Source organism: Gossypium hirsutum, chromosome D08 (assembly GCF_007990345.1).
Source record: "Gossypium hirsutum isolate 1008001.06 chromosome D08, Gossypium_hirsutum_v2.1, whole genome shotgun sequence".
Lineage (NCBI taxonomy): Eukaryota > Viridiplantae > Streptophyta > Magnoliopsida > Malvales > Malvaceae > Gossypium > Gossypium hirsutum.
The window spans coordinates 12588850-12657031 of record NC_053444.1 but is presented as its reverse complement, the minus strand read 5'-3'; the positions used below and the strand labels follow the sequence as shown (position 1 = coordinate 12657031).

The window sequence follows — 68182 nt, the reverse complement described above, 5'->3', positions numbered from 1 at the left end:
TATCGAACCCCTTAGGTCCGTATGTACTAGTTGGTAAAGTCTGCTAGAATTGTCCTTTAATGACTCAGGATTACAATTTTTCGACTGATTTGATGCTTTTACTGTATGATGAATTTATGTGATTTTGGGCATGGATTGTCTAACTCTACACAATGCTATTGTAAATTGTAGACGAAAGCTTATTATATTGGAATTTCAAACGATGAAACACTTCGTATTGAATTCGATAGTCCGAGTGGGTTGGCTATGGTCATATCAGCTATGTCGACACATAAATATGTTAGAAAAGGTTGCAATGCTTACCTTGCATATGTACTGGATACTAAAGTGTCTGAATCTAAGCTTGAGTCAGTGCCAGTGGTTTGCGATTATCCTAATGAATTTCCAGAAGAGTTGCCTGGTTTACCACCGATTAGAGAAGTTAAATTTGCTATTGAACTTGTACCGGGGACATCACTGATATCGATAGCACCTTACAGAATGAACCCTACTGAATTAAAAGAGTTGAAAGCACAGTTGTAAGAATTGTCAAATAGTGGTTTTGCTCGACCCAATCTTTCACCTTGGGATGCATCGGTTCTGTTTGTTAAGAAAAAGGATGGATCGATGATATTGTGTATAAACTACAGTCAGTTCAACAAGGTTACAATCAAGAATAAATATCCACTACCTTGTATTGACGATCTATTCGATCAGTTGAAAGGTGCCATAGTATTCTCGAATATTGATTTTCGTTTTAATTACTATCAGCTACAGGTGAAAGATTCGAATGTATCAAAAACTTCATTTAGAACTAGGTACAGAGGGTACGAATTTCTTATGATACCGTTTAGTTTAACTAACGCACCTACAGTATTTATGGATTTGATGAATAGAATCTTCAGACCGTATTTAGACAGATTTGTTGTGGTATTTATTGACGACATTATGATATATTCATGAGACGAGTCTGACCAGGCTAAACATTTGAGAATTGTGTTGCAACCTGCGTGATAAACAACTTTTTGCTAAATTTAGAAAATGAGAGTTTTGGCTCTAAGAAGTCAGTTTTTTGGGACATATAGTATCGACTACAGGCATCAGAGTTGACCCTAGTAAAATTTCAACAGTTGTTGATTGGAAACCACCGAGAAACACATCTAAAGTCAGAAGTTTTCTGGGATTAGTTGGCTATTACTGAAGGTTCATCAAAGGGTTTTCAATGATAGCTACACCGATGACACGACTTTAACAGAAAGATGTGAAATTTGAATGGTCCAAGAAATGTCAGCAAAGTTTTAATTAGTTGAAAGCACTGTTGACCGAGGCACCAGTTTTGGTTCAGCCTGAACCTTGTAAAGAATTCATAATTTTTAGTGATGCTTATTTAAATGGTTTAGGTTGTGTTTTGATGCAGGAAGACAAAGTAATAGCTTATGCTTCCAGATAGTTAAAGTTGCATGAAAAGAACTATCCGACACATGACCTAGAATTGGTAGCTATTGTGTTTGCGTTGAAAATTTGGCAACACCATTTGTTCAGTGAAAAATATCATATATTTTCCGATCATAAAAGTTTAAAGTATCCAATGTTGCAAAAATATTTGAATTTGAGATAGCGTAGGTGGCTCGAACTGTTAAAATATTATGAGTTGATCATTGATTATCATCAGGGAAAAGTGAATGTAGTTGCTGACGCTCTGAGTAGAAAATCTTTATTTGCTTTGTGAGCGATGAATACATGATTGAAATTGTTTGATGAGGGTTCGATCTTAGCCATGTTGAAAGCTAGACTGATGTTTTTCCAGTAGATCTGTAAAGCTCAAAAATGTGATGATGATTTGTTAACTAAACGGGCACAGTGTGAGTCAACTTCTGATTCAGAATATCAGATAGGATCTGATGATTGTTTACAGTTCAGAAGTAGAATTTGTGTACCGAAGAATTCAAAAATCATTCAAAAATATTGCACGAAGCTCATAGTAGTAGCTTATATATTCACCTGGGAAGTAATCAGATGTACGGTGATTTGAAACAGATGTACTAGTGGCCAGGAATGAAATGTTAGATATCTGGCTTTGTATCTAAATGCTTAGTATGTCAGCAAGTTAAAGCTGAACATCAAGTACCATCTGGATTGTTACAGCCAGTGATGGTACTAGAGTGGAAATGAGATTGAGTTATTATGGACTTCGTAACGAGTTTACCCTTATCTTCGAGAAAGAAAAATGTCATTTAGGTTATCGTTGATCGTTTGACAAAGTCTGCACATTTTATTCCGGTACATACAGATTTGTCCCTGGACAAATTAGCTAAGTTATATGTTTCTGAGATTGTCAAATTACATAGAGTGCCAGTCTCCATTATTTCAGATAGAGATCCGCGGTTTACATCACGATTTTGGAAAAAGTTACAGGAAGCTCTTGGTACACGGTTGCATTTTAGCACTTTATTTTATCCTCAAATCGATGGTCAATCTAAAAGAATAATTCAGATTCTCGAAGATATGTTTCGTTACTATGTATTAGTGTTTGAAAGCAATTAGGAGAAATATCTACAGTTGGTTGAATTTGCGTACAACAATAGTTTTCAATCGAGCATAAAGATGACACCGTATGAGGCTCTGTATGGTCGTAAATGCCAAACTCCATTATACTAGACCAATCTCAATGAGAAAAAATATACACCGGGTTGATTTGATTTGGAAAACTGAAGAAAAAGTAAAAGTGATCTGAGATAGTTTGAAAGTAGCTTCAGATCGTCAGAAATTATACGTGGATCTTAAGCGTAAAGACATATAATTTCAAGTTGGTGACAAAGTATTCTTGAAAGTATCACCCTGGAAGAATGTTCTTCAATTCGGTCGCAAAGGAAAGTTAAGTCTGCGATTTATCGGGCGGTATGAGATTACTGAAAGAATCGGACTTGTTGCGTATCAATTAGCTTTATCGTCAGAACTAGAAAAGATTCATAATGTCTTTCGTGTGTCTATGTTACGACAGCACCGATCTGACCCTTCACATGTTATCTCTCTGACGGATGTTGAGATCCAATCTGATATGTCGTACAGTGAGAAACCAATCAGAATTCTGGCACGAGAGGTGTAAGATTGAGAAACAAGAACATAGCTTTAGTAAAATTTCTCTGGCAATAGCATGATATAGAAGAAGCCACTTGGGAACCCGAGGAAGCTATGAAAAAACAATATTCGAACCTCTTTTTTGGTAAGATTTTCGGGGACAAAAATCCCTTTGGGGGAGAGTTGTAATAGCCCATTTCAGTGAAATCGAAACAGTCATTTCGGGACCAAAAATTTGAAGTCAAAAAATTTATTTTTTATTATTTTATTGGCTACAGCATGATAGTACTACTGCATAAAATTTTTTTTATGAAATTTTACCGTTTATATGCTCAATTTGATAAAAAGAACTAAATCGCGTAAAGTGCAAAAGTTGAGATCTAATAGCTAAAGACATTTAATAGCTATAATATTAAATGGTTAGAGGATTTATGTTGTAATTATACCATGATTATAATGAGTGGACAATTATGGACATTATATATGTTGTTTTTAAATGTTAATAAAAAGGTTAATTGTGTAATTTAGTATATAATGTTAATTAAACTAAAGAAAAGACAAAATATCATCTTTTATGTTCATCTTCAACCAAAGTAAGCTAGGAAAAACACCATTTTTGATGCTTGGAAGTTTCGGCTAGCTTGGTACATGCATGTGTTCATTTTTTAGATGAAGACAGACCTCATACGATTTTAGATCAAGGCATATCCAAAGAAGTTCGACAAATCCGAACTCCCGTTTGAAGCTTAGGAATCTGTAGGATACAAATGAAATGTCATTAGGGTTACATAATTTGGTTGAGGTCCTATATTTGTTACGGATACTCCACAGCTCGTGAGAGCATACCGATTTATAGCTCGTGAGAGCATACTGATCTACAGCTTGAGTGAGCATACTGATTCACAGTTCGTATGAGCATACATGTACATGAATTGACGGATTACAGGTATATGAGCTAGTATACTATGTGTGAGCTATCCCGGGTATCCAACTGTATTCTAAACGGTTCAACAGGCAATGTTCTGTTACGAAATGATAAGAGTTCGATACGAACTATTACAAGTATACATGTGAATTACATGAAATTGTGGTTGTACAATATATGGAAAAATGAAATGGATGATACATGTATATGGAAATTGATCAATGGTTATGTTCATCTATGATTATTGGCTTATAAGTGTATTTACATGGCTAACATGGTTGATGTATATGTGCTTATGCATTTGGCCAAATTGTGTTGGGATATGCTTGTTTGCTTACCTATTATATGACTAAATGGTAAGTTATATTCTATATTATACGAACTTACTAAGCTTAAATGTTTACTCTGTGTTATTTTTCGTGTTTTATACTGAGTAGGAAGCACATTCGGATTGACAGCTTGTCGGAGCTATATCACACTATCTATCGGCTCTTTTGGTACTTTTGGATGTTTAATTTTGGTTATAATGGCATGTATAGGTATTTTGACTAATGTGGCCATGTATTTTGGGTTGTTTAACGACCATTTGTTTGGCTTGTGTTTTGGCACTTTGATGATGGTATTCGTTTAGTATATGACATGTAAATATTAGCTTTCTAATGGTTGATGTTTAGAATTATTGTGAAATGGCACTTGGTTTGAATGGCTTATATGGTTTTAGATGCTAGTTGTTGAATGACATGATTACTACCATTTGGTATATTTTGGCAAGTAAGTTCCATGTTATGTATTAGGGGAAACATGCCTATAAATTAGTTGATTAATTGACTAAAAATGAATACATAGTTGTACATGTTTATTTATTGTCATTTGAGGTGCCTAAGGGCATATTGGTTGTATGTGATCATACCATTTTTATAAGGCTAGAATATCCATGGTTTTAGTGCCATATTATGGCTTGTATATATGCGCATTTGTGGTTGTAGGTATATGCCAATATAGGTGAGAAAAAAAGCTTGTAAAGTGGCCTATTTTTGTCCACACGGACAAAGACACGGGCATGTGGCTCAGCCGTGTGTGACACATGACCAGGTGACACTACTGTGTGTCCCCTGTAGCTTTTATAGGGTTGCAAGTCAGGCTATTACATAGCCTAGCACAAAGCTTGTCACACGGGCGTGTGGCTTGGCCGTGTGGCCCAAGTCAGTGAGTTAGACAGGCACAAACATGGGCTAGGACATGGCAGTGTATCCCTATTTCAAATGTCCACACGACCTGAGACACAGGCGTGTCTCTTGGCCGTGTGACCCCTACAGTGTTAAAAATTTTCGTTGTTTCCTGAAAAATTTTATGAGTTTTTGATTTAGTCCTAAATTGTTTTTAGCATCTATTTAGGGTCTCGAGGGCTTGTATAATGGACAATATGTATGTTTTGACTTGATTTCATTATATTTATTGAAATGATATGAAATGTTTGAAATATTTGTCCGTTTGAATTGTAAACTCCAGTAATGCTCCGTAACCGTGTTCCGGTGACGAATACGGGTTGAGGTGTTACATTTCCCTTTTCAAACATAATCTTCAATTATAATATCATTACAACTTAATCCATTTCATCATTAAACATTTACTAACCAATAAACTCAAATAAAAAATGTATATAGATAAATATTTAATTTACAATAACACCACTAATCAATTTAATCACTGTTTAACTTACCTAATTAAAAACAGCTATGAACGCGGCACTGTGTTTACCTCGCTAACTTTCTTTTTCCATGATTATTGTCCGGTTGATTCGTTTCATGATCTAAATAATAATTTTTAACTCATTTAATCAATTAAAACAACTTAAAGAATTAAACTTATGCATATAAACCCTTTTATTATCATTTTATAGAATTACCCCAAAACTTTACTTTTTATGCAATTTAGTCCTTAAACCCAAAACTTTCAAATTGAACACAATTAATCCCAAACCATGATAGCCAAATTTCCTATAACCTCTGTACAACACAAGTAATCACTATTTTAACAACTTAGTCCTTAAACTTTAAAATCAATCAAAACTACTTTACAAATTCGTCCTATTTAGCTATGACGCTTATAAATCTATCATCAAACTTCAAAACCATCTCAAACTCATCAATGACATAACTCAAAACATTTAATAGTTTTACGAATAAGTCCTGGGTTAGCTAGATTAAGCTACAACGATTTCAAAAAACATAAAATTTATTAAAAACAGATGAAAAATACATATCATGCATGCAATTTAAAGATTGGCTGAAACTTCTCTTATTCATCCGTGGAGTATTCGATTTTGAAAATCAGAAAACAAGAAAGAAGATTTTTTTCATCTTTTACTTAATTTTTACTTATTTATCAAATTACCATTTTAACCACTAAATTAACAAAAAAATTACTATTATGCCAAACCAAACAGTCCACCCACTACAAAAGATGGCTAATTGCCAATGAAAATAATCTAATCATGCTTATATAATCATTTAAATCCTTTAGATTAATAACAATTAACTTTTAAAACTTTTACGATTTAGTTTTTTTATTTAATTAACTATTTAAATGTTAAAATTTTTGGACCAAATTTCAATATACCTATATACTCACTTTGTAAATATTTAATAGAATATTTACGAGCTTGATTTATAGAAATGAGGTCCTAATAGCTCATTTTCCAAAACCACTAGTACTTAACATTCGTTCAATTAGCAAAAATTAACAAATCAAAATCTAATATAATGCTATATTTGACTCGTAAATATTAAATAATAATATTTACAGACTCACTCATCGAACTTGTGGTTGGTCCCAAAACTATTGTTTCCTACACCACTAAAAAATAGGTTGTTACATTATCGGTGCCATCTATTTATAGGGAGAGAAGGTAGAACCCTTGTTGAATTGTAGAAGTTTATTTCTACTAGAAAAATGAGCTCCCAGTCCAATTAGGAGAATAGGGGGCGACAACCCTAGTTAATAACATTGGGGTTTGCTGTCCCACCCTTTTACATAAGGGGCTTTTAGGCCTCTTCCATATTAGGTCCAATTACAAGTACTTCCCGAGCTTTTAACTTAATACTTTATAATTTGGTCCAACCTAATATTTTTCTTTCTATTTCCCCCCCAAAAAATTCACAATATGTTCCCAATTAAATAATTTTCTCAACCCAATTCTAATTCCGTTAAAATCATGACGGCTTTACCGTAAAAGAATATATAAAAGAATATATTTAATATTTTTGCATTCAACAGTTCACTATGATCAAATGATTTATTTCCATTTTCGGACTTCATTTAATTTGAAAAACATAAATTTATTTTTTAGGTCATTTTCATTTTCATGAAAAACAAATTCATTTCCGAATGATTCCATTTCTCCATTTTCATTTTCATTTTCATTTTGGAGAAAACCTTAAGCGTTTCCAAATGTTTCTCATTTCTCCATTTTCATCATTTCTATCATTTGATTCAACATGCAATTCATTCCTAGTTTCAACGAGCTAACAAGGGGACCAATTGGACATATGCAATTGAGGCTCAAATGATTTATAATTAAGTTCCAGCTTTTAACTATTAATTATAAACTCATTTGTTCATGAAGTAATTCCACTACAGTATCATGACTGAGCTCTCCCCAACGACATACCACTACGAAAGCAACTCAATCAGTGCTTGTCCAATGACTTGTTATAAATGTGTTACACTCATAGGATATCCTTAATCTCATTGGGATAATATTTGTTCTCCCAATATGATCCTATTTGATCTCATGGTAACTGTTGCATCTTCCTCTATGAAAAGTTAAATGCATATGGGGGGAAGCACAACTAGGGGATTAGTTTATTCCATTAAGTAGACATTAAATGCATTCTACTAATTCAACTAGGCTTTCACTTCCCCTCCCTATAAATAGATGGCACCGGTATGTTAGGAAATGTGCCTATATTGTAGTAAACGTGTAACTGTTTTCTATTTATTTGAACGATGAATAAATAAATAAATTTAATTTCACATTTCACTATATGCCTTTTGTATTTATATCTTTTATATTTTGCATGCATTGTAAAGAACGTTTACATTACAAGAATGACAACTTACTTCAGTAGATAATCTAAATGAGTCTGTAGTCCCGTAAAAGAATCAAAGTGAGCATTTGATTTAAATACTAAGAAGAATTATTATGTCATCTACAATTTCAATTAGAGAGATGACTAGTCTTTGCTATTGGAGCAGTTGACTCCACGAGTAGAGACATAAATGTATTCATTGGTAGAATGATACATTGGACTAGATCCAAGATGATATAATTCTGAATTTGTTTGTGAATTAATTCATTTGTGAAGTTTATGGTGTGATTTACCTAAATCTTGAGTTAGTCACTGACCATGCGTATGCAACTCATGTGCTTTGATATAGGTGGAGCTTAATCTCTAAATATGATCGAGCTCATAGTCGGTATGTTGGGTGCATGACTTATGTATGGCATGGCTTTACTAGCAACAGTGGAATTCATAGCTCAACAAAGAGTTAATGATATATTTTCATTGGCATTGTGTGGATTGATAACTATGGAATATGGCCACGAGTTGCTTATTCCTAAATGAACAATTTATCACAATCATTTGTTGAAGGGGGTCATATTAATCATTAAGAAGACACAACGGTGAGAATAAGATAAAATAGGATTGTATTAAGTGAACAAATTTAACTTAAAGGAATCAAGGATATCATATGAGAGTAACACACATATGACGAGGTCATTGGACAAAATAGTTGAATGAATTACTTTCGTGAAGAGTATACAATAAAGTTTTTTCAATCATGGTTTTTCTTGTGGACTGACTCCATGATTAAGTAATTTTCAATTATCGAAATGATGCTTCTGGACATAATTGCAATCACTAGAGCCTAATTGCATATGTTCGATTGGTCCCCCCGCTAGCTCAACAAAAGCTCGATCGAACTGTATTTGAATCAGAAAAAAATTCTATGACTTTGGGAATAATTTAATTAAGTCGATTAATTCGATGTGAAATTAAATTAGGTGGTCGTGAGAATTATTCAACTAGAGAATTTGATTAAAGAATTTTCTTGAAAAATTAATTTGAAAAATCAAAGTGATTTTCGAAAAAATTAATTTTGATCAAGTAAAGTTAAATTAATCAATTTAATTAAAATTAATATAATATTTTAGAAATTAATTTTCAAGTCAGACAATTGACTGAATGGGTAATTAAACTTAAAAATTGGACTTGAGATCGTAAATTGAGCCCGAGAGCCTAAAATCAAGACCAAGACTCAAAAACTGATCGAACCGGGCCCAATATCTAAAATCAGGCTGACGGTCCAACTGGTGGCTAGATCGGACCTATTGGGTCATCATTAACTCGGATCAAATCAGTAGTAGTCGAACCAGTTCAGGGTGCCGTAAGGGTGTTGCTGTTGCATCACTGGACAAGGCGGTGTTGGTGGCTGTGACGGCGATCTGGGGCGATTGGTCATCGGTGGTTGAGCAGTGGAAGAGTTATACTCCTACTAAGACTTTACTAGAAAATAATATTATTTTAATAGTTAATACTTATCTTAATAGTCTTTTATTAATTTAATATTAAAGTGATTCAGTTTAATCATAGTTGAACTCTCTACACTCTCCCTATATAAAGAGAGTCTTGGGTCATCATTTACACATACTTGAATTCAAGAGAAAGTTGTAGAGAGAAAATTCTCTGAAGAGATTATCCCAGAAAATTTATAGAGATATTTTTCTGATTTATAACTTGACCCAAAATTTTAGAGAAAATGTAAAATTACCCTACTGGTAATATTTGTGAAATTTTTTTGATTCGAAGCGAGCCCACACGCGGCAGACGTGAGCTTAAGGATAGCGAAGAAGACTACTCAGTTGAAGTGTTCATCCTAGACGAATTGAAAATGTACAATTTTGATTAAGTGTTTATTTACCTTAGATATCACAACCAACATGTTGTTCTGGAAAAAAATTAACATTATGGCTTTTTTTCTAAATTTATTTTCCGCTGCATTTTCCAAACCCATTTTTCCAACACGGTAAGGTTAAAGATACAATAAGTTATGCAAAAATTTTAAATATTATTATTTTGTACGAAAATAGTGAGAATTTATTTGTAAGTATAAATTCTATTTTTCGAAAATAGCAATTCTACCGATTTTTATTGAGAGAGTGATTTACTTTCCCACTGAAAGTGAAGAAAATATTTCTAGTTTATGTTTGATTCAAATTAGTTTGAGCACACACTTGAAGAAATTCGTAGTACAAGAATAGCGAAAAAGGTCATTTTTTGTAAACTCGAGAATGTCTAGGATTCGCCTAGTCTAGAACACAGGCACAATTTCGGGAAAAAATTATTGCTATAAATATAAAAAAACTAGCTCAATTTTCATAATTTTTTCCAACGACCCGAATTTTTTCCAACGCTTTATCTTATTGATGTTGCAACTCTTGCTTCACCCAAGGCTTTCACCCATTTATAAAGGAGGAAAATGCCTCATTTTCATCTAAATAAAAAATTTGGAGCATCAGTTCGCTAAACTCCTTAACATACTCCCTATTTGTGGCTTGTTATATAAGCTGACACAACTTAGCCCGAGCCTCATCCTCGGCATACTCCGGGTAAAATTGCCCCTTGATTTTCGTTTAGAACACCTCCCAAGTCATAATTAGGGCTCTACCTCGTTTGTCATTTGTGGACTTATGACGCCACCATAACAGAGCGGTATTAGTGAAATACATAGCAGCAATATTTAACTCAGTAGCATTATCCATGATGCCTTTGACACGGAAGTATTGCTCCACTCTCTATAAAAAGTTCATATCCTTTGCGAACCATATCCCATTAAACTTTTTCAGCTTAGGGACATCTACCTTAGGCTTGAGTGCTGCAGCGAACACCCCATTACCCGAAGTAGCTTTCTAGATAATGAGCTCCACCTTGATATCCTCAGTTTGTTATTTCAAATATGTCACTATGGCCTTGAGAGCATCATCCCTCACTTTTAGCTTATCCATAGTGAAATTCAAAACCCATTGCGTCGCTTCCACGTTGGAACCAAAAGCCTCCGCCACATGTTCCCTAAGCTACTCCCTCATTGAGTCCAACTGATCGATGCGTCCCATAACTACCTCAAGTGTTTCCTGGATTCTTCAAAATCTATCACTGGACCTCAACTGGTCACCCTTGGATTCTTCAAAATCTATCACTGGACCTTTCAAAGCCGATAGCACATCCCTTTATCTGCTAGCTTTCCTGCCTCCACTTGCTCATTCACTCTTTTCGTCATCTCAACCAACACCTTCAAACTTTAGCTATGATACCAACTATCATGGGTTATAACTTTAGTTTGAAAAACTACGCAACCTTAGGCGATTTCTTTGTTTCAAATCTACCTAAGTTGGCCTTACTCTCAAAAATGAATATTTACAAAGAAAATTCTCTAAGGCAGCGAAATAAAGTGAAAGTAAACTCAAAAGAAAAAAAAACTCAAACCGAACAGAAAAGCCATAAGAAAGCAATGCACACAAGGCATTTGAGTAAATGCTCTCAAATATATTTAATAACTATGAATGAGATGATTACAAATTATGGGGAAACCCCTTATTTATAGTTAAACTCCCTCAGACCCAACAATATAATTTAAATTACATTGACATTCAGGATTAATGCCTATCTATAATATGAGAGTCCCAAGGGATTTAAACACTTATACAATCTTAACCCTTAGGATTAAAAATATTCACCTTGGTAAAATATAAATTACTGGAGTTTCATTGAGCAACCAAGGTTTCATGTAGATGACCTTCTCCATAGGTTCCACGAATCGGGCTAGTTCAAGTAGATCAAATTAGCCCATTTAATTAATTGACCTCCATGAAACGTTATGTATGCATTCATCATGGGCTTTGATCTATTTTATGTTCTTGTGAGTTGGCCATTGTGTTATTTCAGTGACCTCCATTTTCAATGATTTTTATGTTCTTTCCCTTATGAGAAAAGGACATTTTAGAGTTTGTTTTGACATTATTTTCTTCCATTTCACTATTTGACATGTCTTTCCAATTTTAGCGATAGATCGGTTTGTTAGAACAAGCAAGGGTTTGTGAAAAAAAGCACAAGTTATTATGCTATTGGAATCAACATACTGGTGTAATGGGTCTAGAACTTTAGTCTTGTAAAAAACACAGTCTTAAGCGAATTCCTTTGTGATTTGTCGTAATTTGAAACGTCAAATTAAGTTTTGAGGAGCTTATTCCTAAGCAATTCAAATTTATTTTATATTGTTTTGTCAATTTTTAACTTTAAGCATTAAGAAATGTTTTTGTTTAACTTTACACCCTTTTGAGATCTAAATTGGCCAAACGGTGCCTCGAGGGACCTAATGATGTGATTGAGTTTGTGTAGGGAGACGTTGATGGCTCAAACTTGATGAGAACATCATTTAAAGTGGGTATCGCAATACCAAGGCCATAAAAGTTGTGATATCTCTAAAAGTATTAAAGTGAAGAAAATTAAAGCCAACTCTAGTGGCATTGCGACACGGAGGAATAAATATTGCAACATCGAGACCCCCAAGACCCTAATTCTGCTACTATGTTGAGTATCGCAACATTCCTGGGTATCACAATACCACTACTTGACGACGAAAAAATTTACTGTTGGGATAGTTTTTGTCCAACACCAATCTTAATCAAAATATAACGTCCAAGGGCATTTTGGTCCAAAATGTTAGGTTGTAATAAGATGTTAAAAGCCACTTGTAATTGAAAACTAAATGAGGGTTGTTAGCTTTACTTTCTTATAGTCTTTTTAGCTTTCTAGTTATCTTCTTCTTCATTTTTCTAGGGTTTAGTTTCAACTTTTGTGGTTTTAGTTGTGTTAGTTGGTAGTTAGTTTTTATTGTAGCTTTGTCTTAATTGCTATTTAGTAATCAAAACTCTCTTTGTCTTTTTATTTTAATCTATAACATTTAATATAGCTCAACTTTATTTCCATTTTTTCTTAGTTAAAAATATGAACTTTCATGATATTTTCCACCTCCATTGTTGCCACATTCATTATCCTCAAGTAACCATCAAGAAATCACTAAGATTCTTTCAACCCTATTCCTTATGTTTATTTTAATGTATGTTTTAAATTTCTGTTGGACTCAGTGTTAGAAGTCATCTGACATCAAGCTAGAGCGCATATTCTAGTGGAAAAGTGTGTAGAGCCGGATAATTCTGAATCGAGAAGGATGTCCCCTATACAAGTGTTGAACTTGAAAACTTAAAAGTTGATTTTCAATAAGAGATAGAGATTGGAGAATTGAGTGGAGTGTTAGGTATTATTGATGAAATCTCTGATCCTATTACCATAAGCGTGGAGGACCACCAAACTTTTTGGAAACTTTAGAAGAAATTCCACAACAAGAAACGACCAAATATGTGCTCCAAAAAAATTATATTCAAATTGTGTCGAGAATTCGAAAGAAATTGAGTTGTGGTTTTGAAATTGATAATTCTTCGGAAGGTTCAATGAAATGGATTCGATTTTAGTGAAAAGTGGTCCACAATGTGCATGTTAAAATGGTCTAAAATAACACGAGAAATTTTATCTTGGGGCCGTGAACGATTTCCCGAGTACTACTTTTTAAACTTGCCTTTGTAAAATTTATCACTATAGTAAATAATTAAATTAATGGAGATGAATCTCTAGTTACATTTGTTTAGTTTGCAAACTTATTTTATGCTTAGAATTTGGACTTAGTAGGTATTTTGTGTGTATAGTTAGGTGTTTGGGTTGAAAAGCTAAGAGATTATGGGTATTCAATAGTGTTATCGCGACACCTTAGGGTCAGTGGTGCGACACCACAAACAATTTCACTGGGAAGCCAAAACTACCTTTAGTGTCGCGACATCTTCCCCTTGGTGCCGCAACATCCGAAACAATTTCAAAATTAATTTTTGGTCCAGAAATGTGCAAGGATATTGTGACATCTAGGAGTGCATATCATGACACTCAAGCTAATTTTTTTTCGATCTTGCCATACCCTAACTTCGGTGTCATGACACCCCTATCAGGTTCTGCAGAAAACATGTTTAGGTATCGTGACCAATATGCTTTCCCTCTTTTTAAACCAAAGAATAGCCTTAAAAGGCCATTTTCCTTAATTTTAAGCCCTAAACTCTCCCCTTTTCAGTTTTCTTTCAATTTTTTTCTTTAATCTCTTCTCCTCTTTCCAATTGCTTTTGTTATTTTTGCTATTTCTCTTGAATTTTTTTAGGTTTCTTCGTTTGATTTGAGAACTACGACACCACACGAACAAATTGATTTGTCTTTAACATCAACAATCATTTGAGGTTAAAAGTTCCAACTCTCTTATTCTTCAAAGTTCTTGTTATTTTTTCAAACATAACTTGTTGCATGCTAGATTTTGAAATATTTTCACTTGTTGCATGTGTGAGTAGTTGAAAAACTTGGTTGATATCAATTTTGAGATTGTTTTTGTTGAGGTTAGTTGGTTAGATTTATTATTGATATATTGCATGATTTATCGTAGAGGAAAATATAAATAATGCCACTTAGAAAAACAAAACAGACTCGATACCAATTGGAACCACTTTCGTCATCGAAATATGTTTCGGATAAGTTTAAATCAAAAGAGGCCGAAATTTTTTTTCTTGTGCTTCAATGAAGAACATTAATCCTTGAACGCGACTTTGACTCGACCTCTTCTTTATGCGACAGGATTTGGGATCTTGTACAATTCCACAAGTGGCATAATGTTTTCCTCTTGTTGAAAGCACCCGTTGTTATACCTATTGTTTTGGAGTTTTACTCCACTTTAAAATTTACAGAGAATAACCGATTGTATGTTTGAAAACAAAAAGTCAACATTTCTCCTGAAGTTATTTATGAATATTATGATGTTTCATTCTATGAAAAAGACGACATTGTCTCACTATATTTAAAAAAACTTTCACAATGTTGATATGGAACCCATAATGGCCTATTTAACTAAAAATAGGGGGAGTGAAAATGTGAAAAACATATTAATTATCCTCTTTCATTCAATTAGGGTATTATGTTCTCGGTCGCAAAGATGTGGATGCAACTCATATGTACTCGTGTTAACCCTACTCTTAACACTAACACAATTAATGTCTTTCGAGTTGCCTTTTGTTTTTCATTTTACAGTGTAAGCGTATTTGTAACAACTAATTTTTCAATGGTGTCAAGACCAAAATTTTGACAAGTGAGTTCTTAAATACTATTATTTAATATTTTCGAGCTAAATTTAGTGGTATAGTGAATTTTGATCTCGTAATTTTTGCTAATTAGACAGTTAGTTAAGTAGAAATGGTTCGACTCCAAAGTTAGTGGTTTTGGAAAATGAGCTATTGTGACCTCATTTTCGTAAATCGAGCCCGTGAATATTTTTATTAAACATTTACAGAATTATTTTATATTATAATTGATTTTTGGATAAGTAACTTTACCGGGTTAGTGACTAATTAAGGTATAAGAACTAAATCATAAAATTGAAATAATTAAATATTAGTATTAATGCTTTAAATAATAGTAGTATAAGGCTTTAAATGGCAATAAGCCACTTTTTAGTGCTAGTGGATAGTTTGGTTGGAGGTTAATTAAAATAATATAAAACCTTTAATATTTTATAATAATAAACTAAATAATATGTTAAATAAAAGAAAGATAATGCACATCATCATCTTTTTCATTTCTTTTTTTTCTCTATAGCTGAAACTTAGAAAACGAAGAAGGTTTAAGTTTCAAATTTTCATTCCTTGCATGGTAAGCTAATTTATGCTCATTTCTCGTAAATTTTATATTTTTGAGATCGTTACAACTAGATCTAGCTAACCTTTACCTCTATTTTTGAAACTGTTAAAGATTTTCAATGTTACCATCAATAAATTTTTAAAGCTCTTAGTGTTTTTATATTATTTTTTAAGCTTGTAAATGAAATATGGATTAAAATGTAAAGTTAAATGTTAGTTTCTGAGTATAGGAACTAAAAATCAAAATATTGTTAGTTTGTCACAAGATTTTGATAAAAATTGATAGTAGAGGATTGTAGAAGGGTATAATTGAAATTGGATTAAAAAACGAAGTTCAAATGTGAAAGTTATTATTGTTTCAATTTTAAGGACTAAATTAAATAAAATGTAAAATTTAAGGGTTTTGTGAAAATGAAAAAAATAGGTCCATACATGGCATATTATGTTATTTAATTGTTAGAGTTGATAAATTGAATTAAATTTATTATATAGATCAAAAATTAAATCAACCGGGAGATAAACGCTGAAAAGAAAAAAATTACAGAATAGTCCCTGACATTTTGCTTAGTGTCGAATTCACTTGGTAAGTTCATATGGTATAATTAAGTATATTTATCTAATGTTTGTGGTTAGATTTAAAAAATGTAATAATTAAATGTGTTTTAAATTATTTACAAATTTATACAAAAAGGTGAGGAAAGAACTACATCGAAAAATATGAGATTTGTGATAAATACGAATAGATGTGTAATATTGGATGACTGTAAAATTTCGTATACAAGTGTACAATATATACATGGTAATGTTATATTGTTAAAAGGTATATATGTATATTGTTTGAACATCAAGTGGACTAAATTAATGATATGTAATTATATTTTTAATTGTGGTTGGAACGGTACAAAAATTTGAGAAACATAATGAATTGTAATAAATGATACTGATATGTTACTAAAGCTCGGATGAACGTAGGATAAGATGATTTGGAGTAAAAGATATGATGGAGATATCATTGTTTATGTCCAAATCCTACATTTGTCGCGGATTATCAAGCTTTGTCTCTACAGATACCTTGGTGTGGTGGAGGGATGATACATTATATGATACGATATTGTGCCTACGGGCTTTACACTACAGTGCTTTGATGTGGTGTAGTTATCGATGTATTGAGCCATTTGGTGTATTGTAGCTACCGCGTATCTATACCTTATTATTTTAGTTCATCAGACTAATTGTTTAAAAGAAAATGAATTGACTGATTCTATGAGATATATGAAACTGGTATGCTTATACGAATATTTTGTGTTACGTTATTGAACTAAATAAATGATGTATATGTACGACGGATATACATAAATGATACTGAATTGAATTGTATAAATTGGAAGTGTTATATGACCAAAATAACGGTATGTGTTCTAAAATTGAAACGTCATATGATGATTGAAAAGTATGACTAAAGTATGCAGGCATTTGATGATACTGATTAAGTGACATTGAGATAAGTTGAATGACACTGTATAAATTGAATTGCTTTGAGACTTGCCTTTGATGATATCACCTTATTGTTGTTAAATGGGGAAATAGGAAAGTCGTATACTAGCTATTTTGTTATATTAATAGTGAATAAAGTGAGTTTACTATTTCAGTTCCTATGAACTTACTAAGCATTCGTAAGTCTTGCTCTGCTTCATTTTCTGTGTCTGTAGTTGATAATTATGCAGAATGTTTCTATCGAATCACTTCAGAGCTTACACTATCCAGCTTCAAACTCGGTAAAACTTCTGCATCGTTCTTGAACCGACTATGTGGCATGTGTCTAGGTTATTATGTAAACGTGCGTTTATTTTGGGATGATAGTGAGATGATACATATATATATGTTGCTTGTCTTGATTATGCATATGATATGGGTACAAGCATGAATGGTATAAGTGCTCATTTAAAGTGGAGACGATCAATCTTTATGATTTACTTGTTTATGAAGTATTTGTAAGACATGTGCGTAAATGAGGTTGATGGTGATATGGTAATCTATGAAATGGATATATAAAAGGTTTAATTGAATGTTATGTATATGGATAAATAAGGGATGGATACTAATGTTGACCATCTTGTAAATGGCTAACAAAACTGAATGGTTCAAGCCTTATAACTCAATGTAGGTGTGTAAGAAATTTGAAATGACTATGTTTCGTATGCCTTGGTAAATGGATAGTTGCATAAATGGATGGAATAAAGATGAATGTGTATGGAAGGTGAGCATGATTTCCATGGATTGTAATGTATAAATAAGATTGTGTGTTTGGAAGTTATTGAATCATATAGTAAACTAATGGTGATATTTGATTTATAAATTGTTGGATCGATGAAATATCATATTCATAGTATGTTTATTGAATTTATGCAAGATATAGGTATGTTTAGCCACCTCTTAAAAGAGGCTTTGATTTGAGCATGAAAAAAATTTTCAAACTTGTGATTTTAGCCATCTGGGAAAAGTATCGATACCAAGGACCAAGGTAGCGGTACATTACCAAATGAACAGTTTTTTGAAAATGGCAGAATGCCAAAATGATATCGATACCGATTTTAGTATTGATACTTACCATAAAAGTATCGCTACTTGGTTCCAAAATTTAAAAATTTTCAAATTCGTCATTATTCATGCTCGAATCTATTAAACTATAATTGTATGCTCAATTTAGTCTCTAATTTGTTCATAACTTTTATTATGAATATATAATTGGAACAATTTTATGTTTTAAATTGAATTCAATGTTATAATTTGTTTATGAATTTTTCGGTGATTGTTGTAACATCCCGCAACTCGAGTCCATCAATCGGGTTGGGTACGGGGTATTACAGTGTTTGCTTAGGCAGATGGATCAATAAGGGAGATGATGAAGTGTTTGGCTGGAGACAAGGTTGGCATTTATTTCCCATACCAGATTATGAATTTATTCCATCATAAAGAAGAGGTGGTTATGGAACCAACTGAGTAATTCCACCGCCCCACATAGAGCATTATAGGTGATTCCATATCCTTCAAATCAAAGAGTAGCAGCACAAAAAAATCCAAAAGTAAAACCAATGTCAGAAACACAAGATGGAGATGCCTCTCGCCCTTCCAAAGAAATCCATTCTGAAGAAGGCTTCCAGAGGCACACAAATGTAGCTCGACGAGTTATTAGAGACGGTGCAGTATAATAGTACGATATGGAAGCGATGGAGAAGAGGAAGAGGATCAGATGGAAGATGATAACCCCGAGCCTTATGTCAACGATTTGGATGTGATGTTCACTCTCGAGCGTTCCTCAACTAAGAGGGTCATCTTTCGCAGCCATAGAAAACACAAGTCACGTAATCGACCACCTCAACAAGTCTACAAGTGGGTTGCAGTTAAGGGGAAGGAAAAGACGATAGTATAATCAAAGTCAGACTCCAATGAAAACTATTAGTTACATTTCTTTGCATTTTCTTATTTTATGCGGGATGTAACTATTGACTACTGAATCATTTTGAACTTTGTTTAGATTGTTGTCTTTGGTTTTTTTGGTTTTGTTTTTTATATTTGCATACCATATTCTTTTTTTTTCTTGTGTAAGTCATCCGTTCGAGAATTACACAATAAATTCGAGCTTAAATGCGAAGGTGGACAACCCTAGCTTGCCTTGATGACCAGTGACGATATCCAGAGAAGTCTGGTAACCTTTTTATCTTTGTTTGGGAATACACATTGAGGAAAATGTGTAATTTAAATGTAGAGGGCATTCATAGAAAAATTTTACATGTTTAGTTATTTTTGTTATAATTGTGTGTTTGTTTTATCTTTTTATTTTAATTGTTCCATGGTGCTTAAACATTGTTTGATTAACAATTGGTTAAATGCAGCATGACATTGTGTAATAGAATGACGTGTATAGACTCTTACAAAATGCGTGAAGAACGAAAAAATGAGCAAACAAAGAAAAAAATTGAGAGTAAAAAGCAAGGTGAATGAATAAAAAAGCATAATTAGAGATAAAACCATTGTGAGTGAAAAGAGAAAAAAATTGTAAAATATGCTCAAAAAGAGAAGTCCAACTTTTCATTGTCATAGTGCACAAATATTCACTAAGTTGTTTATACTAGCTAATATCGAATCATATCTTCCACGTTATTGAAAAGAAAAGGAAGGCGAGAGAAGGGGGACTAAGGTAGTGAGTTCAACGATTACATATAGGGGAATTTGAAACAATGTCATGTGCTAAACTGTTCATAGTGCTAGAACTATTTTGAACTATTTATACTAGCTAACCTCAAAATGTTACAAGTTAAAAAGCTTTATGTGACCCTAGCATCTTTGTGTAAAATTAAAAAATGTGCAAAATATTAACGCAAAATGAATAAGTTGAATTCTTTCATGTATAGATACTTCATATCTACATATCTTATTGTGATGGGAAAATGTAAAGAAGTGTGCTTTTATGAGGTTACCTCTATATCTAGATGCTTTGTAACTTTGTGAACTAACTTGGTTTGATCCTACCAACCTAAACCTCAAGACATTACAAGCTAAAAATCCCTATGCAACCTTAGCATCTTTGTCAACAAATCTGAAATGTGCAAAAAATTAGCGCAAAATGAAAGTTGAATTCCTTCATTGAATAGATACACCGTATCCACATATTTGATTTTGATGGAAATATATGAAGAAGTGTGCTTTTATGAGATTACTTCTATGTCTAAATACTTTGTAGCTTTGTGAACTAACTTGATTTGATCCCGAAGTTGTGAATTTCTAATGCATCATTCTTAGATTGTATATTAGAAGAATTAGTTACAATAAACATACTTGTTAATTGATTATCAATTCTGCTAATTGTTCAAGGGTCATTTATATTGCATGTGTTTTAGATGATTGCTTGAGGACAAACAAAGACTTAAGTGTGGAGGAATTTGATTTGTTGTAATTTGATACGGCCAATTAAGCTCTCCAATACACTTAAAGAACTTATTTTTAAGCAATTTAAGCATCTTTTATACGTTTTTTTGTTGATTTTTAGATTTAAGCATTAATAAATGTTTTTGCTTGGTTTTACACCCTTTTGAGATTCAAATTGGCTAAACGGTGCCATGGGAGATCTGATTGAGTTGGTGTAAGGAGACGATAATGGCTCAAACTTGAGGAATACATCATTCAAAGTGGGTATCACACACCGATGCCATAGAAGTCGTGATATCCTTGAAGGTGTTGAAGTGAAGAAAATTAAGGTAAACTTTAATGGTACCACAACACTAAGAAATGGGTATCACAACATTGAGACCCTAATTCAGCTATTGTTTTGGATATCACAAAACCGAAGCCTAGGTGTCGTAATACCTCTTCTTAACGAGGAAAAATTTATTGTTGGGGTAATTTTTTTCCAACACCAACCTTAATCAAAATACAACATCCAAGGGCATTTTTGTTCAAAATTTTAGTTGTAATGAAATTTTAAAAGCCACTTTTGGCTGAGAACCAAATGAGGCTTGTCATCTTTACTTTTTTATCATCTTTTTAGCTTTCTAGTTATCTTCTTTTTCATTTTTCTAGAGTTTGGTTTTAACTTTTCTGGTTTTAGTTGTGTTAGTTAGTTTTTACTGTAACTTTCTCTTAATTGTTATTTAGTACTCAAAACTCTCTTTGTATTTTCATTTTAATCCATAGCATTTAATATAACTCAACTCTAATTTTTTTTCTTAGTTAAAAATCTGAACTTTCTTGATATTTTTCACCTCCATTGTTGTCACCTTCATTATCCTCAAGTAACCATCAAGAAATCACTAAACTTTCTTCAACCGTATTCATTGTGCTTATTTTAATGTATGTTTTAAATGTATATTGGGTTGTTGCTTATATGGAAATAATGATGAGTAGCTAAATCTATGGTGGAATTGGTTGATAAAAATGTTACTTAGTTAATTTTTTGCACAGGGACTGAATTGTAAAAAATGAACTAAATCAAATAAACTTCAAAACTTAAAATTGATGCCTCTAAAGAAAAACATAGATAAGTGAGACAGAGACATCTTATTGAGCACCAATTCGGTTGTCCCGAGTTAGTTTGGTGAGGTCAAGGGATAAACCAGACTAAATTGCCTAATTTGGTAAAATGATAAACGATAGGTATAATTGAATCAATTAGAAGTATTAAGTTTTTTAGGTCTCTAATCCAAAGACTAATCAATAACATGGAAGTCAACCAACTGCTTTTTTTGTTGAATTTTTAATTGCTTAATTTTGTATGTTTTACAATTTGATCATTTTTAATGTTAAGTAATAAATTAACGTAATTAATCTCAATTGTGAATTGTCGTAATATAGGACATAGCAAGTAGTTAGCTAGATTTCTTGGTTGCATGATAGTTGCTTAGAAATCACTTAGTCCTTGAACTCTCTTGGGTTCAATCCTTGAAATACTCGAGTATTCCATTGTAACAATATAAATATTACAACTCGACCTGTCACATTTGTAGTACACCGACATATTATAATTGTTTTCCTGTTGATTTATAGCCCCGATGCACGCACATCATGGCATGTCACTTTGGTTCAAATTTCTTTTAAGTCAGCTCTTAAAAAATGAAATTTCTCATGGAAATCTTTTAAGGCACTAAAAGTAAAGCGAAAGCGACACAAAGATAAAAAATAATAATAAAAAATAAAAAAGCCATAAGAAAATAATAGCACACCAAGTGTTCGAGTAAATTCTCTCAAAATATTCTATTGCTCAAGAATGAAATAATGAATGAGATAATTACAAATGAGGGGAAGACATCTATTTATAATTGAGCTCCCCTAAATTCAATGATACAATTTAATCAAATCTTCAATTGAGATTTAACCCAATCTACAATTAAAATTCTAAAGGGATTTACACGATCCTCTAAGATTATAAAATCAAATCTTTTAAGATTACTTCTCATATTTACCAAGGTAACCTAAATTTTTCTTCAATGTTTCACTAGGCCACCAAGGCTTTAAGTAAATGGATTCTTCCATATGTTTCATACATCAGGCTAATTCAAATAGGTCAAATACGCCTCACTTAATAAATCGACTACAATAGGATACTTTGTGTGCATTCGTCACGAGTACTGATCCACAGCTCGACATTCTCCCTCAACTATTCTCGCGATGCCCTCATTATGCCCTCAGGATGGCATTAATTTGAGTCGTCTCGAAATTGTCTCATTGCCTCGACCGATTCCTAACTAGTCTCTTTGTTGGGTAGTTCCGCCCCTCGAAAAATTTGTCTCAACTTATGTCTCTGTCATCTAACTCAAATTGTTTCTCTTTTATACATCTCAATTACAAGAGCACAATGCTCTTACTTGCCCTCTTTATGACTTGCATTAATCGAGATCCCCTTGATCCACACAAATAGGTTTAAGCATGCCCATATTGAATATCGAGTTGACCTTGAGTATTGTTGCCAACTCCGATTTATAAGCCCCTTGGCTTACTCGCTTCAAAACTTTAAAAGGGCATTCTGTCTTTACCAAGCCAACAGTTAGTTAAAATGAAAAACACTAGGAAAGTGTTTAAGGTATACCTCACTCATCACATTTACTCGATTTAACTGTCTAATTTACATCACTATTTTTCTCCCAAAGTTTGAAGTACAACTCCTCTCATAGGTGGTAGCTCCACTGATAACTCAACAGGCTTTGGTTTGCCACACCTCTAGCATTTTCAAAGGGATCTCCTTAACACTTTCATCTACGAAGTCAATGTTCTTACCACAATGAACACCATCAGCTAGCTAGATTGCCGACAATACCTTGGTTTCACCTTTCTCATCACGACTCACCGGCACAACGTATTACCGTTGACGAATGTCCAAGATACCTATGCAATTGACAAAAAAATGGACAAAATATTAATCTTGCCAAGAGAATTTAAGCCAATAACAAAGTTGTAATTATCTAAATGAATTACCTCAAAGTCTCTTTTGCCTTTCCACTGACCAATCTATAGCTCAATTCTTTATGCTACTCCCATAGTTGGGACATCTTTAAAATTAATAGTCTTATCTTCTTAGCCGATTTGCTAATTGAAAGACCAAGTTTACCCACAATTTTATCTAATATGAACAAATCAGATGCCCCCGAATCAACAAAAGCACTCATTCGGCCTGTGATGTTGATGTCCACAAATATTAACCTTTTATGTTTATAATCCTTCTTTGCTTCTGCAAAATTGAGTATCATTGACCCAAACCTCAATACACTTTCCTCATCAGGCTTCGCTTCATCTTCTTTATTGATCACAAGCAGCTTGGATCACTGTGGGCAATCCTGCACCTTATGTGGACCATAACATAAGAAGCACTCCACTGACTTATTTGGTTTGTTGTTGGGTTTCCATTTCCTATTATGGTTTATCATTATCACATTTCCATCACTTTCAGCTTTAATCTATCCTTCTCCATCTCCATCTCCCTCACCATTTCCCTTTTCCTTAGGCTTCGAAGACTCAAACTTGTCTTTCCTTGATACAAGCTCAATTAAGGACTTTGATACGGTCATGGTTTTCGTAAATTCTTTGACTCCTCAATGTTGCAACTGTTGCTTTACCTAAGGCTTTGCCCATTCATAAAGGAGAAAAATGTCTCATTTTCACCCAAATTAAAAATTTAGAACATGAGTTCACTAAACTCCCGCACATATTCCCTAATTGTGCATTATTGTGTAAGTTAACGCAACTTAGCCTAAGCCTCCTCCTTAACGTAATATAGGTAAAACTGTTTCCTAAATTCATTTTGGACTCCACCCAAGTCTCAATAATGCACCACATCGTCTTTAATTCATAAACCTATGACGCCATCATAAAAGAGCGGCACCAGCAAAAAGTTTGAGCATTGTTTACATTGTGGCATCATCCTCGATGCCAATTGCACGAAAGTATTGTTCTATCCCCAAAATAATTGTCCACACCTAATACAGACCTCGTCCCTTTAAACTCCTTCAATTTGAAAACATCCATTTTACGTTGCTTCGATCCCGAAGCCAACACCTTATTACCCAAAGCAACTTTGTAGATAACGAGCTCCCCCTTAAGCTTCATAAGCTATTCCTTCAAAGCCATCACCATGACCCAAAAAGCATCATCCTTTACTGTCAGCTTATCGCAGTGGAGTTGAGTGCCCTTTCGCTTTCATATTCGAATCAACAGAATACCATGAATTCACTGAGCTGCTCCCTCATTAAAGTCAAGCTCATCGGTGCGTCCATCAACTATCTCGAGTGTTTCTTTCACATACCCATGGTTCCTTGAGATTGATCATCCGACCTTCTAAAGTTGACAGCATATCCCTCAATCTACTAGCTTTCCTGCCCCTACCACAGGTCTCTCTAGGCTCAATTTGCTCATCTACTCCTTTCATCATCTCAACTGGCGGCTTCAAACCTTGGCTCTAATACCAATTGCCACGATATTAGAACTTTAGTGTTGCAAATTGCGTGGCCTTAGGCAATTCCTTTGCTTTGAATGCACCTAAGTTAACCTAACTCTCAAAAGAAAAAAATTCTCATGAAAATTCTCTAAGACATCGAAAATAAAACAGAAGCAACTCAAAAACAAAGGAGCAACAAGAGAACAAAAAAGCTACAAGAAAATAATAACACCATGTGTTTAAGTAAAAGCTCTTAAAAATATTCTATTAGACAAGAATGAAGCAATGAATGAGTTCTTACAAATGAGGAAAAAAAACCTCTATCTATAATTGAACTCTCACAGATCTAACGATACAATTTAATTTACATTGACGATCAAAATTTAAGCCAATCTACAATTAAAATTTTCGAAGGAGTTACACGATCCTTTAGGATTACAAAACCAGATTTTCTAATATTACTTTCCATATTTACTATGGCAACTCTAATTTTCTTTAAGTGTTTCACTAGGCCACCAATGCTTTAAGTAAACAAGCTTCTCCACATATTCCACGAATCGAACCAGTTCAAGTCGTTCAAATAAACCCCATTTAATCAATTGACCTCTATGGGATACTCCATGTGCATTCCTCACGGGCTATGACCTGCTGCCCTTGACACTAGTTTAGGGTTCCCTACACTATGGTTGATACCTCATTTTGTAGGTTTGATTTCTCTTTTTCTCTTGATTTTTACTGGTTGACTTCGAGCATTGTCTTTGATGAAGATTGTCCTTTGATTAGCGACCTCGAGAGTTCTTTCTTCCAATAAAGGATGCTTCATGTTATAAGTATCTCGTATATCCAGGCTTCACGTCCATGATCTTGCTATATTGCAACCTCGAATACCTTGACGTTTCTCATAGCAACACTTCACCAAAGCTCCATATAATATATGTGACATGTGGAACCTCGCCAACTTACTTTGCCAAGGGCAAGTGTCAAGCTTTTTCTTGCGTGGCACACACATGGTACCCACTTAATCTACCTCCATCCTATCATAATTTACTAGAAAACTATTATGCTTCCCAAATGGTCAATCATGATGGTACCTATGTTGTACACGTGTCAAGACCCCGAGTTACGAGAGAAAGACCTTCATCTATAGATACCCTTATATACTTCTCCTTCTACCTTGTTACTTCACTAGCAACACCATAACCTCCCTCTATGCACATCGTGCTAATTGTGTTTCGAGTTTCCTACCTCTTCTCGTCCTCAACGCTTCCTACTTTATTTGGTATGAAATGTGGTCTACTTTATATTGCCCCTCTTTGTTCTTTTTGTATTGAATATGGGTTGTGTAGCTATTCGTGTCTTTTTGTGCAAATATTTTCCTATACTTCCCTCTAATAGTTAACGAATGAAAGCTTTTATCTAAAAAAAAAAATCATCTCCCTATTGGTATGATATCAAAGTGGGTAGGATATCTACAATTTTCACAAAATCTGAATCTAAATTATGCAAATCTACTTTCAAATTTAAATATTATCTGCATTAAATTCCAATATTATTATCAAACGTACATTAATTAAATTATTCGCCACATATTGAATATCTAAAATTTGAATATATTATTCACAAAAGTAAAATCAGAATTCAAACTTATTATCTACAAAAATAAAACAAGTTCATAAAATTAATATTAGAAAGTTAATATAATATCCACATGTAGTAATTAAAATATTCAAATTCAAATATTATTTGAGTTTACAAATGTCCAGCTTCACGCTACCCATTACCCCTCGTTTCTTTAAACAGCCTTACGACCGGCCTATTATTGTAATACTTACGATACTGAATATTGACCCTATAAATTACTCACTAGTTAGGAAGGAAAAATGGGTTTTCTAGGGATCGTCTTAACATTCACTTCCCAATTTCAAACTCCTCTTTTCTTTTTTGGGAATTCTTATTTTCGCCGATACTAAATTTGTGGGTTCATCTTAAGACCCCCTACCTCTGAAATGACTTAGAAAACTAAAGTAAGAAACTCAAAGCAGGGAAAGTCACCAATGAATTGAATGAGACTGAAAATTGATACCTTTTACTGCATTGTCAAAATGAGAATACAACAATCTAAATTGAAAGTTGAGCCAGGCAACAAGTACAACATCATTTGATCATACTATAATCTATTTTAGAACTTCTCTACAAATTCCATAGCCCCGAGAGATTGCCATGCAAAAACTTGAAAACATTCTCAACGGGATAATATCAAAGGATTCTTATCTCCAAACATATGATACCTTTTGCATAGCTTCTCCAGATTCGCAACCGAATGCTGCATCTTATTTAATTTTACATCCATGAACATTGCCTGTAATAGTAAAAGCAAGAGTAACCAAAACAACCATCCATAAGAGTTCAGTGAAATACTATAGGAACTACAAATATATGAAAGAAACACCAATCCCACCTGGTAGTCATCGCCGTATTTCTCAATCAGCTGGCCAATGTAAAGACGTTGCATGGTGGTCAGTGGCTGTAAATGTGTGCTTTTTCCATCTCTTCGCTTCTTCCCCAGTGCTGTTTTTAAGTCTGCAAAGGCAAACATAGAGCATGTTAAAATGGTCGATTGAGAAGGGAAAAGGGTTGCAACTTCTGCATTTCACGCATTTTTCCTAAAAGTAAGATAAAAGTATTTCAGAAAGAGAATGATCCAAAGCTTATTTTTAAACCTATTCATGTTTAATTCATGTTAGTTAAGAAGATGTTCACTTAATTAAAATTATGAGTTCAAACAAAGATGTTTGAGAACATTGAATGAACATGTCCATGAACGTATAATCAAAAATTTTAGTGGACAATGAAAAATCTATTTATGAACAATAAGCAAACAAGCCACAAATAAAAATATTTATTAATTTTTTATATGAAACAATTCAATGTAAAAATTAATAATTATATTAGAAAAAACACAAACAATAGTATATTAATAATAATCGAAAAACAAATGAGGTTTAAATGATTCATAAACGAGCTTGTTTGTGAACTTAAATGAACATTTCATTCTTCATCCCTATTTGGCTCATAATCAAGCTTGGTCGTGCATATAAAAAAGGCTTAACTACAAATTTGGCCTCTAAACTATACCGCTTTTCTCACTTAGTACTTAAAGTTTTGTTGTCAAAAGCAGTACTCAAACTATCAATTTTATATTAGTTTACCCCAAAAGTGGTACATTCTTATTGGTTAGTGAGAGGAAATTGATTAAAAAAACTTGAAAAAAGTGTTATAATTTGAAGGCCATTTTTGCATTTAATCCTAAAATAACTAAATATGCTTTGTTTGATTTCAGTTCTCAAAAATTATTTACATAAACAAACATTCATCATATTCTATCATTTATAGCCCTAAGAAAGACTTCGATTTCACAATTGCATCAAATTCATTGGTTACTTTATTTTTAATCTAAAAGGAACCTTCTTCCAATTTACCTAACTAGACCTCAATACCGAAACGCAGAAACAGTAGAGAAGGGGAAAGGGCAGACTAACCATCTTCTTCGAGATCGCTGCCCGAATCAATGGGCTCGAATTCATCAGCCGGTTCATCGGAAGGCGGAGAATGAGGGACTTGGAGTGAATCGCTCTCCACGATGTGGGAAGTACGAGAACGAACGCCGAGGTAGTTAGGGTTAGAAACAACCCCAAAGGACTTGTAGTTTTGGATGACGCTGGCTTTGTCGTCCCACTTGGAGAGGGCATCGTCGACGTTGGCGAGTGAACGGAGCTTGGGAGGAAGAGTGAAGCATGGCTTAAAGACGTGAGGGTTTTTCCTGGGGAGACCGACTTTGACCTTGGCACGAGATTGTTTGTATTTCCTTCTCGACCTCCCCATCGGATCTACCTCTCTCTCAAAATTTGTTGGCTAGGGTTTTTGCAGGGTTTTTAATTTACGTTAATTTACCAATATGTAGTGCTCCCATTTCAATTTCAGAGACGAGAGAGTTGTAAACGACGCCGTTCCGAATCGGGAAGATTAAAAACAAAAGAGAGTGGGGTTTCATAGTTTGGGCTTACAATTGAAGTAGAAAAAATTGAGGCCCTTAATTATCAGTCGTTTGCTTCTATTTTATGATATTAGAAAATGTCAGATGTGTGGTTTATTTTTTCTAAAATACATAGTTTTCATTACATTTTATGTTGTAATTTTAATTTAATTGAGTTTTTCTGTTTTCTTTTATGCTATATAAATTTCAATACGAGAATTAAAAATGAGTCATAAATATTTAATTTCAAATTTCAGAATTAATTAAACTAAATTTACTTAAAATCAATATCCAATATATAGAAATCAATGCCAATACTACACACTTTATATAACCACTTTATTTTCTAAGATAGGAAATAGCACATTTTTTGCAAACTATAGATAAATATATGCTAGGCAGCAAATTAGAAAATTATGTCCAGCCAGCCAGGGCCTTGGTTCGGCGGCTATAGTCCAGCAGAGCGATCAGCGTATTCTTGAACCAATGCTGCGAACAATGTTGGCCTCTCAAGCAAGCGTGATGGTGGCTCAAATTCTTTTGCCCTTCCTGCATCCATCACCAGAACCCTGTCACAGTCCATGACTGTGGGTATTCTATGAGCAATGCTGATAATGGTGCAGGCTGCAAACTCTTCCCTTATGATCTTTTGGATTACAGCATCCGTTTGCGAGTCAACCGATGCGGTTGCCTCGTCCATGAACAAAAGCTTGCTGTGCTTTAGTATAACCCTCCCTAAGCACAAAAGCTGCCTTTGCCCCACACTCCAGTTGTCCCCATTGTCCACCACTATAACACACACAAACACAATTTTGGTGATTTTCAAGCACTATTTCATACATGAAAACTTGAGAATCACTTACCTAAGGAATCGAGTTTATCGGGTTTTGATGCCACCACGTCTTTAAGTTGGCACCGCTCGAGGCTCTGCGAAAAACATGCATTGTCCTTTAGAAAGAAAGGAAATGAAATGGCTCATGTTGTTTGTTTGGAATGGCATTTTTTTTACCTTCCAAATCTCTTCATCTGAAAACTGTCCTACAGGGTCTATGTTGCTTCTCACAGTTCCTTCAAATAGGACAGGTTCTTGTGGGATGATCCCAAAGCGTGACCTTATATCATGCAGCCCTAACATGCAGATATCTCTACAATCAATGATTATCTTCCCTGCTGTTGGTTCAACCAGCCTAAACAGAACTTGGATTAATGTTGACTTCCCACTCCCCGTCCGACCAACGACACCGATCTTTTCGCCTCCTTTAATGCTCAGTGTAATGCCTTTAAGTACAAGAGGAGTGTTCGGCCGGTATCTAACCTGCAAGTCTTTGAGCTCAACATTGCCATGGGTAGGCCAATTCGGAGGGGGAAGACGGTCCTCAATATGCCATGCTGCTTCTGGCTGAATACTTGAGAATTGCTTTATTCTTTCAACTGAAACCATCCTATTTTCCACGAAACAACTTAAAAATATGGCCCAAAACAACACTCCATTGAGGGACAACCCGTATGACAGAGATAACCCAACATTTTCTGCATTATACAAAAAAATTTACTATCATCTACATGCAAGTCTCCCCTAAGATGAGGTATGAACTTACTTGAAACATGACATAATTGGTTTAACAAGGCTAATGGACCATATGTTACACATGAAAATATTTTTCAGAAACATACTTGTACCATATGCTTTACCTGGCCTAACAATGCTACTAGGTAACAAAATCATACACATGGTAGAAAGGCAGAGGACTACAGTCCCGATAAGTTCCAAACGGAAGCCTAACCACTCATTGGATCCATTGTTGTGGAAATCCATGCGTAAATTGGAATTAACTCTGTCAACATTTTCCTGACAAAAACTATCCTCCTTCCTGAAAGCACGAATCGTCATGACTCCAGAGATGCTTTCCGAGAAGTGATGGATGACAGGAGCTTTAGTGATTGAATCGAGGCGAGTTAGTTCACGAGATGATGCTAGGTAGTATCCCTGCAATTCAAGAGAAATGAACATATCAATCATCAAATGGACTTTGTATAATCTGTCATGTCATGTTAGCTATGTGTTATAAGATGTTGGATTGTTACAAAAATGGGTCATTATGAAGATGCATACATACCCTGTACCAGTAGTTCAGCCAACCAAGTGGAATTATCAAGAATACTGAGGGCCAAGCATATTGACAAGTGATTATGAAGATACTTAGCAGTGCAATGTACATAGATATAGTAATCCCCATAATGAATGGCACGAAGATATCGATATTAGTCTGATCACTGGATACCTGTGGATTAAACAGAAGGAATATATCAGTCCTAAGATATCAATATTAGGACATATATGCCACAATGAGGTTCGAAACTTTACCCGACTTAAAATTCTTCCCGAAGGTGTGGTATCGTAAAAGGAAATAGGGGCATGCAAGATGCTTTGAAGAATTTGTCTGAAAAATATTTGTGATGTCTTTAGCCCCATAAGTGTGACGAAAATAGATCGGATCACTAACAACACAATAGACACCACTGCCATGATAGCGTAAACCGAAATAAATAGTGAAGGGTTGAATGAAACAGCATGTTCAGGTGAAGTTTCATATGACAACCAATAATCGCCAGCCATTAAAGACGCTTGCCATGACAGAGATAATAGCAACACTGCAGCCACACCCCACCAGCCAAAAGCTTCAGTGAAGTACATTTTATACACCTGCAAGCTGACTTTACCAGTTTCCCTCTCTTCTTCTTTGATTAGCTTAGAATCCCCCTTATCTGATTTCGGGTGGTCTTGAGACTTATTTTCACCATCTGCTTCCCCAATGTTGGAAACAACCTGATTAGATTTGGATATTTTGGAGGAACCTTCAGCAGGCATGGTGTTGCCTGCTTCAACAAGTTCCATAGCTGTTTCATGTGCAGCTACAAGAGCTCCAAAATCCGTGCTGGAATCTAGTAAATCATTATACTTCCCTGACTGTATTATCATCCCATCTCGCATCACCTGGAATTTACACGAGGAATTTTTTCGAAACATCAAGTACTTGTACATGAATGTCTGCTTGTGTCATTTCCAAGAAACAGATAAAACATGTCTACTTACCAAAATAAGATCAACATTGTGCAAGAAGTCCACTTGATGAGTTACAAGCAAAATAGTCTTCTCTTTGAGAGCTCCTCTCAGACATTCCTGCAGGCAAAAACAAAATAAAAATAGAAATGGCAAATTTCTCACATTCTTTACGTTAAAAATGAATCAGATAACAGTGTGACCTTAAATATGTCTGTCCCAGTATGAGCATCAACAGCACTAAAGATGTCATCGAGAAGGTAGATGTCACGATCCTGGTAAACCGCTCTGGCAAGTTGTATTCGCTGCTTTTGGCCGCCACTGAGGTTAATTCCGCGCTCTCCAATTTCAGTCTGGTCACCAAACTCCATCATGTCCAGGTCTTTCTCCAAACAACAGACCCTTGTAACTTCCCTGTATTTCTCCCTGTTCATCGGCAAACCGAATAGGATGTTCTCTTCGATTGTCCCATTCTGAATCCAAGACGTTTGAGCTACATATGCAGTTGTCCCACAAAGCTTAACCTGTCATGTAAACAGCAAGAACTATCTTTAACAATCATTCGAGGCCTTTGGTCTAAGAAAAATTGCATGTTTAACAAATGCAACCATTATACCTTTCCTGATATTTTGTGCATCTCACCAAGAATAGAATCCAAGAGAGAGGACTTGCCAGATCCCACAGTCCCTACTATGGCGGTAAGCTCCCCTTTCTTGACCTCTAAATTTATATTTTTGAGAACCATCTCTCCAGTTTCATCATCCCAGCTAAACGCCGCATCTTTAACTTCCACAGCAATCGGACCATGGCGATCCTCCTGTCTCTCCACTGATGAATCATCCAACTCCTTGCTCAACATATAACTATCCAATCTCCCCAGTGAAATCATTGCTTGTGAAAGTGAGATCATAGACTGTGGGAATGTCCTGATGGGCTCTTGCAAGACCCTAAAGATAGTTATTGCTGTGAAAACTACCCCAGCATCAAGTCTCACACCTAATATAAGTGCAGTCCCAAATGTAAGCGTTGCTATCAGTAACGGCGTCGACCACATTACTATGATATTTCCAGATATCGAATACAAGAATTTGCTTAGCCACCCGAACTCAGTCTCACGGAAAGATCGGATTCTTTCATTGAAGTGCTCTTCCCACGCCTGAAGCTTGATAACCCGCATGTAGTTAAGCATCTCGTTCATCGCCTTCATTCTCGAGTCTCGATTCTCCATCACATTGAATTGAAAACGATTGTTCCTTCTTGTCCCTATTACCACAAAGATAAAAATACCGAGCAGTCCAAGCATCGAAGTCACCACCGAAGCACCGAGGTACCCATACAAGAGCACCAAGGCAACAATAACTTGCAAAGGAGTCAACCAAATAGAATGGAGCTGCAACATCATATCAGAGAGCTGTTGAGCATCAACAACCATGTAATTCACAATCTGTCCCACCCCATGAGCTTGACGCGCGGAACAAGTTAGCCTTAGCCCTTTCTTGTATAAAGAAGTAATAAGAGTGCAGCGAATGAGCATCCCAAGCTTCTGAGAGTTGAAGTTATATTGGTGACCGGTCAACACTTCGAGAAACTTAGCAGCAAGGAGAACCAATATAAGGTAATATCCTTCATACGGCGAGCTTCTTTTTCCTGCAGTGTAATCAACAAAGCTTTGGATCAAAACGGGACCAACGTACGTAACCGAAAGCCGCACAATTGCGAGGAATGCAGTGAAGGCAAGTTCCTTCCAAAAGCACCGCAACAATGCGGTTTGAACAGGGTGCTCTGATTTCTCCTGCGGATTAGGCCAACTTGCTTCGAAGAGCTTCGACATCGTTTCAGCCCTATGCTCTGGCGAAAGAGTTGGAACTTCATCCATTTTGAGAGGGGATTTATAGCCTTTTTTCAACAGAGGATTCAACCAGAGCCAAAATGCCTTTGATACTACTGGAGCTGAAGCAAAGCCGGTGACATTGGATTTGCTCAAAAGCGGCTCATTGAACTTTGTCTCTTCATCCATTGCCGGTTCGGATTCTCCGGTCACTGATATACCAGTTGAACCACTAATGGCAACAACAACAAGAAGAACTGATAATGGGAAAGAAGCAAAGGAAACTATATCATCCAACCTCAAATACCAATCCTGATTTGTTTGAACCACACGAATGATCCCAGTTACTGTAAACAACGAAACGATGATAAAATTCGCCGTCCAATAAATTCGGAGAAAGACAGGATGGTTAACTACATGAAATCTCTTCTCACAGATGATTAAGACAGCAATCACAGCATGAGTTATGGCTTGAATTAACCAAAATGTTCCATTTATTTGCTTCCAAGGCTCTTGGTTACTGCTATTATATGCAAGAACGCAAACAATAGTGTAACAAACCGCCAGCACAACCGTTACAATGACAGAGAGCTTGAACCATGTAGTCGTGCTGGAGTGGACCCTGTTGGCTATTATGAGAGGTTTGTTCATGTCAGAGCTGCCATGGCTATTACCTAAGAATCTGGAATAAAGCTTGTTAACAACCACAAAGAAGAAAAGGGTAAGTAAGAACAGGAGATCAACTGCAGAGAAGAGAGCTCTTTGAGGACATGGGGTGAGGAAAATGAATCTCAGCCATTGGATTATAATAGGAATAGATGTGTCCTCCGGAGATTGAATCACAGAGCTTGAACATGAAAGTGAAGTAAACCAAGTAGCCGATGATGCCATTTTCACTCAACTTGCGGTGAAAGAATACAAAAAATCACCTCTCGAATCAAATCAGCAAATTTCCTTGCATTCCCTGTAAAAAAAAAAAACAAAGATCAGAACGTTGATTATTCAGAAAAAAAAAATGGAACCCCATTAAAAGCAAAGAAAAGCTGTAAAACATTTATGGAAAATAAAACAAAAATGATCAGAAAATACAACCATGCAAAGATGACAGAACCAACCTGGAAGGCTGGAACCACTGTTTAACAAAGAAAAGCCTAAGCGAACATCAATGCTGTGGGAGCAAAAGAGATGTCAGGAAATTTGTAGCAGAAAACAAACGAAAAAGACAAACAATAAAAAGCTAAGATTCACTTGGGAATACGTTCCATATGACAATATTTCAGAGGCGCCGTACAATGGTTGGTTCTAACACTAGGAGACAGAAACCAATAAAACTTTTGTAGTTGCAGAAAAGAAAAACAAATGGTATGGAATATATATAACTGAGAATAGAGCAAAGATTATGGTTGACAATTTGATGTTGGTAACTACTCCAATTTGCTAGACAATAATCAACTTGGCCTTGCCATAAAAGACAAATGAATAACCTGGTCTTTTTGTTAGAAATACCTGCATATTTGATGTAAAAATTTTAATAATAAAAATATATTTTTTTATATGCATATTATAAAAATATTTATCTAAAAAAACCCTGAAAATGTAAAAATTAATTTGATATAAACCATTTTTAATTTTTTTTATTTCGTTACAGTTCGTATTTAATTACTGAAAATTCAACTCGTTTTTTACCAACCTATTACATTAACTTAAAATTTATATATAAACTATATTAGAAATGTTAATAGTGCATTTGAAGACACCATTTATAAAAATATAATAATTATGTTTAATTTTAATCTATTTTTTAAATTATTCATTAATATATATTTCTAAATTTTCAAAAAAAATCAATTTTTTATTATATATCTTTAAGAAGTATATAAATATGTTTTAATAGTTATTATTGTTAAAAGGAGCCTATGAAGGTAAGGCTAAAAACATTACCATATTGGCATATCTTACTCCAATAATAAGATTTATTATCTTTGGCAGGTTCAATGCATGCTTTATTATATAAATAATAATTTTAAAGAATATTAATACGACATTAACTAATTGATTACTATAAATAATAATAAAAATATTAAAGAAGGCAGGGATGAATAGAAGAACATAAGAAATATATGTATATCGATATTCGAATTACTATGAATTGGTTGAACTAAATTTTATATATTTTTTAAATACTTTTATAATTTTGTTAATAATTTATTGGGTAAATTACCCTCAATATTACTAAACTATTAATAAATTTATGTTTTGATTACTCAACTTTAAAAAGTTACAAAATGGTCACTAAAATATTCGGAAATTTTCATTTAAGTCACTAAGTTGTTAAAATTGTTGTTGTACGGTCTTCTCCATTCACACTACCTGCACCAATCGAAAGCTCTTCTTCCTTTTCTTTTCTATAGTTTAGTTTTTTTCATAAAACAGTTTTGGACATCACGAATCTACAAATCAAAATTCAAATAATTTTCTTCTTCGATCTCTAACACTAATTGTCAGATCGACTTGGATCTAATGTATGTTCTTCTACTTTCCGATGGGTATTGGTCCACCATAACGATTGTCAAATTATCGCTTGGAACTCGTTAGTTGAACTTTTTTTAAAAAACTTGACAGCTTAATGACTTAAATAAAAACTTTCAAATAGTTTAGTAACTTAAAAGAAACTTTTTGAAAATAATTCAATGATATTTTTAACTTATTAAAATTTAGCCACTTTGAGTATAATTTACCCAAAATTATTTGATTTGAATAGTTGGATTCCAAAAACATGGATGAAAAGGTATGTGTTTGACTTTTTGTATATATATACTGTTTTGGGGGAAAGGATGTGTAAGATTTTATAGATAGGAGAAAAGTAGAGCTGGAATGGAGTGCAGAGACCCTGAATTATTGGACGAATCCAACTAGGAGTGAGCAAAACTCGATTCGATTCGAAAAAATCGAAAAAAATCGAATTTTGAGTTAGACGAATCGAGATTCGAGTTAATCGAGTTATTCGAATCAACTCGAATTTTTTTTTCGAATTTCGAGTTTGAATCGAGTTGAGTTTTCGAATTCGAATAACTCGAATAATTCGAATAATTCGAATATTAAACTATAATATTTTACATTTTTACCCTAAACTCCCAAACCTTTTTACTTTTCCTTCAAAACTTTTACTCCTTCCCACTTTTCCTCCAAAACTTTTACTCCCCTCTCCTCCCAACCCCCCAATCTACCAAAAATCTATTTCCCACCAAAATTTTACTCTCCCATTTACTTTTTCTCAAAATTTTACTCCAAAAAACCCTCAAAACATTTTATTTTCCCCCACAATTTTTACTTCCTCCCACTTTTCCCCTAAAACTTTTATTCCCTTCCCATCCCACTTCCCATCTACCCCAAACCCTCTCCCCTCCAATTTTTTTTAATATTTTCCCTCCAAAATTTTACTCCCCCTATTTACTTTCCCTCAAACTTTTATTCTCCAAAACTTTTTATTTTCCCCCTAAACTTTTACTTCTCACCCTTTACTCTCAAATAAAAAATCAAAATTATCCAAAAAAAAATCACTAAACATAAATAGTAATAATTTTATTTATATCTACTATTTATATTATTAAATTAAATTTCACATTTTATATTATTTATATTATTGAATTGTTTAGTCATATTGAATATTTATATTAAAATTGAATTATTAATTATGCCATAAAATATTCGTGTTAAAAATTTATATTGGTATCAATTTCACATTTTATTTTTAAAATAACTTTTATTAAAAAAATCATATTTTTACATTTAATATATTATTTAATTCCAAAATACATAGTGACAAGAATCTAAAGTTAATTGAAACAACTGAGCAAGCAAAGAAGCTAATCAATGTATAAAAAATTAATAAATAAATTATGAGGTGATGAATGTTAATAAAAAAATTGATTAAGGTGGACAAATTTTATTACGATGGGTGACAATAGTTACAAGGACTCAAAATTATTTTTTAAAATTTAACTCGAACAAATATATTCGATTCGATTCGATTCGATTCGAATTACATCTCACTCGACTCGATTCGAGAAAACTTCAAATAAAGTTAGGATGATAAAATGAGATTCGAAAACTCGATTAACTCGAAAATTTTTTATTCGATTCGATCGAATGCTCACCCCTAAATTCAACACAGATCCTTTTAACGGCATCCAATTTCGCACTTTCTTTTTCCTACTAAAAACACATATCCATTTTACTTTTATTTTGATTTTCTGTAAGAATTATTATTTTTTTATTTTTGGGATAAAAAAACATTATAATGTGCTTTCACATGTTTGAATCAATCAATTTAAACTGAAATTAGACTAGTTTAAGATACTTAAAATGTTTATAATATATTAGATTTATTTTTCAATTTTTTTTATGGATGAATTCATTATTGAATCTAGAAGTAATGGTCTGACTCATTTATCTACGAATCGTATTCTTACAATATTGATCACTAGAAGAAATATTCCACAAACGAATTTAAGATGATATATGATGCATCTTTAAAATATAACAATGTAATAATAATAAAAGGTGAGTATTTGGGACACAAGCAATGTACTTTTTTTATTCCATAAACAACTTGAAAAAATTAACATGTGTCTCTATTTTTAAAATATTTTACTAGGACAATTGTTAATCTCCTAACTCTACTAGTGGAGTCTAAAAACTCTACTCATAAACTTGATAGTATTCTAAACAAATTTGTGAAGTTTTTTGTGTGATTGGCAATAAACTGTATATTTTTTAATATTATTTTATTTTATTTTATTTTATTGTTGTATATATTTAATAGTATAAGATTTGTAGTCTTTCTGATATCATGCTTTGAACCTTTAAAATACAATATGATTTTCATGATTTAGCTTTTGAAGTATACTTGTTTTTTTTATTTTGGTATCTAAATTTTTTTGTCTGAATTTAGCACATAAAGTATTAATCACTTCACAATTTGGTACTAATGTATGCCTCCATTATATTTTTTAGTCCATTGTTTTATAGAAAAAAATATTATATCCAATCACAAAGCGCCACATGGCATATTTTTTTGTAAAAATAAAAATATTTTCTTTTATTAAATGTATAATATAAATATATAAAAATAAATATATAAAAATTTAAATATATATAATCTAGAGAAAAATATATAAATTATAAAAAATTATAAAAGTAAAATTTACAAAAAAAATACGATAACTAAAAATAAATTAGTTGAAATTAATGATATTATTACAAAAAAATGTAACAAAAATTGTAAAAATTATAAAAAAATGTAATTTTTTTTACAATTTAAATTTTTTTTAGGGTAAACTATAAAAAATTATTTTTATTTGTCTCGGGTTACATTTTAGTTACTTATGTTCGAAATGTTACATTTTAGTCACTTATGTTATTAGCCACCGAGCGTCAATTGTCGTTAACGGTGTAACGGGAAGCTGACGTAGCACATTAAACCATCATTTCAAACAACAATTTTAGGTTAAATTATACAATTGGTCCCTATATTTTTTTTCGTTTTAAGCAATATAATTATTTTCTTTTATGTTCTTTGAACTTTCCTTCTTCTTCTTTTTCCATTATTTTCTCCTTCTCTCTCTGTTTTCCTCCATTTTTCATTTCTTATAACATAGTTTTTTTTATGTTTTCCATTTGTTAAAACTAGTTCTTATACTTTTATTTTTTTGAACAAGTTTTTTTTTTCATTTTCTTTTCCCCCTTTATTTTTCTCTCTTCTCATATTCTTCACTGCAAAAACATAATATTTACCCACCAAATAGACCAAGTCATTGTTTCTTTCACATGATTCCTAAATTGAATTTTACTGAAAACCGAATATCAATTATTATTAATCAAATCTCGATTTGAATATAAACTATTTTTAAAACTAAAATTGGATCTAACTAATCAATGTAAAAATCATATCCTTAATCAAATTTAAATATAAATTGAATTATTTACATTCAAAACAATTTTTTTCCATTTTCAAACTTTTACAGAATCGTGTATGTCGAAACCTTTTTTTGAAATCGACTTTTTATTTAAAACGAAAATGGAGTTGCCACTGATCCTCTTTATTAGGTGTAATCGGGTCACCTCAAATTTTAACCATATCTTTATAAAAGATTAGATTTTCCTAAAACGATAATTTTTAGTCTACGAAATCCAAGAATGTAGGTTCGGGAGTCGATTACGTATGAGGAAGGATTAGCACCCTCATAACACCCAAAATTGGTACCTAGTTGGTTACTCAATGTTTTGATGTCGAAAATTGAAAACTCGAAGCAAATATAAAATACAATCCCTCTTTGCATGATAAAAATATCGCTCAACTAAATTAATTTTCACGAAAATGCCTTATTTCAAGTTAATCGAGAATAGAAGATTGTGCCCCTTAAGTTAGGACACGGTGCCTCAAATCCTCGAAAACAAGAATAATCGCCGGTTGATCATTACTTAAATTTCGTTTTTATTTTAAATAGGATATTCAGTTATTTCAATTCCAAGAAGATGTCATACCCCGTAAGTTAGGAGCACGACTCCTCGAATCCCAAAAACAACGAACATTGCCTCGGTTTTAAATATTTCCTATACGCTAGGTGGAACGAATATAACCCTTTTTTTTAAATGATATATATATTTTTAACACGTTTAGGCCTAATAAAATGAATGGATATATTTGAACACGAAATATGACATGGTGATTTAGCGGGAATGAAATAAAATAATAGTGGGAAAAATGAAATGATGACGTTAAAACGATAAATAAACGAATGAATAAATAAATAAGTAGATAAATAAGAATAAGAAGATAAAAACCAAAGAAATGCTATACTAATGAATAATATCGATGCATCTATAATGATAATAAAAACAACAATTAAGCGATAATCATGTTGTGATTACTATCATAGTACTAATATGAATAAATAAAATAATAATGACAAAAACAAGGATAAAATAAAATAAAATGTATAACTAAATGATATAGTAGATTGATTAAATAAAATATATAAAATATATAAATTTTAAATGCTAAATAAATGATGTAGTAAATAAAGAAGCAAAGCTAACCGAAATATGGATTAAATTGAGATTCAAACAAAGTTTAAAGCATAAATCGCAAAATAAATAAGGAAAGGGGCAACAAATATGCAAATAAAAGGAAAATGAATAATATAAAATTTAAATATAATAAAGGATAAAGAAATAATAAATAAAAAAATAAATAAAGTTCATAAAAGATTGAAATTAAATAAATAAATGATTGAAATATAACGCACTAAAAAGAGCAGGGGGCGAATGGGAAAATATTCCCAACCCCAGACACGCGTCATTCCCCAAGGGGTCAGCGGTCTGAGGACCAAATTGAAAATGAATCAAAATTGAATGGCATAATTTCTAAAAAGAAAGAATAGTGAAATTAGGACTCAATTGAAATAACTCAAAAGGCGAAAGAACTAAAACTGCTAATACCCCCTAAAAAACACATGGATCCTAGGGGTGGTTCGGGTCGAGCAATCGGGTCCTGCTTCAAACGATGTCGTTTTGGGGCTTCTGGAGCCAGGCCAAAACGACGTCGTATCAGTGGCCTATTTAAGTTAAACTTTTTTTGAAAAAAAAATCATTCCTCCCATTGTTTAAAAAAAATTCTCTTTATTTTCTCTGAAGGTGGCCTTTAGGTCGACCAAGAGGTCTGGTGAACCTCCGCCGTGGCCACCGATCGTCAGCGACGGCAACCACCATCCACAGTGGTCAAAATTCACAAAAATGGTCTATTTTGACTGTCTTGCTTCCTTTAGCTGAAATCGGAGGCCAAAAAACCCTAAAAACCCACCTAAAATAAAATAAACAAAAGAACCTTTCAATTTTTTGGTATTTCGATGGGTGCCCAGCACCCTCTCTTCCGACTCAGCCTCCAACAAACCAAAGGCGATTCGAAGGTCCCATGTTAGAAGAACCATCCTTCATCGGAGACGGCATCCTCGCCCACTTGCAGTGGTGGAACACAAAGCAACACGGTAACCTTTTTAACCTTTCTCTTTTTTATTTTTATGTTTTTTTATATAAAAAATTAAAATAAAAATAATAGATCTAAATAGAAGAATCACCTTTGAATTTTTTTTGTATATTTCTATTTTTTGATTTCTTTCTTGTGTAAAACTACATTTATTGTTATGGCTTTCATAGCCATAATATCTATTTTTTTCTTTCGGTTTCTGCCATTTCCACTATTCTTGCCTTTTTCTTTTGCCCTTTTTCTTTCTGTTTTCCAGGTCGCGTATGCGGTCAATGACGAAAGTGGGAAATGCACCTTTTCTATTTTGGTGCAATGCCGGCAGGGGCACATCAAGCCTCAGGTAGCGTGCCTGTGAGGGAGCGGCCCTGGAGGCTAGGGGTTTTTAGTTTTACTGAAAGATAGTTTAGGTTATAGGCCATTAGGGTTTGTTTCATTTAGGCCATTTGGGCTTGTAAATTTGGGCTTGATATTTTTGTAAATGGGCTGTTGTAATGGACTATATTATTTTGGTTTTTTTTTAATTTGGTTTCTGTTTGGGCTGGACGAAATTGGGTCCTTACAATTGCCCTTCTTTGCTCATTGTCGTGTAATGGGAATGGAGCAAAGACTTTAAGAATGACCAATTTTGTTTGGTCTTGTCGAATCTCGACTTCTTTGGTGCTTCTCTTCTTCAAGCAGTCTTATTCTAATCCATTGCAACTTCAGGGATATAGGAATTGTAGTTTCAATCTACTCCACTGCAACTTCAGGGAAATAAGACTTATAGCTTCAATTTGTTCCACTGCAACTTCTGGGAGATAAGATTTGTAACTTGCAGCTTTAATCTGCTCCACTGCAACTTCAGAGAGATAAGATTCGTTATCTTCAATCTGCTCCACTGTAACTTCAGGGAGATAACATTCATAGCTACAATCTATTCCACTACAACTTCAGGGAGATAAGGTTCGTTTTAATCTGCTCAACTGCAACTTCTGGGAAATAAGATTTGTAACTTCAATTTGCTCCACTGCAACTTTAGGGAGATAAGATTTGCAGCTTTAATATGCTCCACTGCAACTTCAGGGAGATAAGATTTGCAGCTTTAATATGCTCCACTGCAACTTCAAGGAGATAAGGTTCGCTTTAATTCGTTCCCAAATATTTCCAACCCTTAAATTTGGTTAGCTCTAGCTAGTGGTATTGTTTCAGGTCATTGTATTATTTAGAAACCATTCAGAGCAATATGCAAAAATCTTTTTATTTGAATATTTTTAGTCCATCAATCGTTATTTCAATGTAAAAATACTTGAAAAAGGTCGTAACAATAGACAAGATTGAAATTTATTAGAAACAAAGCTCGAAATGAATAGATTAATCAAAATAGCGGACGTTGCTAAAATATAAAGTAAGATAAAATTAGGTGCCCCAAATATTACAGCATGAGCTTTTCTGTACAGACTTCTTGAGGACCATTTTGAGCCTGATATGTGTTTGGGAGATCTAAATTATTTTGTTGATGCCCCAAGATGTAACGTTTCTCCTTCTGAAAAGACACGACTACCACATGTCCAATCTTCGATCTAAATTTGAGTTGCCCTTTCCCGAGTTTTCAACTCAAAACCCCTTTGGTCTTAAGGTGCCCTTTTGCGAGTTTTCACCTTGGCCTCTCCTTTTTTTGTAGGTAAAATATTTCTTGACTGAATCTGAATTCACAGGATTGGGCAAGTTCTTGCCATCCATCTCTGTGATAATTAATGCTCCTTAAGAAAAGGCTTTCTTTACCACATAAGGTCCTTCCCAATTTGGTATCCATTTTCCTCTGTAGTCTTTTTGTATGGGCTGGATCTTTTTCAATACTAGGTCCCCCTTATGGAATTCCTTAAGGCGAACCTTTTTGTCGTAAGCTCGCATCATTCATTTTTTATACATCTGATCATGATGGATAGCTTTTAGCCTCTTCTCTTTGATCAAGTTTAACTGATCATATCGAGATTGGATACATTGTACTTCATCTAACTTTAATTTTGGCAAAATTTGGAGAGAATGAATCTTGACTTTAATGGGTAAAACCACCTCCATTCCATAAACCAATGAGAAACGTATTGCCCCAATAGAGGTTCTAACAGATGTTCGATAAGCATATATGGTAAATGGTAACTTCTCTTGCCAATTTTCTTAAAGTTCTTAGTAGCTACCTCTACAACACCATTCATTTTTGGGTGATATGGTGATGAGTTGTGGTGTTTGATCTTGAATTGACTACAGACATTCGCTATCGTGCTATTGTTCAAATTCAGTGTATTGCCAAATATAATTCTTTCTGGCATTTTATACCGACATATGATATCTTTCTTCAAGAATTTGCTAACTCTTGACTTCGTGACATTGGCATAGGAAGTGGAATCTACCCACTTGATGAAGTAATCGAAGACCATAAAGATGAATCGATGCATGTTAGAAGCTTTTGGAGAGATCGGCCAAATGACATCCATGCCCCACATAGAGAAAAGTTATGGAGAAGTCATAACATGAAGAGATTAAGGGAGCACATGAATTTTTTCTCCGTAAATTTGGCACTTATGACATCTCTTGGCATAACTGATACAATCCCCTTCCATGGTGGACCAATAATACCCGAATATCATGATTTGCCTGGCCATTGTAAAACCATTAGCATGTGTTCTGCAAAACACCCTCAAAAATCTCTTCCAAGATTTTTTTGGCCTCAACAGCATCCACACATCTTAGTGGCATCTGATCATTTCTTCTTTTATATAGGATCTCCCCATCTAAGACAAAGTCATTGGTCAGTCTCCTTAGCGTCCTTTTATCATTCTCGGTTGCCTGTTCTGAGTATTTACGATTCTTTACATATCATAATATATCGTGGTAATTTTTTTCTTCTTCCTAGATGTTATAACAATGGGCTGAAGCCTCATAAATACTCATCTGGATAGGTTTTACATCCTCTTGTCTGCTCACTTTAACCATGAAAGCTGAAGTAGTCAGGGCGTTAGCCATCTGATTTTCATCTTGTTGAAGGTAGCAGAAGATGATGTCATCAAACTCCTTAATTAATTCAAGAACCAGCCTTCAATAATTGGTCAACTTAGGGTCTCTCGTCTTCCGTTCTCCTTTGAGTTGATAGATTACTAATGCAGAATCCCCATATACCTCTAATACTTTAATTTTGTGTTCTATGGCTGCATGGATACCCATGATTCATGCTTCGTATTCTGTCTTATTGTTCGTGCAATCAAAATCCAATTTACTAGTAAATGAATAATGATCTTTATTTGAGGATACCAGGATTGCCCCTATTCTGTTACCCATAACATTTGAAGCCCCATCAAAATTTAGTTTCCAAGGATGTTCTTCTTGAGCACCTTCTTTGGTGAGTATCTTGCCTCACATCCCTAGAAACTAAATTGGTTAGTATATTGTCTCACATCCAGGGATAATGATCCTCGTTTGGAAAATCGAAATTTAAAGGCTCATAATCGTCTAAAGCTCTACTGGCTAAAAATATGCTATCGCACTTCATTTTACAGTCTTTCGATTCACATAAACTATATCAAATTCGAAGAGCAGAATTTTCCACTGGGCCATTCTTGCATTTAAAACAGTTGAGTCCATCATGTACTTTAGAGGGTCCATTCTTGAGATGAGCCAATTTGTATGGTACAACATGTACTGTCTTAGTCTTCGGGTTGTCTAGATTAAGGCGCAACACAACTTCTCAATTGGTGAGTATTTTGTCTCACATTCAGTGAACTTCTTACTGAGGTAGTATATCACTCTTTCTTTCCTTCCTGACTCATCATGTTGGTCAAGCATGTATCCCATTGAATTCTCAAATACTGCTAAGTACAGTATCAGTGGTTTATCTGGACTAGGTGGCATCAGCACTAGGGCATTGGACAAATAATGTTTGACCTTATCGAAAGTCTTTTGACATTCCTCATCCCATAGACCTGGATTGTGTTTCTTAAGGAGACGAAATATGGGGTCGCATTTCTTAGTTAGTTGTGAGATGAATCGGGCGATGTAATTTAATCTTCCTAGGAAGCCCCAAACCTCTTTTTGAGTGCCCGACGAAGGCAACTCCTGTATAGCCCTGACTTTATCCGGTTCGATCTTGATCCCCTTTTCGCTGACTACGAATCCTAGTAATTTTCCCAACCTAGCTTCGAAGGTAAATTTTGCTAGATTAAACTTTAGCTGGAATTTTCTCAACCTCAAGAACAATTTCCTCAGGACTTGTATATGCTCTTTTTCTGTTCGGGATTTTGCGATTATATCATCAACATAAACCTCGATTTCCTTGTGCATCATATCATGAAACAGGGTTCCCATGGCTCTTTGATACGTCGCTCCTACATTTTTCAATCCAAATAGCATTACTTTATAGCAAAATATTCCCCATATGGTTACGAATGTGGTCTTTTTCATATCTTCAGGATGCATCTTAATCTGGTTGTATCCGTAGAAGCCATCCATGAAGGAGAACAGTGAGTAACCTGTCATGTTGTCCACTAAGGTGTCGATTTGAGGCAATGAAAAATTATTTTTCGGGCAGGCATTGTTTAAATCCCTGTAGTCTACACACATTGGTACTTTCCCATCTTTCTCAGGGACGGGGACTATATTGGCTACCCATTCCGAGTATTTAACCACTTATAGGAAACCAACATCGAATTGTTTCTTAACCTCTTATTTATTTTCAGCAGGACGTCTGGCCTCATCCTTCGGAGTTTCTATTGAACCGGCTTACATTCTTCCTTTATAGGAAGTCGGTTTACAACAATATCAGTACTTAGACTAGGCATGTCTTGGTACGACCATGCGAAGACATCTTTGAATTCTTAGAGTAACTCAATGAGGTCTCGCTTTGTCTCTATAGTGATGCAAGCTCCGATATTCACCTCTTTCTATTCTAGTTTGTCTCCCAAGCTCACAATTTCTACTGACTCTTTATAAGGTAGGATTTGTTTCTTATCTTGTTTTACCATTCTTAACAAATCAGGAGATAGGGCACAATCTTAATCATCTTCAAAGTATTGAAGTTCCTCTGGACACATATCCTGCTCAAAAAGAGACTTTGAGTCAGCAGCAGCGTCGCTCGTATCATTGATATCTAGAGAACCTATTATGAGGATAAAGAAAGACCCAAAAACAAATGAATCTAGGAATAGTTAACTGTGTGGTATGAGTATGAATTAAATGAAAAAAAATAAAAAAAAATATTTTCCAAAATGAGACACAAAGATGCATTTTATTGAAATAAAGATATTAGATATATGCCTTTTTCACAAAAGGATTTTTACTGCTCTCAGGATTAGAGCAACAAATTTGTTTTGAACATTACTCTGAATTAGTTCTAAAAATTACAGGGATCTTTTCCGCAGTCTAATTGTTCAAAACACTTTCAGGGATATAAAGGCAAATGCCTGATAAGTTTTCCCCAATTCTTTCATTGGATATGACATTGATGCTCAAGTTTCTCAACATTCCTTCCGGGCTTTCTTTTTCTAACATCTTTTATTCAGGATAAACGATTTCTCTCGACACGAGCGTTTTAGATATATGGGGAAAGGTCATCGGTTCCCACTTGACCTCTCCCTTACTTAGTCGCGCTCTTCTTATTTCTTGATTCTTTTCCAGCTCTTTCTTCTTTTGTCTCGCATCTGGGTTATACCTAAGCCAAAGTGGTCTTGTTTCTCCATTAGCACTAGTGTCTTGACTCTTCCTTGAAGGTATTTTTCGAGTCCTCTTCCAAGCAAAGCTTATTTTCCAACCGTTAATTGCAAGCCCATCCTCGTGGTCCTGGATATTTTTGGCACTGGGATCTTGTTTCCTTCAATAATGAAAGTTACATTAACAAATTCTAGTGATCGAAAGGAACATTTTATTGTCTCTTTATTTGCTCCTATGTATGGTGCGTCACTAGTTACTGATGCAATGATTTCCTCTTCAGCGTTTATCGTTACTAGTCGGCCCTCTGTTGCCAACTTCAGTTTTTAGTGTAGTGACGACGGCACTACCCCAGTCGAATGAATCCAAGGCTTACCCAACAAGCAATTATAAGAAGGTTTGATATTCATCACCAAAAAGTCTACCTCATATGTGTTCGGACCAATTAAGAGAGGTATTTCAATCCTTCTCATCATCCTCCTTTCTGTAACATCGAATGCTCTCACTATATTTTGGCACGTTTTTATGTAAGAGCTATCCACTGGAAATCTATTCAGAGTGGATAGAGTCAAGACATTTAGCGCAGACCCATTGTCGATTAACACTCCTAGAAATGTATATCCTTTGCAGCGGGTAGTGATGTGTAAAGCCTTCACGGATCCCATGCCCCCTAGAGGTATTTTATCATCATTGAAAACGATGAAATTATCAGCACTTAGATTGCTAACCAAACGGTCTAGATTATTTACAGAGATATCATCAGTGACATAAGTTTCATTTAGCACCTTCATCATTGCACTACGATGTGTCTTTGAGCTCAACAGCAAAGCTAATACTGATATGCGAGCTGGTTATTTATGTAGCTTTTCTACAACAGTATACTCGCTATGCTTCAAGAACTTCAAGAATTCTTTTGCCTCATTCTTAGTTACTGGCTCATTCACGGGTGATTTACGTCTAGCCGGTTTTTTTTCTTGTGCTTAACTACAAGGGTTTTTTCCTTAATGGGCTCAGTTCTCACACTTGCAGGGTCATAGCGCCTCCCACTGCGCGTGAAGAAACCAATATTCTAGCCCTCTTCTAAAATGCCAACCGAGTTCTCCTCTCTCGGGATCATCATGTTGCAATCATAATTTCATGGAACCCTTTTGCTATCATTGTAGGAAAAAACCATGGGTTTCTGAATTATGACTCTTAGCGCAGCTTGAGTTCCTGCTTCATTATTTCTCGGTTGTGAAATAATCACCACCGAGTGGTTGACCTTGTAGACCTTCTCCGTTGATCCTTCCTCTAAAGCGTAAACATCTCCTCCTTCCAAGCCCTTGACATCTTCAAATAATTCCAATTCTTTGTTATCCATCAGACTTTGCACTAGATCCCTAAACTCAGCACACTCTTGAACCTCATGACCTTCTTTAGCGTGAAACTCACAATAGCTCCTCACTCTTTTGGGTCTCTCCTCTGAATCTTGCATGATCAATCATCCGTTTATCATTTTTTGCCAAACCCATTTTAGTAGGGATTTCACTTCCCCAATATCAGTTTTGGTCCTCTTTCCTCCACTCTCAATTATCGCGTTTACCCCTTGTTCTAATGATTAGGTAATGGATTTCCTGCCACATTAGGTCCCGATGAATCATCAAACTTTACAATCCCTATCTTGATAAACCTTTCAATCAACTTTTTAAATACAGTGCAGTTCTCAATTAAGTGTCCCGTTATTCCTGCGTGGTACTCACATTGAGCATTTGCATCATACCATTTTGGGAACGGAGGTTGCATGGGTTTTAAGTAAAACGGGGATACCACATGTGTGTCAAACAAATTTTGATATAACTCCTTATATGTCATCGGGATGAGTGTAAATTGAAGTTTTTCCGTGTTTAGCCTTAAGTTAGATTCTTGCCCCGAAGGGCCTTGATGGCTAGTTGTTACGGTCTTTGGTTGGTCTACAGTGACCGATTTTGAATAACTTTTATTATACACATTCGCGGTTTTCACTTCATTTTCTTTCTTTCTCGGGGCTGACCTTTTAGCGTTTTCCCCCGCGTCTATTTTCCTATTCCTTACTACATTTCCAATCATTTCTCCGGACATTACTATATCTGAGAAGCTTTTGATAGCACGTCCCAACATATGGTTAATGAATGAGGCTTTCAGAGGGTTTATAAAAAGCATTGTTGTCTCATCTAGAAAAGGCAGTTGAACTTGCGTTGCCACCTCCTTCCATCTTTGAGCGTATTGCCTAAAGATTTCACTTTGCTTATATTTCATGTTTTGTAGCATAAGTTTATCGGGTTTCATGTTGATCACATGGCTGTATTGTTTCATGAAAGCCTGTGCCAAGTCTTTTCATGAGTTAATTTTGGTACAGCTTAGCTGATTGTACCATTTGGCGGCCGATCCGATCAGACTATCCTAGAAGCAATGAATTAACAATTGATCGTTATTGACATATCCCATCATTCTTCGGCATAACATTGTGATAAGGGCTTCAGGACAACTAGTCCCATTGTATATTTTGAATTCTGGAGTTTTGAATTTTGGTAGGAGCACTAGATCTGGGACTAAGCTCAACTCTTTAGCATCAACCCCGCAAAGGTAATTAGCATTCTCTATAACTCTGAATTTCTCCTCCAACTACTTACACTGATCTTCTAGCTATTTTGGCAACTCTACTCTTGCTCTATCCATTTTCGCCATGTCGTCCAAATCTGAAACGACGGGGTTGGTCGAATTATCCTCGGGATAGGAACTTGAACCCGTTGGGCAATTCACCGGTGCTGAGGTGTCAACTTGATATTGTTGTGGTATTATGGTAACGAGTACCCTTCGTGGATATGTATCTGGTTGGGCTTGAACATTCACTGGGATAAAGCCTGGGGGTATATAGGGTCTTCATTATCATCCCCCGAGTTAACCACAGTACTTTTCCCTTTTTCAATCCCTCCGACCAGCAACTGGGTCAACTGGCTTTTCATACTTCGTTGGGATTCTTGTATTTGATCCCTCATGTCTTGTTGTACCTTAGCTAATTATTCTTGCGGTTGCGCTTGCAACTGATCTTGCATGTCTTTCTGAATTTGTTCTAATCTCTCTAATCTTTAATCAATGGCTTTGATTTTACCGCGGGTACCGTAACGATATTCAGGTTGCAAATTCTTGTTGGTTTCCAGGGTAACTGTCATAATTTCGATTAATTAGGGTATTTTTATGAAATTTAATGCATATGATGAAATGTAATGCTGATGAATGAAATGAATGCAAAAAGAGGCATTGATTCTAATTTAATTCTATTAGAACAACTTTACTAGAAAACAAATCTCTTTACATAAAACGGATATATTATTCATATATGGCATTGCTCTAATACTCAAAGCCTTGACTTTCCTATGAAGCCAAGCTAATTCTCAGCCCCGATCTAATTCTGACTTGTATTTTAAGTTCAGCATGTCGAGCCTCCATCGTATGCTTGTGCCCACTGTTCGAAACGTATGTTACAAAGGTAGTCTACCCCTTCTCCGTTTTGGGATTGTAAAATTGCCAACATCTCAGCAAAACAATCTTTATTTATTTCATACCCTGCCAATATAAGATCATAGCGAATATTTTATACCACTTCTACCAATAAAACTAATTCAAATTGACAAACGAAATAATACAGTTATAGACTAAATACCCATGTTGGTCACTTGTCGTCGTTCGCTCTTAGATGGATATTGCCTGTAATAGTTCGAAGCAACGTGTCTTAGGCAATATCTATGGTGTGTACGCTGCCACAAGCTTCCCTCTCGATCAAATGCAGCTAGTATACCGGTGCCCCGATATGAAATAACACAGATATCAGGTTGGGGGCACACATGCCTCCTTAACCTCGAGAGAAAGAAATCTCAATCATCAAACGACTCCCCCGGTGTTATTGCAAATGCAATTGGAAGAATTCTCCCACCGTCGTCCTGTGCCACTGCAACCAATAGCCGATGAGTATACCTACCGAACATGAAGGTACCCGTCAATTTGTACCAACGGCTTGCAGTATGGAAATACATCTCGGCATTGCTTAAAGGTCCAAAATAGGTGTTTGAACACTTGGCATCCACGTAGCAATCGGCCGTTGTAGTACGCATGTTCCGTTTCAAGGTTTGTGATGGTACTTGGGACGTATCTCTCTAGCACCTGACACCACTACCATATTTCATTATATGAGGCGTCCCACCCACTATACATCTTCTCTAACGCCTTCTGCTTATCTATCCAAGCTTTGCGGTAAGAGGGCGTGTACCCCATTTGGCTACGGATATTGGCAATTATCACCGGCACTGAAGTCCTAGGATCTGCTTTTATCGTGGGCAGTATCAAGCTAGCTAACATAGCTGAATCCATTTTGGGATGATATTGTGAAACACCTATAGAGGGAGTACATTAAATAATGCAACATTGCAAAAAAAAATTATTATTCAGATACATTCAATCCTGTACCTACAGTATATGTATGTGGACCTTTTTACTTTTTTATCTCCCACAACCCTATCCTTTTCCTTAACGAGGCGACGATTTTCCATGAACATGTGCCGTCTTGCACCGCACACTTCGCCTCAAACTTATCAGATTTTGATTTAACAACGTGGTAATTAACGCCGTTTTTGATGCTATGCTGTTTCAAAGCACTAATAAAACTATCCTTGTTGGTAAACTGATTACCAACTTCAAGTTCACCGAAATCTACCCCCGAACTTGTACGATTGCGCAACCGGTGTGGTAGATCTGGAAACTCTAACGCATCATCCGCTGACAGATCGACATTATGCATGTGGGCTGGAGGTGAGTATGCTCTAAATCGTGGATTTTCTTCTTCATCTGAACTCCTTTCAGCATCTTCACCCTTTGTTAGAATCGGCTCCGGTTTAGAAAATAATCCCACTTCTGCACCATCCGGCCCGGGCTCTCGAGGTGGATCCACATCGGAGTCATCTTCTAACCTACAATCATCTGCAGTGTACGACGTCCCCTCACCGGTTGACATCGTAGGTAGTACGTCATCCCTTCTTCTGGGCATTTGATAACGTCCCCAATTGAATATAGATTGCCATCCACTAGAACTTGATGCAGTTCCCCAGTACGTATTTCCAGCATCAAACGTCGACCCACCGACGTACATATCCCATCCACCGACAAAGTGTCTTGCGGGGGATGTGCATTCGACACCGCTACCTAACATGGGCTGTTCCGTATTTTGTAACCCGCTAACTGAGTGTAGGCTAGGGGTCGTGTATACATCTCGAACACCGGACGGAAGTACATCAGTATGCGACGTAAATTGTACATATAACTCAATATAAGTTGCTCCACTAGCAAGATGAGTCTGCACCATTGCCTCCAAGCTACGAGCACCTTTTATGTCAAACGAGTCATATGTCATCGGATCAACAAAAGAACAAAATCGATACGTGATTGACAGAACTTTCATTGGCGTCGTTCCGAAGATTTTACGCCTAATTCTTTTACGAAGTTCTGTCAAATCTATGTTCTGGTTAAATGACAGACGCACCGTATTCTCTGACAAAAAAACAACACCATTCTCGGTGTGGCAAACCTCACAATCGTAGTAAATAACAGCACTAATACGTTCACTCATTTTGAAACTCTAACTTTCTTAGCCTCTCTGAATTGTTTCTGCTATGACTAATGCATTCTAAGAACATTTTCTGCCTAATTTATAGCCTTAGCCCAAACTTACTACTGTAGCAAAATCGCGTCCACGAGGGCGCGATTTCACAATTTCTTCTCAAATAGCATCCTGGTAGAGGCGATTTTATACTATTTGCTTAGAAACGTCAAAAAAAATTATTTCTTACATGACCTACTGTAGCAAAATCGCGTCCACGAGGGCGCGATTTCACAATTTCTTCTCAAATAGCATCCTGGTAGAGGCAATTTTATACTATTTGCTCAGAAACGTCAAAAAAAATTATATCATACATGACCTACTGTAGCAAAATCGCGTCCACGAGGGCGCGATTTCACAATTTCTTCTCAAATAGCATCCTGGTAGAAGCGATTTTATACTATTTGACCAGAAACGTCAACTCGAAATAATTTATTCCGGGACCTAAAAACCCTAAAAAGCCTGAACCCTAAACCCTAAACCCTAAAAGCAAAAAAAAAACAAACGTGAAAAATGCGTCAAAATCGCGTCCCCAGGAACGCGTCACGTGGCAGGACATCGCGTCCACGTCAGCGCGACCTGCTGACATGGAAGGAAATCACTCCCTTAAGGACTCGATTTCCTTCCACGTCAGTAGGTCGCGCTGACGTAGACGCGATGTCCTGACACGTACCCTGACATCGCGCTGACGTGGACGCGATTTCCCAGAAAATGGCCCATTCCGATAAATAATCAAAAAATCGGTCCATTTCGGTAAATTTTAAAAAAAACGGCTTTTTTTTATAAATTTCCCTATTATAACGCCAGTTATGGATTTTGGAATAGTTTTCTATTTCCGTTACAATTGAAAAATGCTTTTAAAATAAATGTTTTTACAAAAAAATATGATTGTTAATTTTTAGAGTTTTATATTGCTACCTAAAATTGTAATTGAATGTTAAAATGTTATTTTTAGACATGATAAGAGAAAGTAAAATAAATAGTTAATTTATATGATATTTAAATAATTTAATATAATGATATATGAAATATAAATTTTAAACACCTTTTAAATAATTAATATAAATTATTTGTAAAACTAATAATACAATATTTTTAAAAAAATTAAATATAATAATACATAAGGTTTAAATAATTTAACATAATGATAAATGTATTAATAATCCAATATAATGATAAATGAAATATTTAAATAATTTAATATAATGATATATCAAATATAAATTAATCTATTTTATATACTTTTAAATAGTTAATATAAAAAAAGATATTTTAATAATTTTTACGAAATGCAAAAGTTAAAAGCACCCAACTTTTGCATTTAGGTGGAAAAATACTTTTTGCCCGCACTTTTGACTCCAAAAATTTAAGTATTCTTCATTACTTTTGTGGTAAAAAAAAATTTGGCTTGAAAGTACTTCTCCATCACAATGGAGCACGCACCCTAGTTTATATGCTATTTGTAAGTTGTGGATTTAATTTTTATACTTTAATTTGATTAATTTTAATCTTTATACATTTCGAATTTCAAGTCTTAATCTTGATCCAAATAGTAGTAATTAAATTTGTTTGATTAAATTTTGTTATTGTTCTTGTATATGTAATATTGTAGATTTAATCCATATCCTCTAATTTGATTATTTTTAGTCTTTATATTTTTTTAATTTTGAAATTCCATTTTTTCCACAAATGATACTGATGAATCAATTGACTAAATATTTTGCAAATTATATATAGAATAACAAACTAACATAATATTACGCATTTGAAAATATGTTCGTCACATAAGATTTTAGTAATAAATTTAATGATTAATATTTTTTAAAATAAATGTCTACTATTTATCTTTAAAAAATAGCTAATATTTAATTATGACTAATACTTTAAAATTCAAAAAATATAAAAAAATTTTAAATTCACATCTTACACAAGGATTGATGGCAAGATTTAGGTATTTTTAACTTTTTTTTTTAAGAAAGGTTCAAAGGTTTTCCTTTTCTGACACATAGATATGGTGTTTTGGACCATTTTACCAATAAAAGTCCATTTCCTATTTTATTTATAGAAATTGGCCACTTTTTTTATTATTTACCGGAATGGACTAAAAACACTAAAACGCATCCACATAGGAGCATTTTAAGGGGAAATACAATCTAAAACGCGTCCTCGAGGGAGCGTTTTGCCATGTCAGGACAAAACGCGCCGATGTGGATGCGCTTTGCTGACGTGGCAAAACGCTTCCTCAAGGACGCATTTTAGCCCGTCTTTTTTACCCCAACAGTCATTTAAAATTTTGACCGTTGGGGGGTCCAACGATAAAAAAAAAACTATAAAAATCCCTCCCTCTTATTTTTTTCACACAAACATTTCTTCCAAAATTGTCATGCTCTCAAAATTTTCCCTAAATTTCTCAAAGCTCTCTTTAATTAATTATTTACTTTAATTTTTTTCTAAATTAGTATTATTTTTTTATAATTTTAACGATATTTGATCGTGTTAGCAATGGCTAGGGAATTAATTCGTTTCGATCATAAATATATCTCCATCGAACAAATGAAAATGGTAAGGGTTAATTTCAATTTTTGAATATTATTTAATATTTTTTTTCATTTCTGTAATTTTAATTAGTTTTTATTTTATATTTTTTTATAACAGTCTGTAGATCGGGTGTTACAATGTTATATTCATAATATGACTGGTCCTCTATCACCGTTGATAGAAAATTACTTAAGGGAAGCGAGTTTTTGGCACGTGGCCAATATAGGCCGGGGGTGCAAGTTGGGCTCGAAACTCATTAGCACGTTCATAGAGAGGTGGAGACCCGAGACGCACACATTCCATCTTCTATGGGGAGAGTGTACCATCACTTTGCAGGACGTGCAGTTACAATTGGGATTGCCAGTGGATGGGTCCGTACTCACCGGGTCTGCTCAATTTGCTAATTGGGGAGTCATATGCTACGATCTTTTGGGTGCAATTCCGAATAATATTTACGAAGGTCGAATCGAGATAGGCTGGTTATGAGACACATTTTCGGAGCCGAGAAATAATTTGTCTGAAGTAGAAAGAATACGATATGCTTGGGCATACATCCTTGAGATCATTGATGGTTATCTAATGCCGGACTTGTCACGAAACCTCGTACATCTGAGGTGGCAACATTATACTAGGAGATGTGAGAGGCGGCGAAACCAAATAAAACCAAAATCGGAGGTTGCCTATCACTACTACAATCATGGGCTTAGTTTCGCTTTCCATTTTTACGTCTTCGAGTGAACCACCCATATACATTCCCACTTATAACGAGGTAAAATTTATATTAGAATTTACTATTATTACTTAGATTTAAAATATAATTTTATACTAAAAAATTATTTAAATAGGTGAAACCATGCGGTGAGTTATGTTAAAATACCTACCGCTCTTGAAGATATACGGCTTCTATTAGAACATCGGTCAAAAGCGCATGTAAGTATTAAATGAAATATATATACATAACATAGTCCTTTCGTATTTAGTATTTAGTATTATGTATATAACTAATATTTTTATCACGTTCATAGAGTTTCAATGGACACCATATAAGGATCCGGCAATTCAGGCAGTAATTTCAAATGAATTCTTTCAAAACTTGAATATTTAGCATGTTAAGGTCCCATTAGTCAACTATGCTACTCTCAAGATGCACCAGATGGATAGAATGTTGCGGTAATTTGGATTCCAACAACCAATTCCTGTCATACCTGAAATGCTCGATGATGAGCACAAAATTGACTTATGGTAATCGAATATGCATTGACCGGTATTTTCTTGGAATATATCAAAATTTAGGAAAATCAGTATAATCATATACCTACTCGCAAACTAGTCATCGTTCCATAGTTAGCGTGTGCGTCGGATTACATGCCATGGTTTAGGATTCATGACAAGCCATATTTTCTCTCGGAAGAGCAGAGGCGTCGTGTAACACCCCTAACCGTTATCTGTCATCGGAATAAAGTTATAGAGAATTACTAGACTTTTCAGATCAAATACGAACATTTCATATACATATAAGAAACCAATCATAAATAACTCATTTTGTCCTTTGTATGAGCCCTCGAGGCCTACAATACACATTAGAAATAAATCGAGACTAAACTGGAAACTTAGAAAATTTTTTACAAAATTTCAAAAAATTTTCTTACGTGCAGGGGACACACGCCTATGTGGCTCACATGGCTAAGAGACACGCCCGTGTCTTAGGCCGTGTGGGCATTCGATGTGAGGCACACAGTCGTGTCCCTACCCGTGTAACTCTCTAACTTGGGTCACACGGCAAAGCCACACGCTCGCGTGCTAGGCCATGTGCAAAAATCTGGGCATTCTGTTTCTCAGTTTTTAATATGCAAGGGACACACAGCCATACCACACGCCCATGTGCTAGGCCGTGTGTCACATACGGCTGAGACACGAGCTCATGTCTCTGCTCGTGTGGAAAAAAATAGGACATTTTAAGGCCACATTTCTCACCCATTCTTGATTTCAACCTAAACACCTCAAATTTCATACCTATAGGCCATAACAATGCCTTCAAAACAACCAATTCCTAGCTCTAATATTGTTATATTTTCACATATATCCTAACATTCTAATTTACCACATTAACCAATTCACTTATATACCTATGAGTTATCCAACACCTAACTATTCCAAACACACATCTCAAACATGATTAAACCATCCATACATAAGTTGATTGAGAGTATAAACAAATTGTAATTCTTAACATTTACACAAACCAATTCAACCCTATACTTGCCATATAAACCATAACATGTGTTTCAAAAAATACCAGAACAAGTTGGGTAGTGTGGCTTGATGTGTTGATCCGATCTCCCGACCTCACTTTAATCTACAAGGACATTAAATAACTCAAGTAATCTTAATGAAGCTTAGTAAGTTCGATGGCTTTAAATATAAATCTTATCGAACCTACTATAACACATCAATTTAAACAAATTCATTCAATGTACATTTCCTGTCAATCACAACTTCAATCGGTGAATGCACTTAGTTCATATCAATACTAATAATAACAATAAGTTTCCAATATTAATTTCATAATTTCACTTACCAATCCTTACTGAATCGGAGAACGACTTACGGATATGAGTACATTGTATACAGAAGCCCGAAGGCTGTAAAAAGCACATAAGTGCTAAACAGAACCCATAAGGGTTGAACGAAAGCTCATAGGAGCTGAACGAAAACCCATAAGGATTAAACAGAAGCTCAATAGTGCTGAACGGAAACCCATTAGGGTTAAACGGAAACTCATATGAGTTAAATAGAAGCTCATAAGAGCTAAACGAAAAGTAAACACGAAAGTTCGCAATAAATGTTGAACCTCAGTCTACTTGAGTAATTTTCTGTCAATTCTTCCTTTGCTATCTTTCACTACAAAACAATTGTGCTCTATCCCGCGTTCCATTCGTTTTGACCATTCAATGTAATTTCATAATTTTAACAATAATTTTTTTTCTACAATAGATATGAATAAACACCTAATACTATTCATCAATTTAATATATAAACATTGAATTTTAACCATAAGAACTTACCTGGGTTAAATTGTAAAGTTTGTAGTAGTTTAGGGACTATTCTGCTAAATTTTCTTTTTTACAATTATCTACGAGCTCTTAATCTAAAATATAAAATTATCCATTCATTAGCGTATGTTTTAGTTTCAATTCACTTCATAATTAATACCCCTCAATTTTTGAAATTACACAATTACCCCAATTTTTACAACTTATGCAATTTAGTCCCTTACTAATTCGTCTACCAAATGAGCTAATTTTTCTCAATTGAAAATTTATTTTAATATTCTAGGCTAATACATAGCTCTTTATATTCATAATTTCAATACCAAACCCTAATATTTAACTTTTTCACAATTTGGTCTTAAAATCAATATCTATCTAAATCACTTGATAAAATCATCATTTAACAAAATTAAAGCTCTAAATCCATGTTATTTTAACAAAAAAATTCAGTATTCATCAATGGTAACTTTCAAAATTACCAATAAAATAAAAAACTAATGAAATAATTAGTTGGACCTAATTGTAAAAGTCTCAAAAACATAAAACTTTCAAGAGAAGGGAAAAAATTGAACTCGCTTGAAGTAAAACTATGAAAAACCAGCTTGAAGAGCTCCTCTATGGCTGTTTTTGGCTGAATATTGGAGAAGAATTGTCTAGAATTCAATTTGGTCATTTGTTTTATTTTTAATTTCAACTAAATTACCATTTTACCCTTAGTTCACACTAATTTTGTTATTTCTTCTACCCTTATTCCGCCTCAACCAAATAACTTAGGCTAAATTACTCCTTAAGTCCTCTCTATTTACCATTTAAGCCATTTAATCACTATTTCTTTAATTAGCAAGTTTTGTACCTTTTTCAATTTAGTCCTTTTTAATTAATTAACTGCCAAAATGTTAAAATTTTCTAACGAAACTTTAATACCACCTTAATGACACTCCATAAATATTTATAAAAATATTTACGACTCGATTTATAAAATTGAGGTCTCGATACCTCGTTTTCTAAACCACTTAACCTATTAAATCCTTATAAAACACAAATTACTAATTCAAAAATCTTTCTAAAATCACATTTGACTCGTAAATACTAAATGAAAAATTTTAACGAGCTTACTCATCAGATTTGGTGGTCCCAAACCACTATTTCTGACGCCACTAAAAATTGGGCTATTACACATCGACAAATCCGTATTGAAAGGGAACGACGGGGCCCTTTAAATATAAGGAGAAGGGATGACAAGATGGGCCCATCAACAGCGCCCACACAATCACCAGGCCCAACACCTCAAGCGACGACGCCCACACTACAGCCCCTTCTGATTATGCCAGTGCGTATCCTATCCCTTATATGTATCCTAACCCTTATATGTTTTCTTTTCCCAGTCCTATACCAGGTTGGAATGCATGACTTGGTGCATCTCCTTTCCCGATGACTCCAACTCAACTGAAAATATATAGGCCATCATCGCAGGAGGGATCGTACGAGGCAGAGTCGGGGAGCTCATCTCATTTCTAATCACCGTCGCATTATGAGATTCAAACACCTCCACTGTGGGTGATGCAAACACCTCCGCATTATTTTTTCTATCAATGTGGGTCATCCTCCCAACACCCACAACTAGAACAACCACAACCCTCACCGGAAGCTGAACCAAGAAGGAATCCAACTCGTAACCGTCGACCACCCCAATGTGGCACTGATTTTGACCTGCACATACATTGATTTTTTTTAATATATTTGTACAAACTATTTTTTTTATTTTTTTATTTAATAAAATAAAATTTTTGAATATTTTAATTGTAAATTATTTTTATATTTTGTCCTATATAGTGAAATAGAAGTTCTTTTGAATAAGGCAATAGAAATAATGCAACATAGTTTCATTTAAGCAATTATCAACTATTTCGATTTGGACATGTTCAAATTATATGACCTGGGTTCCTACACCATCCGCACAACTTCTGTTGGTTCGTTCTTTCCCAAATATCTATATTGTCACGTATTTTACTCGAGTAAGGTTAACCTTTTTAGCTTACGACATAATTATCTATCCGGTAACAACTTAAATGGAGCAAGTGATACAGACAACCACTTACATTCATTTAGAACTGGTGGGAATACGTGTCTTCACATGTTGTACATGTATTCTATTTTGTACACTTCGTCGACATAGCTCATGGGATCCAAACAGAGATTCTAACAAGTTGCAACTGCATGAGTGCAAGGATAATGAAGTATGTCAAACATCCCACAGTCGCAAGTCCTATTTCTCAGGTGTACACGATATTGCCCGTCGGTAATACCTTGGTTCAGTCTGTTGAACTCCATCACACGAAACCATAGGTTGTCGCGATCGTGACACACTATATGCATGGTGTTGGCCCGCGCCTTCGCCTTGTTAATTTCTTGCAATACCTTTCAGCCTCATACATGGCCTCCTTGTATTTGGCCTTTATAACTCGCTACTCGTTTTGGAAATAGTGCCGCCAAATGAAAAAAATGTCTCTCACACAACTGAGGCTATCGGTAAATGACGCGTTCCTTTTATAACAGAATTTATGCATTCAACCAGGTTTGAGGTCATATGACCATATTGTAGGCCACCGTTGTATGCTTGTATCCACTAATCGAAAGGTATGTTATAGAGGTAGTCTGCGCCTTGATCGTTAACTGATCGCAAAATCGCCAACATCTTATGAAAACGGTCTTTATTGATCTCGTACCGTGTCAATATAAGTTGATGGCAAAAATTACATACTAGTATTCCATTCAGAATAAATTGAATATTACAAACAAAATTATATTAGTAGAGATTAAATACTCATGTTGGTCACTTGTCATCGTTCAGTGGTAGACCGATATTGCCCGTAGTAGTTGGACACAACGTGCCTTAGACAATACCGATGGTGTGTGTGATCCCATAGGCTTCTCTATCGCTTAATTGTGATTAGTATTCCAGTGCCTCGATCTGATATAACACAGATATCAGGTTGGGGGCAGACATGCCTCCTCAACCTAGTAAAAAAGAAATCTCAGTCGTCACTTGACTCTCCCGATATTATTGCAAACACAATTGGAAGGATTCTCTCATCGCCATCCTGTTTCAGGGTCTGTTACGCAACCTAAGATGTACCTCTCCAATACCTAACACCACTGCCACACCTCATTATATGAAGCGTCCCACCCAGTATGCATTTTTTCCAACACCTTCTGCTTAGCTATCCAAGCCTTGCGGTAAAAGGGCGTGTACCTCAATTAGCTACGAATATTGGCAATTACGATCGACACAGATGTCCTAGGATCCACCTTCACCATCGATAGTATTAAGCTAGCTATCATATCTAAATCCATCTTGGGATAATCTTGTGAAACACCTGTCAACGAAGTACGTTAAATAATGCAACATTAAGTAATAACAGTATTATTCAAAAACCTTAAACACCCAGTGATACTATACCGACAATGCAGGTATGTGGACCTTTGTACTTCTTTATCTCCCATAAGCCTGTCTTTTTCCTAACCGTCTTGCACTGCACTGCACACTTGGCCTCAAACTTCTCAGATTTGGATTTAACCATATGGTAGTTAACCCCGTTCATGATGTTATGTTGTTTCAATGCACCAAGAAAACTATCCTTACTGGAAAACTCCTTACCAACTTCCAACTCACCCGAATCCAACGACGAACTTGTACGGTCACGCCTTCTGTATGGTAGATCTGGAAACTCCAATGCATCATCTGTCGATAGATCAAAATTATGCATGTGGACTGGATGCGAGTACGTCGTGAATCGTGGATCGTCATCATCATCATCTGAACCCCCTTTACTGTCTTCAGGTTCGGTTGGAACAAGTTCTAGTTTAGAAAATAATGTAACTTCTGCACCATCGGACCAGGCTCTCGAGGTGGATCCACATCGAACTCATCATCCAACCCACCATCATCTGCAACGCACGAGGTCCCCTCACCGGTGGATGTCGTAGGGAGTACATCATCCCTTCTTGTGAATGTTCCGTAACGTCCCCAATCAGATGTGGATTGTCAACCAGTAGAAGTTGATGTCATTTCATAGTACGTATTTCTAGCATCGACCATCGACCTACCGAGATGCATATCCCATCCACTAACCGAGTGTCGTGAAGGAGTTGTGTATTCCATACTGCCACTAAATGCGGACGCTCTCCCACTAACGGAGTGTCGGGCAGGGGTCGTGTATTCCTCTCGAACAGAGTAGATGTTGAAGTCACAAATGCTTCATTTGGCGATGAAAATTGTACATATAACTCAAGATAGGGTGATCCACTAGTGAGATGAGTTTGCACCATCGCCTCCAAGTTACGACCACCTTTGATATCAAATGAGTCATATGTCACAGGATTAACCGAAGCACAAAATCAATACTTAATAGATGAAACTCTCATTGGCGCCATTTCAAAGATTTTGCACCTAAGTTTTTTACGAAGTTATATCAAATCTATGTTCTGGTTAAAAACCAGTTGCACTGTGTTTTCCAATAAAAATAACACTGTTCTTGGTGTCACGGACCTCACCATTATAGTAAATAACATCACTAATATGTTCACTCATCTTCAATTTCTATTCTGCTTAGCCTCTCTAATTTTTCTTGATGTAACTTATGCAACATGAAAATGAAATTTAACTCATTTATAGCCTAAGGCCAAGCAAGAACTACTGTAGAAAAAGAACATCCACGTGGGAGCTTTTTTCAGTAATTTTGCTGACAGTGCATCTTACTTGAAGCGTTTTTTACACTATTTTTTCAGAACCATCTTCTCAAATTTATTTTCCAGGAACTACTGTAGAAAAAGAGCGTCCACGTGGGAGCTTTTTATAGTAATTTTGCTGACAGTGCATTCTGCTTGAAGTGTTTTTGGCACTATTTTTTCAGAACCGTCTTCTAAAAATTATTTTTTCAGGAACTACTGTAGAAAAAGAGCGTCCACGTGGGAGCATTTTTCAGTAATTTTGCTGATAGTGCATCCTGCTTGAATCGTTTTTGACATTATCTTTTTAGAACCGTCTTCTTAAAATTAATTTTTCTGAACTACTATAGAAAAAAAATCCTTCTTGTCAATATAATTTTTTCTAAACCCTAAACCTAAACCCTTTTACAAAAACCTTGAAAGCTAAACACAAAATTATTTTTTTAAAACCTAAACCCTAATTTAATTTATTTATTTAAAACCCCTAAAACCTAATTTAATTAATTTTTTAAAAAACTCTAAACCTTGATTTTTTTTAAAAATTTCTAAACTCTAAACAAATAAAATCCTAAATTATTTTAACAAAATACTAACCCTAAAACCCTAAACTCATAAGCCCTAGGCACTAAACATGCAAATAGCCCTAGCCTTAGAAAAACACAGGCTAAAACGCGCCCTTGAGGGAGCGTTTTGCCATGTCAACAAAGCGTGTCCACGTTAGCGCTTTTTTTGCTAACATGGCAAAATCGCTTCTTCAGAGACGCGTTTTAATGGAATTTCCTCTTAAAACGCTCCTACGTGGACGCTTTTTAGTGTTTTCGACTCATTCCAGTAAGTAATGAAAAACGTAGCCCATTTCCGTAAATAAAGTAGGAAATGGGCCTTTATTGGTAAAATGGTCGGTGTATTGTTTAAAACATTATAGAAAAACAATTAAATTTTAATTTTTAATAATGGAAATACCAAAAGAAATTCAATTTTTAAATTTAATATTTAATTTTTATACCTTCATTTTTAATATAATTTATTTTTATAGTTTATAATGATATTAATTAGTCTAAATAAAAAATATCGTTAATTTTTCGATTAAAATATTACGTAATTATATATAATTTAAATGTTAATTTTGGTAGTTGACACATGGTTTCCCATTTCTTTTGGAGGTTAAGACAACGGTTAAATTTTAATATTGGCTCTTATACTATACTGAAACTTGCAATTTAATCTATATATTTTAATTTTTGGCATAATTCAATCCTCTACTTTTATGATGTCATTAATTAATCTAAGTAAATTATTTCCGCCTAAACTTTTTTCTTATCCAAATTAACCCTTAAACTTGACAATTGTGACTTGAACTTCTTTTTGTTGAGGAATGTACCTGGGAGGCCTCTATAGTATAGGAACTTGATCAAATTAGTTCATCTATTATTAAATGAATCGATTTAGTCTTTTTACTATTAAAAAAAATCAAATGATATCAATTTGACATATAGATAGCATTTTTTATTTAAAAACTATAATTTATTGTTTAATAAAATTATTTTTTTTAAAATTTTTATTGTTATGTAAATGAAATCTTTTATATGAAATTGAACTGCAATTGAAAAGAATAATTTTCACAACATTTTTATATAAATGTTAATTTTATTGCGATTTAAACTTATTTAGTTCATAATAATAATATAGAGGCTAAAATGATAACTCCCAAATTAATCCATGATATTATTAAGAAATTAAACCCTTACAATAATAATAATAATCATAAATTAGTCACGTGGGAGGACCTGATCTACTGACCATCATGACCCGCAATTTAAAAATTTTAATTGATAATGTGATAAAAGGATATGCTCATTGGGATTGTTGCTCTTAAAAAATTGTGCTAATAAAACATGTATTGCCATTCCCCCAAGAACATATGTACTATTTGAGAAACACCAGTGGGATCACTCCGTTGACCACATTAGTAGCTCCTAAATTGTTAAATGCCAACATTTCACGAAACAAATTTAACTTCTAGGATCATTTACATCAAAATTCAATGAAAAAACCAAGCTTGAATACAAAAATGTTATAATAATTAAAGATTAAAAAAAATTCAGATTGGAGGCTAATCTCATGAAAAACCTAACATTTCTAAAATAAGTATTATCGAAAACTAATAAATAAAGGAGTGCAATTAAACAATTACATCATCAATATGTTGCAGGAAGAATGGCAGAGGATTCATCCAACTTCAACCCAAGGCAAGGATTACAACTTTTCAGGGATGAAATTTCATAATCATTTTCTTTATGTTACTTTCTATAATTTATGTAATAAATAAGAGAATGATTAAAAATAATTTCCAGTCAGGCTCAGAATCATCATTTGACAAACAACTATTCTAAAGAAACATAAAAACAAAAGCACTAGCCTTATCACATTGGCATTGTTACAACATGAAGCAGCCGATTGCAGGATTACAAGAGGACTTGAATTCGAATGCGCTGAAGCGCATTATCCTCCTATTTAATAGTTGAGGAAGGACTATGAATAGTTCTAGACATTGTAGCAAAAAGAGCAGATGTGATTAAAAAACTATAATGAGATTAATATTAAAAAAAAAAAAACAGAAGCAAAATTGCTCCCTGGGACAAAAATGGAGCTTACATTGTTGCAGTGGAGTTGGTAAGGTTCAGATGCTAAATAAACTTTGTATCACTTATCACTAGGTTTAGCACTAGCCTTTTCACGCTTTCTCTTCTTACTCCTTTTCTTCAATAATCCTTTCTCTGCTAGTGTCTTGAGTTTCTGCTTTTTACGTTCTTTCACTTTCTCCTCAAACCCATCGTCCATCATTTTCATCGTGGCAACACGTTTAGCCTTCAATACCTGCCGATCCAAACCAACTTGCATAAGATGCTAATACTAGTGTTGTTAATTCGGATAAATATCATAAACTATTATGTTGAAAACCAACTCTTTTGAAATGCCAAAAGCCTTAAAACAGCACTAGTAATCAATCAGTGCTTCAAGTACCGATTATATGCGCTACATTTGCAGTTCTCCCTGAACATCACATATCTGGTACATGCCTAAATAGCATGTTTTATTTTATTCCTCTTAGTATAATGCAGTAGAGCATTAGATGGGATTGCATAAGCAATTCACACACTGCCAATACTGAGAAGGTTGAGTTGTGACAGTAGTCTAAATGAAATGGCTCATGAATTTAAATAGAAAAACTACCAAAAAAAGAATAATCTAACATATCATACCTTTGTGAAGTCAGACAGGACTTCATTCTCTTTGCATTCAAATTTTTCCAATTGTTTTCCTAGTTCCGCTTCTATTTCATAAACAAGATCCACATCATTCTGCAAATCACATTACTCTAATAAGCAACTCGAGCAAATGGACTAGAATCTTTGTACGAAAAAAGCCTCTTCATTAGATCAGGAAAAGAGGAGACTACCCATAACATACATAAAAACATTATAACCCACACAAATCTTGGCATTGAGGAGGGTAATAGAGAAAACAGAAGGTGACAACACCTTTTTTATCAATAAGATTCTAATCTGAAACGAGAGGGGAGAAAAGGCTTTATTTGTTGACAAGGCTCAGATCCAAATTGATTGAAGTTGCTTCCTTATCTACCGAAAAGTATTATGTTATATAGAAATCGACCACGTATAAAGCACATATTACAGGAAACATGTGCAGAATATCAGCTATGCATTGTTTTACAGATGACAACTCTATTTAAGGCATAAAATATAATGGAGTATATGCTATCCCCTTAGTATATTGTAAATGTCAAAAATCTAAAGTCTTTACAATTTTGAAGGCAAACAACAAATTCCTGGCAGGGAAGGATGTAAGAAACAAGTCACTAGATAAGTCTCATTTCTAAAATTTGTATTCTTCAAGATTTATAGGAAAGCCTTTCTACACTGGTCTTCATGGTCCAGCAACCCTCAAAAACCATATTCAATGTCAACAACCACTTCATACTCACCTCAGTAACAAAGCTCACAGCCAATCCTCCTCTACCAGCCCTTGCAGTTCGTCCCACACGATGAACATAATCCCTAGGATACCTGCAACAGGTGGAAGCTAAATTTTAGTGCCCAAACAAACTATAGAGAAACTAAAGAACTAAGAAATTTCTTAATTAATAGAACCTTGGAAGGTCATAATTAATGACAAGATCAACAGTAGGAATGTCTAAACCACGACTAGCAACATCAGTAGCCAGCAGTATAGAAACTCTTCCAGATTTAAAATGCTGCACTGCTGAAAGCCTTAGTGCCTGTGATTTTAATGAAT

The 68182-nt window shown here is 34.5% G+C and overlaps 2 protein-coding genes and 1 pseudogene across 2 annotated transcripts; all 3 read right to left on the bottom strand.

The window, feature by feature from the left end:
• Positions 1-27306: 27306 nt before the first annotated feature.
• Positions 27307-29332, bottom strand: LOC107913568 (uncharacterized). The gene is made up of 3 exons (XM_016842205.2): positions 28782-29332; positions 27701-27822; positions 27307-27601 (listed from the first exon to the last, which is right to left on the bottom strand). The coding sequence occupies exons 1-3, from the start codon at positions 29122-29124 to the stop codon at positions 27485-27487; spliced, it is 582 nt and encodes a 193-aa protein (XP_016697694.1). The 5' UTR covers positions 29125-29332; the 3' UTR covers positions 27307-27484.
• A 182-nt stretch (positions 29333-29514) lies between these two features.
• On the bottom strand, positions 29515-35431 carry LOC107913560 (ABC transporter C family member 14). The gene is made up of 10 exons (XM_016842194.2): positions 35280-35431; positions 32953-35128; positions 32540-32860; positions 32370-32456; positions 31641-32270; positions 31393-31557; positions 30968-31262; positions 30285-30805; positions 30139-30202; positions 29515-30064 (listed from the first exon to the last, which is right to left on the bottom strand). The coding sequence occupies exons 2-10, from the start codon at positions 35053-35055 to the stop codon at positions 29724-29726; spliced, it is 4527 nt and encodes a 1508-aa protein (XP_016697683.2). The 5' UTR covers positions 35056-35128; positions 35280-35431; the 3' UTR covers positions 29515-29723.
• Positions 35432-66143: 30712 nt separating this feature from the next.
• LOC107913552 (DEAD-box ATP-dependent RNA helicase 36-like) overlaps positions 66144-68182 on the bottom strand; it is a 5318-nt pseudogene continuing 3279 nt past the window's right edge.

Bases quoted from the DNA above. Each gene is read 5' to 3' on its own strand.
- LOC107913568 (XM_016842205.2), bottom strand. From the start codon at position 29,124: ATGGGGAGGTCGAGAAGGAAATACAAACAATCTCGTGCCAAGGTCAAA. The intron at 27,823-28,781 runs GTTAGTCTGCCC...TTGCCTTTGCAG, and splicing joins CAGCGATCTCGAAGAAGATG to ACTTAAAAACAGCACTGGGG. The intron at 27,602-27,700 runs GTGGGATTGGTG...TTACTATTACAG, and splicing joins AATACGGCGATGACTACCAG to GCAATGTTCATGGATGTAAA.
- LOC107913560 (XM_016842194.2), bottom strand. From the start codon at position 35,055: ATGGCATCATCGGCTACTTGGTTTACTTCACTTTCATGTTCAAGCTCT. The intron at 32,861-32,952 runs GTATAATGGTTG...TTTACATGACAG, and splicing joins TGCACAAAATATCAGGAAAG to GTTAAGCTTTGTGGGACAAC. The intron at 31,558-31,640 runs GTAAAGTTTCGA...TTTAATCCACAG, and splicing joins CGGGAAGAATTTTAAGTCGG to GTATCCAGTGATCAGACTAA.